Source organism: Cetorhinus maximus, chromosome 19 (genome assembly GCF_964194155.1).
Source record: "Cetorhinus maximus chromosome 19, sCetMax3.hap1.1, whole genome shotgun sequence".
NCBI lineage: Eukaryota > Metazoa > Chordata > Chondrichthyes > Lamniformes > Cetorhinidae > Cetorhinus > Cetorhinus maximus.
In genome coordinates, this window is record NC_135897.1 from 28,701,661 (window position 1) to 28,773,749 (window position 72,089).

At 43.9% G+C, this 72,089-nt stretch overlaps 1 protein-coding gene across 7 annotated transcripts; it reads right to left on the minus strand.

Annotated features, from left to right (window-relative positions):
- Positions 1 to 13,680: 13,680 nt before the first annotated feature.
- LOC144694161 (hepatic and glial cell adhesion molecule-like) lies at positions 13,681 to 59,670 on the minus strand. Of its 7 annotated transcripts, none has more exons than XR_013579663.1 (7): positions 59,368 to 59,670; positions 44,258 to 44,312; positions 42,687 to 42,790; positions 28,698 to 28,979; positions 27,941 to 28,037; positions 26,938 to 27,052; positions 13,681 to 14,008 (listed from the first exon to the last, which is right to left on the minus strand). XR_013579663.1 is itself a non-coding variant. In XM_078564505.1 (6 exons), exons 3-6 carry the CDS (start codon positions 42,733 to 42,735, stop codon positions 13,984 to 13,986), a joined length of 453 nt encoding a protein of 150 aa, XP_078420631.1. In that variant the 5' UTR covers positions 42,736 to 42,790; positions 44,258 to 44,312; positions 59,368 to 59,670; the 3' UTR covers positions 13,681 to 13,983. The 7 variants fall into 7 exon arrangements, 3 of the variants coding, with proteins under 3 accessions (XP_078420631.1, XP_078420632.1, XP_078420633.1); XR_013579664.1 differs by lacking the exon at positions 13,681 to 14,008 and adding an exon at positions 18,881 to 18,943; XR_013579665.1 differs by lacking the exon at positions 28,698 to 28,979.
- Between the last annotated feature and the right edge of the window lie 12,419 nt (positions 59,671 to 72,089).

Below are 72,089 nucleotides of genomic sequence, written 5' to 3' on the forward strand. Positions count from 1 at the left end.
GCATCTAACCCGTCCAGTTCTCAGAGTTGGCCACACCCATAGTTCCAGTGGTAACCCTGACCAAACCTTACGCATCTGTGGAGACTATAAATTGACGGTAAATAAGGCAGCAAAACTAGACAAGGACCCCATTCCAAGGATAGATGACTTATATGCCAAGCTGGCTGGAGGCAAGTCGTATATGAAATTGGATATGAGCCACGCCTACCAACAATGAGAACTGGGCAGCATGTCGAGAGAATACGTGACTATTAACAAATACAAGGCTTTCTATCAGTACGCACTCTACCCTTTGGCGTATGGTCTGCATGCGCTATCTTCCAGAGAACAATGGAGAATTTTTTGCAAGGCCTCCCACGAATGGTAGAATATTTGGATGATGTTATCATCACAGGGTCAACTGAGATTGAACACTTGGCCAAACTGGAGGAGGTGCTAAGAAGGTTCATGGAAGCCGGCATACGGTTAAAGAAGGAAAAAATGCCCATTTCAAATGCCAGAAGTCACTTTTCCAGGTCACAGTGTGGACGCCATGAGTTTGCATCCGGGAGAAGTGAAAGTTCAAGCAATAGAAGATGCACCTTCACCATCCAATGTAACAGAACTCAAGTCTGTCCTGGGTATGGTCAATGACAATGCCGCTTCTTACCCAACCTGTCAACTGTTTTGGAACCATTACATTCACTGATAAAAAAGAACTACCATTGGTTATAGGGTTCACAACAGGAAGAAGTCTTTGTGAAAGCAAAGAAATGACTACATTTGTCATCTTTATTGGTAAAATACGACCCATCGGAAAAGCTGGTATTAACATGTGATGCCTCTCTTTAGGTGTAGGAGCCATGTTATTACATAGAATGGAATATCAGAAAGGCCCATTAGCTATGTCTCGAGAACCCTTTCCCAAGCTGAGAAGGGCTATTCTCAGTTAGAAAAAGGATTCTCAGTAGCATTCGGTGTAAAAACGTTTCACCAGTACCTACATGGACAAGATTTCACCATTGTGTCAAACCATAAACCATTAACGGGATTATTCCGTGAGGATAAGGCTTTTCTGCCAATAGCATCAGCAAGAATACAATGCTGGGCTCTGACATTATCTGCGTATGAGTATACTTTAATGTACCACCCTGGCCAGATGCACCCAGTCATCTCCCAAAACCAGATAGTATTGTAAATACTCCCGTCCCACAATAATTAGTGCTATTATTGGATTTCTTAGATTCCTCTCCTGTGTGTGCGAACCAAATTAGAAATGAGATGAACAGTGGTCCATAATATCGAAAGTCAGAGACCTTGTTTTGCAAGGATTGCCAAACTCACCTGTAGCTGAAGAATTGAGATCATTCCATGTCAGAAACAGGGAGTTAAGCTGTCAAGATGGAATTGTGTTGTGGGGTTCAAGATCACAGGGTAGAGAGCCACTCTTGACAAAGATTCACAGTGCACATCAAGGCATATCAAAAATGAAAATGCTTGCGCGAATCTATATATGGTGACCAAGCATTGACAGTGACATTGAATGTATGGTCAAGCACTGTCTCCATTGTCAGCAACAGGTTTAGCCTGGGTTCAATTACATATCAATTATGTAAGCCCATTCTTAGGTGCCATGTTCTTGTTAATCATAGATGCACATTCAAAATGGATGGATGTGTATGAATCAAATCGCCAGCGTTGAATGCAACTATCAAGAATCTACATCACTGTTACAACATTCATGGCCTACCTGAATTTGACGTTTTTGAGAATGATACAGCTTTTACCAGCACCGAGTTTCAGAAATTTATGGATCGGGATGAAATCCATTATATTAAAACAGGCCCTTGGCATCCCTCATCGAATGGTCTAGCTGAGAGAGCAGTAAAAACTTTAAAGTCTGGTATGAAAACATTAGCAGAAGGCACTCTGGAATCTCGACTCTCCCGGTTTCTCTTCAGTTATCGTACAACGCCAGATTCGACTACAGGTTGAACATCGTCAGAGATATTAATGAAGCACCATCTGTGTACATGTTTACACTTGGTGTTTCCGAATTTAGAGAAGGTAGTACAGACCAGAGTAGTCAGAAATTTAACCATGACGTACACAGTAAAGTTCGCACATTCAGTGCAGATGACGCACTATACATGCAAAATTTCAGCATTGAAACCTGCTGGGCGCTGGGAGCCATTGTTTTCAGAGGCTGGTCCATTATCTTTCCAAGTACAAGTGGGACATAGAATCACCCGTAAGCATATAGATCATGTCTGTGCCAGAGAAACATTCCAACAATTAACTGATCAGCCTGTGATTAACATTGAACTGTTGACTTCTGAGGTGTGTGATCAACCTAGAACAGACATTCCAGATGATTCAGAAGAGTTGCCAAATCTTGAACTGCCTAGTTCCGATGATGTTTCTCACAGTGCTGCTCCAGATCCTGTCGATCCTGTTCAGGAACTACCAGTGGTAGGGCAACAGTGTTCTAGCCATAGAAGAAGAGCACCTCAGAGAGTTGATTTATGACCACCTGAAATTGTATAAATGTTTGTTGGATTGTTTAAATGTTTTTCTGTAAAGAGTATTTGTAAAAAACTAAAGGGGGCCAAAATGTGGTAACTGGATGTATAGTCACTCCCTCCTGCCAATCACGGGTCATGTGATGTACTGTGGGTGCTCAGACCAGTGAGCTCTTAGCGCGGGCAGTCTGGAGGTGGGGCTTTTCCGTTGACAGATCTGGTTGAGTGTGCAAGCACTGAAAATATCTCTGTGATAAAGTTTAACTGTTTCCTGATGAGACCAGTCTGCTCCCTAAGCTTCCCAGTCCAAACCCCATACCCTCCAATTCTCACCCCAACCCCACACCCCCTACTCCTACCCGCCCCTTCTAACCCCCCTACTCCACCCCACCCCCACCAGAGTTCAAGTGGCGGCGGGGGAGAGAGGCCCTGGAACATCATGGAGAGGCCCCAGAACATTGAGGAAATGCAGGTCCTGGAATTCAGCTGCATTGGCGGGGCCCAAAGCCTGGGGCTGTAGAGAGGTACAGGAGAGAGAGTTTGGAGGCTGGAGGGAGAGGTGGAGTTAGGAGGCTAGAGGGAGGGAGAGATTTGGAGGCTGGAATGAGAGGGGGAGTTAGGAGGCTGGTGGGAGGGAAAGAGTTTGGAGGCTGGAGGGAGAGGAGAGAGAGTTTGGAGGCTAGAGGGAGAGAGTTTGGAGGCTGGAGGGAAAGGGGGTTGTATGGAGGCTGGAGGGAGCGAGAGGGTTTGGAGGCTGGAGGGAGGGGTGGAGTTTGGAGGCTGGAGGGAGAGGGGGAGTTTGGAGGCTGGTGGGAGAGGAGGAGACTTGACACTGTAGAGAAAGAGGGTGCAGAGAGCCCTCTGAGGGTGGCAGGGAGTGGGATTGGTTAGCTGAGAGGAGATATAGAGTGGGGTTAATGGAGGCATGTTTCTCACAACACGGGAGAAAATAGCTTGTTTTTGGCACTGATTTCTTAAATCAATCCAATCCGTATCTCTGGGAACCAAGAAGGGCTGATACTGCAAAGTTTGCTTACGTCCAATTCCTGGGCGATAAGCAAGTCCGCAGGATTGTGTCAATTAAAGGGGACAGTCCTTCTGGACTTAACATTGAGCTCAACATCTTCAGACCATGAACTCTCTCCTCCATCCTCACCCCTTTTTTAACCCATTCTTTCAATATTCATTTTCATTTTAAAATTTTTACATTTTAACCACTTATTTTTATTTATTTTCATTTTATTCATTGTTTTATCCCCACCTTTTATCCAATTTTCAATCTGTTTCCCACCACCATCCCCTTCCCCCCACCCCCACAAGGGCCATCTGTCACTTGTTCATGTTGTTCTTTCCAGAGTGCTTACCCTTGTCCTGCTGTTATCTCATTCTGCTTTCTGACCTTAATGTCACCGTCAGCACCTCCTTTAGCCAGTATCACTATCATTAACAACCCTTTGTCCTTTTGTTCATGGCATCTTTGTCAATCTCTCCTTTGCCTCCACCTATCACTGGCCTTCTATCCAGCTTCACCTGCTCCACCCACCTTAAACAGTATAAATTTCATCATGTTTTTACTCCTCTTTTGCTCTGAAGAAGAGTCATACGAACTCAAAATGTTAACTCTGTTTTTCTCTTCGCAGATGCTGTGTGACCTGCTGAGGTTTTCCAGCATTTTCTGTTTTGGTCTGTGCAGGAACCTGGTTGAATTAGTGGTTGAGCATTAATGATAAATGCTTTGAAATAAATTGCAAATGATAAGTTGACTCCAAATATTTGTCCTGTACTCCTGATAGTAAGATTTTGATACAGTTCATCGCTTCAAACAGAAACTTTTTAGAAATGCTCAAATACAATTTACATTATCAGTTCTTTTAGCATTCAATGGAAAACTGATTTTTGAATACTACAATGCTATTACAATCCTCAACTTTAATAGGAGTTTGAGTGTTAAACACTTACCAAATGCTTGCATCCTGAAAGGGCTTTGATCACGGTTTTTCAGTTCTGCCCCATGGTCGTTAATGTGCATTTGGCTCCCACAGCCCCCACTTCCCACCCCAACCCCACACCCCCTGTTCCACCCCACACCCCACCTCCTCTAACACCCCTACTCACCCCTCCACTCCCCACCCCCCCAGAGATTTCATGTGAGGGCTGGTGGGAAGAGGCCCCAGAACATCATGGAGAGGCCCGGAACATTGGAGAAATGCAGGCCCTGGAATTCAGTGGCTTTGGCAGAACCCAAGGCCTGGAGACTGGAGGGAGAGAGATTGGAGGCTGGAGGGAGTGGAAAGTTTGGAGGCTGGATGGAGAGGGGATATTTGGAGGCTGGAGGGAGGGGGAGCATTTGGAGGCTGGAGGGAGAGGGCGAGCTAGGAGGCCTGAGGGATTGGAAAGTTTGGAGGCTGGAGGGAGGGGGGAGTTTGGAGGCTGGAGGGAGAGGGGGAGTTTGGAGGCTGGTGGAAGAGGGGGGAGAGTTTGGAGGCTGCAGGGAGAGAGGGGAGAGTTGACACCAGAGAGAGAGAAGGAGCAGACAGCCCTCGGGGGGTGGGGGAGTGAGTGGAATTGGTTCGCTGAAAGGAGATATAGAGTGCGGATAGTGGAGGCATGCTTTTCGCAACATGGGAGAAAACAGCTTGTTTTTGGCACTGATTTCTTTAATCAATCCAATTCATATCTATGGGAACCAAGAACAGCTGGTGCTGCAAAGTTTGCTTATGTACAATTAATGGGTGATAAGCAAGTCTGCAGGATTGTGCCAATTAAAGAGGACATTAAAATGTTTGATCCTAAAACCCAACAAAACTCAAAGGTGTACAAGAAAAGGGGGCTTCAGGCGAGCATCGGCTGCTCGATTGACGATGATTTGGGAAGGAGAACCGGTTGCAGGATGATGTCTTTTATAAGACACAGATCTTTTTGCTTAGAGGTAAATCTCAATGAAAAAGCTGAAACTTTGTGCTCATGGCCGTTGCAAATTAACTGTGCCTTTGAGACACATGGAGGTTTTCTTTGCCTGTAGAATCTTACGAAGACCTCAAGGAGCAGAAGGAATCAACAATCAAAGGTTTGCCACACCACTGTAGAGAATGACACCAGTGCCGATGATGTAGCCCTCGCAACTCTTCAAGTGAAGAGGGTGTTGGAAGATGCTACTGTGACCAGGGTACATGTGCAGCTCTCTACTCATTGTTCATCATCGTCTTTGCTAATATTGTTTTCTCACAGACCTGCATGAACAATCATGTGCCTAAAAACAAATAGTGCACAGAACTCTTATGCCTTCTCATGTCAAAAATGTCAACAACCTCGTTAACCTCTAATTCCTTTCTCCTGAGAGAAGGATAAGATTGCCTGAACGTATGCCAGCCAACACAAGAAGCTGAAAGCATGACGTCCCAACATCTAACGACCAAGAATAATAAAGGTAGTGCTTCCAGGACAGCAGTGCAGCTGAAGGATTGTGCAGAACCCCCCCAGAACGGGGGAAAGCTCTGACCATTCAGAAGCTGGAGGCAGAGAAGGCAGCCCTGCAGCAGAATCTGGAAGAGTTTTCTGGGATCAATCAAGGCCCCCAGGAAAGGTTGGAGTTCAAGCTATCGAGGCTCAACTGCAGGCTCTAGGACCAATTTTTCAGCCCCTGCACGCAGAGTAATATGCATTTAGATAACTGCAACCCTTATGTAACAGCAATCTTAGTGTTGAGGAGCCATTATAAACTTAACTAATATTCTTGCTTTCTATTGCAGCCTAAGGACTACAGCAATCATGTGTGGGGATACTGCAGTCTACGACCATGCTTTTCGAAGCAACAGACCTGTACAGATTGAAGCCGCACCTGCATTTATTCACACAGTTGTGGTGAGCACACATGCGGAGATCCTTTACACTCCAGTAGATGGAAAGGTATGATTTTTTGAATGTCCCAGATAGAAACTGCCGATTCACACACAAAGCATGCTTAAAAATGATAACTGTCTCAGGGTGTGATATATATATAATCTTCATTCATGTTGTCTGTATATGCACTGTCATTTAGTCTGAATTATAGATCTTGTATGCAGAACACTGATATGTTCCTTTTCCTCCCCCCTACAGGTTCAATTGCAGGGTGGTCTGGAGCTCAGTGAGTGGCAGTTATTTTTCCATTTTCTTTTTTTTGTTTAATTGTTTTTTGCTATTTGTTAAACTTGAACGGTTTCAATGAATCAATGCTTATGTTTTCCCTCTTCCCTCTCCATCTGCAGCATGTTTCACTCATCGTTTGAAGATGAAGGGGTTGAGCAATGATGAGATCTCAAAGGAGCAAAGCAAGCTGATCAGTTATATAACAGAGAAAAGAATGGGGAGCGAATTCGGCCTGAAATCAATCAGCATTATGATAATGTGCATGAGTTATTTGTGTTTTCACACTTCCTTTCCATTAATAAAGTTGTTGACCCTTTACTGAAACCTTCAATTGTATTTTTTTTTGCCTGTGATCAATGGGAAATTTTAATTTTGTATGCTTGGCATTTTTCACAATAAAATTTGCACGGTTTTTACACCTTTTTTTATTTTGAGTGTTTTGTCTGACCTGCAAATCTGCAGAATCCCACTTATTAATCTTGAGCATTTCCATCCAAAAAAATATACATTGGAAGGGGGAGTTAATGACATCAGTTGATGCTCACCAGCAATAAATGTGATAAATAAATACATAGAACAATAAATATAAACAAAAAATATAAATGTGCAATATAAAGCACAACGGATAAACTGGAAAATAACCAGTTTGGACCAGTAGCAGCTATGTCACCGGTATTACTGGCACCACAATCTGGTTTACTGGTACCATCACCAGTATTAACTGGCAATTTCTAATGGAGCACCAGTTCTGAACTCTTCTTATTTCCCCATTCAGAACTGCTTCTAGCTGGTACTTGTATTACTGGAACTTCCTTCTGGACATAGAATCATCACAATTGATATTTTATCTTCTATCTCAATAAAATCATGATATCATTTTCTGATAGCAAAATAATGATTAAGTGCCTTTAACTGGGTTACTCTACATGAATATTTCAATATGATTGGCTGGTAATCTGCTTGCGGACATCACTGTTGCTGCAGTAGGAGGCAAATTTTCATCAGTAAAAATGAAACCATACCTGAAAAATTGTCAGTCCATTGTGGGGAGTTTTCTTCCAACTCAACAACTTTTATATAGGATATATCCTATATATCCCTTAGAATGCATTCCTAAAGAGATTTGGTTCTTCCTCTAACCTTGTTGCCAAGTGGACAACTGAACCAACCTTGGCAACATTTGTGCTGTATTAAACTTCTGACATTATTTTGTAAAACTCTTATTTTGTAAGCTATTATTTTGTAAATATGAATGCAGCTTGTTTTAAAACTCCTTGTCTATATGAACAGTCAAGTCAAAAGTGGACAAACTTTTTGCCCCTTCACTGAAAGATTTCATTTCTGTGCTGATGATCGACAGTCAGATAATTCCTGCAGGATATTGTTATCGAAGCAGACTTTGCTGACCCTTTCTTCCCTTCTCCCTCCAACACCCCACACCCACCCCCACCGCCCCATTTCCTCCTCACAATAAAAAGAGAAACTCTAATGTGGAAACTCACCTCAACCTTTTCCTGAAATTCTGTCCTTCCAATAGTTGGTCTCTGACAGCTCCTTTATGGAAAGTTAGATCAGTCAGTGAATGGCAATGGCCAAGTGAGCAGTGTCTCAGTGACAGTCAGGCTGAAGACTCAGCAATTACTGTGTAACTCAGTGTTCCATTTAAAGCACACTCTGCCGTTCTTTAGGAGTGTCCAGCCAGGGTTCACCATGTTGTAGTTCCCTCTCAATGTAAGAAAGCATCGAGTGACTGGTATTTCTTCTCAAATTGGCCCTGTTTCTAAATAGTATCTTACCCATGGGTGTTTATATTTGCTAAACCTCTAACTTCATAACATTAAAAACATTTAACCCAGCTGTAGGAACCTCAGCCTCCATTGATTATTGACAGTTTTTGCACACATTAGGAGAGATTCTGAGGTTGTAAAATGAGGGTTCACCTGTTGTGAGCCTTTTTCCTTAATTACAGAAAAAAATGTTCTTCATTCCATTTTAATCCATTTCTCCTGAGACCCTAATGCTCCCACCGCAGAGTAGCATCAAATTGTTTATTTAATGATATCATTACGAGATATGTAATGCCCATCAGCATGTGCCAAAGTTCTTCAATGAACTAATTCTGAATTATGTTCACTGCTGTGAGAAAAACATAACAAATTTGCATATAGCAATGTTGCACAAACAGCAATATGATAATGACCGGATGGGTATGGTTGTTTTGTCCACTTACATCTTTCACTGTTACAAGTGTGTCTGCATAATTAGAGATAGGGAAGGCTCTTCATCCCATCTTAATCCAGTTCTCCAGAGATTCTAATGCTTCCTTCTGCAGTGTAACATCCAATTGTTTCTTAAATGTCCTTTAGAGAGAAAATCAACTTGTATTTATATAAACCATTTTCTTTAAACCGCTCTTCCCCTGTGTCCTCCAGCCTCACCTCCAACAATAAGCAGGAGGAGCTCATGGACGTTATTGTCACGAAGATCAAAACCATCCAATTCGCTGCCTCTGCTGAGTCTCTCCCTTCCATTAGCCCCTAAAATCCTCTACAGATCCTAGTGATGAACTTGCATCTTTCTCTAGTTTCTCTTCTATCTCCTCTTATGCCCTCTCTGAGCTTCTCTTGTCCATAAGACTACTTCTTGCTCCCTCGATCCAATTCTCATGAAACTACTGACCACCTACCTTCCCCTCTTGGTCCCTGTATTAACCAATATTGTTAATGGTTCTCTCTCTTTAGGTGTTGTCCCCTGCCGTCATTCCCCTCTCCTCAAAATACAACCCTTGACCCTCCCCGTCCTTGCAAACTACCACACATTTCCCATCTTTCTCTCCTTTCAAAAGTCTTTGTATATGTTGTTGCATTCTAATTGCATGCCCATCTTTACTGGCAATCTATGCTTGAATTCCTCCAATAAGGTTCACTACTCTGCTTCGAACTCAAAAATTACATCCTGTGACTGTGACTAAGGTATATTTTCCTCCTCATCTACCTTCTGTTTCTCAGCAACATCATCCGAAAGCCTAGCCTTAGTTTTCACATTGACCACATCCAGCTCTACCTCACCACCGCCTCTCGGCTTTTCAGTTTCCAAGACTACTTACCTGAATGAATACTTACTGGATGAGCAGAAATTTCCTCTGATGAAATACTGGGAAGACTGGAGCTGTTCTTTTCATTCCCCACTCCAAACTTCAGTCCCCAGCTACTGACTTCATCTCTCTGCTTCGCAAGAGTCTGAGACTAAACCAACCTTGGTGTCATGCTTGACTCTGAGATGGGCTTTTGACCCCATATTCACATGACCATTAAAACCTCCTACCTACACCTTTTAACAGAACCTGAAATCAGAGCCTGACTTCACCCTGTCTCAGCTCATCTGCTGCTGAAAACCTCATTCATGTCTTAATTCCCTCTAGACCTGATGATACCTACACATTCCTGGCTGGAATCCCACATTCGACCTTCCATTAATTGAGGACATCCAAAACTCTGCTTTTCAAAAATTAATTTATGGGAAGTGGGCTTCAGTGGCTAGGCCAGCATTTATTGCCCATCCCTATTTGCCCTTGAGAAAGTGGCCTTGCTGAACCGCTGCAGTCCCTGTCTACTGGCGGTGCCTTAACTGGCACCAAGTCCTGTTCACACGTCACCTCTGTGCTCACTGACCTACATTAGCTCCAGGTTGAGCAAAATCTTGATTTTAAAATTCTCATCTTTTTTTTTCAAATCCTACCATGGCCCCTCCCTATCTCTGCAATTTCCTTCAAGCCAAACCCTCCGAGGTATCTGCACCCCTCTAATTCGAGCATTTTGAGCATCCCCTATTTTACTTGCTCCATCAATGATGGCTGTGCCTTCAGCTGCCGAAGGCCAGAGCTGGGAATTCCCTCCCTACACCTCTCTTTCCCTCCACTTCGCTTTTTTCCTTTAAGACACTCTTTAAAGCCTAGATCTTTGACCAACCTTTTGGTCATTTCCCTAATGCCCCCTTGTGGCTTGGTGTCAAATTTCATTTGACAACACTTCTGTCAAGGGCCTCAGATATTTTACAACATGAAAGAAACTATATAAATAGAAGCTATTGTTGTTATATATAGGAAAGAGATTCAACAGTTTGATTTTTCTAATTCTGGCTCAGAGATTGATTGACATTGCATTCACAATCCTCATGTCATATTTTCAGAACATGTCCAAGTGTGCAATGGGATAGCAACTGGAAGTGATAGAATACAAGTCTAGAATAGATGGAGCAGGTTTAACACAGTCTGAATTTTGGTTAGTAATATACCTACTCACACCTACCCCCACGAGCCACATGGACACAGAGATGTCACAAGGTATGCACATTTCTTTTATTCTTTCATGGGATGAGGGTGTTGCTGGCTAGGCCAGCATTTATTTCCCAGCCCTAATTGCCTTTTAGAATGTAGAGGTGAGCTGCCTTCATGGACGGCTGCAGTCCATGTGGTGTTAGGGAGGCAGTTCCAGGATTTTGACCCAGCGACAGTGAAGGAATGGCGGTATATTTCCAAGCCAGGATGGTGAGTGGCTTGGAGAAGAATATCAGGCAGTGGTTTTCCTATGGGTCTGCTGCCCTGGTCTTTCTAGATGGCAGCAATCGTTGGTTTGGAACATGCTGTCTAAGGATACTTGGTGAGTTCCTGCAGTGCACCTTGTAGATGGTACACACTGCTGCCACTGTGCATCGGCGGTGGAGGGAGTGAATATTTGTGGATGGGATGCCAATCAAGCGGGCTGCTTTGTCCTGGATGGTGTCAAGCTTCTTGAGTGTTGTTGGAGCTGCAGTCATCCAAGCAAGTGGGGAGTATTCCATCACACTCCTGACTTGTGCCTTGTAGATGGTGGACAGACTTTGGGGAGTCAGAGGTGAGTTACTCACCACAGGATTCCTAGCCTCTGAGCTGCTCTTGTAGCCACAGTATTTATAAGGCTTGTCTAGTTCAGCTTATGGTCAGTGGTAACCCCCAGGATGTTGATAGTGGAGGGATTCAGCAATGGTAATGCCATTGTATGTCAAGGGGCAATGGTTAGATTCTCTCTTGTTAGAGATGGCCATTGCCTGGTACTGATGTGGTGCAAATGTTACTTTCCACTTGTCAGCCCAAGCCTGGATATTGTCCAGGTCCTGCCACATTTGGACATGGACTGCTTCTGTATCTGAGAAGTTGCAAATGGAGCTGACTATGATGCAATCATTGGCGAACATCCCCACTTCTGACAATATGATAGAAGGAAGGTCATTGATGAAGCAGCTGAAGATGGTTGGGCTTAGGACACTACCCTGAGGAACTCCTGCAGCGATGTCCTGGAGCTGAGATGACTGACCTCCAACAACCACAACCATCTTCCTTTGTGCTAGGCATGAATCCAACCAGCGGAGAGTTTTCCCCTTGATTCCCACTGACTCCAGTTTTGCTGAGGCTCCTTGATGCCACACCCAGTCAAATGCGACCTTGATGTCAAGGGCAGTCACTCTCACCATACCTCTGGAGTTCAGCTCTTTTGTCCATGTTTGAACCACTTGCATATGCAGAGGAAGAAAAGTATACAAAGTATACAAGTTTCATCTGCAGAGTTCAAGGAAAGCCACTTAGATGTGGGAATCAAGGCCCATGTGATTCATGTTGCCATGGATGAGATCTAGGAAAGGAAAAGTCCTTAGAAAGCCACGTAGTATTGAGTTGCAGGGTTTCTAAAAAATCACTGAACCTCACAGACACAAGTCAGTTTGCAGCCATCTGTGAGGCAGAGATCAGGAGATAGAGGCAGCCAGTCCTACACTTGAATCAGAGAAAAGCTGACTCTACTGTTCACCCCCAGAATGCAGGGACTCATGATCAGATTGAAGAGACCGAGTTCATAGCTATTTAAAGGTGGTTGGAAGATTCACCTAACTTGGGCTAGAGGGAAGATATCTCCAGTGTAACCCTTGCAGTGGAAGTCAATTTTTTTTAACTATCTCCCCTGCTGGTATTAGAAATTACCTGGCTAGGAAAGGTGAAAGGAAAGCAAGCCATCGGGAGCCAAGAATAATTTTAGACTGGCTCCTGGGGCATGAAGATGTGTTGCTTGCAAGGCCAGCATTTGTTGCCCATCCCTAATTTCCCTTGATCTAGACCATTTCAGAAGGCAGTTAAGAGTCAACTACATTGGTGTGGATCTGTACAGGGGTCACCTGTAAACCAGACCATGAGGTAAAGATAGCAGATTTCCTTCTCTAAAGGGGCATTAGTGAACCAGATGGGCTTTTATGACAATCAATAACATTTTCATGGTTACTAATACTGAGACCACCTTTTAAAATTCCAGATTTTATTAATTGAATTCAAATTCAATAGTATTTTTAATTTCATGCTGCCTTTTGGCATGCAACTGGGAATTCGAACATTTCATCTGCAAAATTCCTAATTTATAACAATTAAACTTCTCAACCTAAAGAGACTGGCCCAAAAATATAGCTTCATCTTAGCAGCGGATTAATATTTTTTACGCATCACATTATTATAAAACAATCTCCCATGTACCATGTGAAACTCCAGGGGATCTCTTTATTGGTGAAAAGTAACAAAAAAATACATTTATTTTGCTAGTGTTGGGACCACCATAATTTCTTTTAATGGATATTTCCTGTTGCAAATTGGGGCTTTGTGAAATAAATACAAAATATAAAAATGACTCAAGTGCTTGTTAAGCCCACCTTTGACTAGATTGAAGAACCACATATGAAATAGACTTGAGTATCTAACCCTGATCACATGGGGATGTTATTGCCCTGTCCCTGAAATACTCTGTCATACCAGTAGAGGACATGATTCAACTCGCACAAGAAGTAGGATTCTCGAACTGCTTATAGGATCAGCAGATGTTTAAACCCAAGAAGGTATCAGCAGCACTCAAACTTTTACAAATGTATTTGGATTTAAGTCATAATATGTGAGCAATGAAGAAAAATACTATCACAAAGCCGCTTTTTAAGTAGGTGCAATGACTCGACAGACCGGACAGGTTTCAACAAGAAACAGGTAACCTTTATTACAGGTGCTACATGCTTGATTGGGACTCTCATCAGGAAGCCCTGGATTGCCCATGCTTAGGGCTCATTGGTCAGAGCCTCCCATCACATGACTGCTGATAGACAGCAGGAGAGACTATACCTTCAGCAGCTACATTTCCTCTCCCTTTAGTTTTTTTTACAATTTTTATTTACAGAAAAACATTTGAATATCCAACAATTATACATATATATAACTTCAGGTGATTAAAAATCAAGTCTCTAAGGTGCTCTCCTTATATGGCTGGAGCGGTGTAGCTCTATCACTTGAGGTTCCTCAATAGGATCGACAGGATCTGGAACTGCAACATGAGACACATCATTAGAAAGTGGCAGCTCTGGGTTTGGAAACTCTGTAGAAACATCAGGAATGTCTATTCTAGGTCAACCTGTCACCTCAGGAATTGACGGTTTGATGTTAATCACAGGCAGAATAGTTGGTTGTTGGAATGTCTCTCTAGCATGAACATGATCTACGTGCTTACGAATGATTCTATCTTCCATTTGTACTTGGAAAGATAATGGACCAGCTTTTGAGACAATGGTTCCAGGAACCCAATAAGGTCCACTTCAGAAATTTTGCATGATTACCGTGTCACCTACACTGAATGTGTGAGCTTTGCTGTGTATATTGTGCTTCAATTTTTGATTACTCTGATTCCGCTCTACCTTCCCCTCCAAATTTGGAAGCACCAGGTTTACCCGTGTACATAAGGCGGCGTTTCATCAATAATTCACACGGTGTTGAGCCTGTAGTCAAATGTGACGTTGTATGATAACTGAGAAGAAAGCGGAAAAGTGGAAATTCTAGAGTACTTTCTGAGAAACCTTTTATACCAGACTTGAAAGTTTGTACATCTCTCTCGGCTAAACCATTCGATGAGGGATTGTAAGGGGCTGCTTTAATATGTCTGATTCCATTCAGGTTCATGAATTTCTGAAACTCTGCTGGTAAAGGCTTTACTGTTATCAGAAACGACAATTTCAGGTAGGCCACGTTTGCTAAAACAGTGACGCAGCTTCTCAATTGTTGTGCTTGATGTTGGCGATGTGACTTTGTACACATCCATCCATTTAGAATGTGCATCTACAATCAACAAAAACTTGGTCCCTGAGAATGGTCCTACATAATCGATAAATAGTGAAGCACAGGATGGACCAGGCCACTCCCAAGGATGCAGGAGAGCTGAAACAGGCAACGTCTGTTGTTGCTGACAATGGAGACAGTGCTTGATCATGCTTTAATTGTCACTGTCAATGCCTGGCCCCAGATATAGCTTTGTGCAAACATTTTCATCTTTGATATGCCTGGATGCGCACTGTGAAAATCTGTCACGAGTGGTTCTCTTCCTTGCGAAGGGACAACAACTCTTGATCCCCACAACAAAATTCCATCTTGACAACTTAACTCTGTGTTTCTGGAATGGAATAGTCTCAAATTTTGAGATACAGGTGAATTTGACCATCCTCGCAAAACAAAGCCTCTGTCTTTCGACAATATTGGATCTCTGTTCGTCCAATTTCTAATTTGCTTCGCACACACAGGTGAAGGATCCAAGAAATTCAATGATAGCACAACTTCTTGTGGAACAGGAGCATGTACAATGCTATCTGGCATCGGGAGACGACTGTGTGCGTCCGCATTTGCAATTATATAAACTAGGATGGTACATAAAAGCATATTCATATGCAGATAATATCAGAGCCCAACGTTGTATTTTTGCTGATGCTATTGGTGGAATGGCCTTATCTTCACTGAATAAACCCATTAATGGTTTATGGTCCAACACAATGGTGAAATGTCGTCCATGTAGGCACTGGTGGAATTTCTTCACTCCGAATACCACCGATAAACCTTCCTTTTCTGCTGGGAATAAGTATTTTTGGCTGTGGAGAGGGGTCTCGAGACATAGCCAATGGGCCTTTCTGATCCATTTTCTGTTCTATGTGATATCACGGCTCCTACACCATAAGGAGAGGCATCACATGTTAATGCCAATTCTTTCAATGGGTCGTAGTGTACCAATAAACACGACAAATGCGACAGTTTTTTTACTTTCACAAAGGCCTCTTCCTGTTTTGAATTCCACAGCCAATGGTGACCCTTTTTAATAACAAGTGTAATGGTGACAACACAGTTGATAAGTTAAGCAAGAGTGGCTATAGTAGTTGACCATACCCAGGACAGACTTGAGTTCAGTTACATTGGATGGTGAGGATGCATCTTTTATTGCCCAAACTTTCTCTTCTACCAGATGCAAATCCATGGCTTCCACCCTGTGACCCAGGTAAGTAACTTCTGGTGCTTGAAATGTGCATTTTTTCTTCTTTAACTGTATGCCGGCTTCCATGAACCCTCTTAGCGCCTCCTCCAGGTTGGCCAAGTGTTTGGTCTTGGTTGACCCTGTGATCAGAACATCATCTAGGTAAACTACCACTCGGGGAAGTCTTTGCAAAAGACTCTCCATTTTTCTCTGGAAGATAGTGCATGCATGCAATACCCCAAAGGGTAGGCGAGTGTACTGATAAAGACCCTTGTGTGTGTTTATAGTTACATATTCTCTCAATGTGCTATCTGGTACTAATTGTTGGTAGGCTTGGCTCATATCCAATTTTGCATAGGACTTGCCTCCTACCAGCTTTGCATATGAGTCATCTATCTTTGGAATGGAGTACTTGGCTAGTTTTGCTGCCTTATTTATGGTCAATTTAGTCAAATGCGTATGGTTTGGTCAGTCTTAACCACTGGAACTTTGGGTGCTGCCCATTCCGAGAATTGGACAGGCTGGATGATGTCCAGCTTTTCTAACTGGCACAGTTCTGCATCCATCTTCTCCTTCAACGCATAAGGTACTGGCCTGAAAGAAATGTGGGGTCACCTGAGGATCCACATATATCTTGGCCTGCACGCCTTTTAACTTCCCTAATTCATCCTGTCGTATTTCCTTAGCAGTTCACAAAATCCTCCCGTTTTCAGGTGAAATATCTCAGACCAGTCAAGCTTGATCTTCTGTAACCAGCCTCGGCTAAAAGATTGGGTCCTTCTCCTTTCACTATTATCACAGGCAGCTGGGCTGTCTATTGCCTATAAGACACTGGTACTGTGGCGATGCCCTTTACCTGAATAGATTCTCCAGTGTATGTCTTTAATTTAGTGGTTGTCTGCTCCATGTTTATTGGCTGCCTACCTTCATTAAGGTATTTGAAAGTGTTCTCTCCCACCACTGTAGTCGAAGCACCCGTATCCACCTCCATTATTAGTGGCTTCTCATTAACTTGGACTGTGACAGTGATAGATTTGGTTTTTACAGCAGTAACGTCATACAGGGAATAGATGTCGGTATCGGCAGCTTCAGTTTCTGCTGTATTCTTTAATTCAATCATGTTGGTTTGCTGCTTTAGGGGTTGTTTCGACTTTACCCTGCATTGCCTTACTACATGAGTTTTCTTGTGGCACTAATGGCATTCTGCCTCCTTGAATTTACAGGTGTCTGGTCCGTGGTCACCTCCAGATCGAGAACAACTTAATTGTGGAGTCGCTGCCGAAGTGTTTCTACTCGGCCTTTTCATGTTTCTAACAGCGGACATTGCATCTCACTTCGATGCTGTGGGTCTGGTTTTTGTGCCACACTTGGCAGTAGGTTTGTGCCTCACATGAAGAGTGGCGCCATGCTCTATGTGTTGCAAAGCCTGCGAGTCTCTCGCAGCACTTTCCATGGCGAGGGAGATTTCTAGAGTGCAATTAAAGTCAATGCTGACCTTGGTGAGTAAACACGTTGAATGGCATTGCCCTGAACTCCACAAACGAATCAGTCCCACAGCGTATCATTTAATGTGTCCCCGAAGCTGCAGTGTTCTGTCAACTCCTCAAGGTTGCGAGGAACTCTCCCGGGGCCCTAAATCTGGAATTAAATTTAAAGCGCTGCATTTTTACAGATGGCTTTGGCTGGAAGTGTGTTTTCACAATGTCCACTAATTCATTATAGAACTTAGAATTGGGTGCGCTCGGGGCTGTCAGGCTATGAATGAGATTGTATGTCTTACTGCCACATACACGCAAAAGGATGGCTTTCTGCTTTTCCTCCGCGGTAATTTTGTTCGCTACAAAATAAAATCCGAGGCGCTTTACGTAATGGCTCCAGTCTTCTATATTTGCATGGTAAGGATTGATTCTGCAGAAGAATGGCATGACTGGCGAGTAGTATTTTCTTTTTCTTAAGATTCAATGTACTCATGGTAACAAGGTGAGGTGCAATGTTGGAGCTATCCCATCCTGGTCGTCAAATGTAATGACTCAACAAAGCAGACAGGTTTCAACAAGAAACAGATAAACTTTAGCACAGGGAGCTTTTCAGGTGCCAAATGATCGATTCCCTTGTCAGGAAGCCCCACACCCTGGATTGCCTGTGCTTAGGGCTCATTAGTTGGAGCCTCCCAGAACATCTCCTGACCCCTGATAGACAGTAGGAGAGGCTCTACCTTTAGTTACCACAGTAGGTAATCAGATTATTTAATTTAACTACTCAGAGAGTGGTGATAGTCTGGATGATGCTACAATGTGGAGTGGTTAGGGTGCACTGTAACAATTCTGTGATTCTGTGAATAGCATAGATGCATTTCTGAAGAAATTAGGTAAGCAAGTAAAGGAGGAAGGACTAGAAACATAAATTGATTAGGTGAGATGAAGTAGTGTGCAATGTAGCTCGTGAGCACTATAAACACTTTCGTAGATCAATTTGAACAAAGGGCCTGCTTCTGTGCTGTAATTTCTCTGGAATTCTGCAGATTAGATAGCAGTGTTGAATCAATCACTTAACGCCTCAAGGCAATACTTTTCTTAACTATTGTTTGAACTAGATTTTCATCTGAAATTCTTGAACATTTATGTTACAATAATACCTAGAAAGCTGCCAAGTCCACAACAGGTCTACAAACTGCTCATCAAATACTTCTTGCAAAAAGAATTCAACTGTTTTTTAAAACAGCCACAATCTATAATTTTGTAATTTTTTTTATCATAAACATTCTGAAGCAGTAGTACATTGCAGGAAATGCTGAAGTAAATGTTTAATTTCACCCAACACTTGGGTATGGTTCTCAGTTTTGCACAGTTGGTGACCAGAAGGGGTTTCCAGTCATCAGCTGTCACAAGAATAAATGTAATTGAGCAAATGGTAGAAGTTGATCAACAAATTGTTCTTGAGGGTGTTTGCTGGATGTTCATTCACTTGTCATATCTAAAAATTGTATAACATTAACATAATCTATTAGATTTTGATGCAAAATTATTTCACACGTTGATAAACCAACACAAAAATATTATACAATTGTTGTGAAATCACATTACACAAAGTCACAGTAGCATTGACTTCATTTAGCCATAATCGACTGTAGAATTGAATCTAATTGGGTCTGTCATTTAGTACCCTTATATGTTTAGGCTTTTAAAATTTATGGGCTAGATTTTAGGCTGGGGAGGCAGAGTCCCCAATCAAATGACTGCAGCCTACTGGTCCCAGTAGCACCACTGGGAGCAGTGACCACTGCTGGGACCGCATCCAGTCCCCAAAGGCAGTCGTCAATGGAGCTGGGTGTGAGGGTGAGGAGCATGGGTCTCACAGGGGCCAGGTTGGCAGGTCCCAGTGAAGGGTTGGAGGGCCAGAGTGGACAGGGCAGGAGGGAGGGGAAATGTGGGGGTGGGAAGACTTGGCAGAAGGCCCTCAATGGGCAGAGGGGGCCCATAAAGGAGGTGCATAAAATAAAGGGTGAGGGGGTGTAAAATCCTGGCCTAAGTGGACAAATTGCTGAAAGTGCAATATGAATGAACAGGGCAAGCAAATGTGTATCTTGTTAACCAATCAGATTGAAGGATTGTGAAATTAACACTGGAAGGGCTGGGAAGGAAGTATAAATTAGAGTGGGAAAATTCATTGTCCAATCAGTACAGAAAGAGAATTGAAGAGGGGGAAAGAGAGAAATAATTAAAACAAAATTAAATATTAACCAGTAAAACCTGAAGAAATGAGACTCCATAGTTGTAATAGTTAATTTTCAGTGTCAGAGAGCTTGTTTGGAGTAATTAATATTTATCCAATTGTTATAAGATATTTTGACTGAAATGACCAAAACCAAACTTGCTCTTTAGTTGATATTAATTCAGCAAATTGAATAGCGAACCAAACAGTGAGATGCCATTTTCCTGAAGTTAATGATAGAGACAGATCTTGGACAGCAACTTTTAGATTTCCAAGTTTAACCACACAGGCCTTCCAATCTGCAGTTGCTGCAGGATTTGCAGGTAAATAATGGCCTGTACCATCTTCGAAAATACTAAAGACGTAACAGGACTCCTGCATAAATGAAGTGAGAACCCAACTCTAAAATGGATCAAGGTGGCAGTTAATTATGCTGGTCAGAAAGCAAAATGCAGATTTTTTTGTAAGGGTCGAAATCCATGCAAAAAAATTGCCATCGGGTCTTTTCAGCCGGAACTATTACATTTTAAACTTACGTTTATGTTGTTTTTTTGTAAAACTTGCTGTCAGAATCCAATATTGTGACCTAAATATATGTGTAATTAGGAACTTAATGCCTGACTTTTGCTGGAAGGAAAAACATCCTGACTGATAGCTTCTTCATGTTTTCTCTTAATCAGCTGATAAACACTCTCGCCACTCTGCTAATTGATAAACGTTCTTACAATAGTAACATCCAGTGTCTCTACAAATATTACCACACAATGATGTAACAGATCACTGGGCAGAGTCTTTGCATTTTTCTGTGTTTCATGATAGTTTGAATTGGAGCACTTACCGTTTTTAACTATGGCAAGTGTGATAGAAGTGCACAGTGGTTGAAACTGTCATCAATGGCACCACAGAAACCAAGACCATCAAAAAAGTTTCTTTTACCTAAAATACATCTATAGTATTTTATCAAACAGGAGGAAACCATCCAGCTCATTGTGCTGATGCCAGATCTCTGAGAACTATGCACTTAGTCCATTCCTTTGTCCTTTGCCCTTTCCCCATATCCTTTAAAATCTTTCTCCCGAATATTCATTCAGTTTTCTTTTAAAAATCACTCTAGATTCTGCTTCCACCACTATTTCTGTTGAGGCATTCCATATCCTTAAAACACACAACATCAAAACATCTCCCAACTTCTCCCTTACCACTTGTCATAAAGTCGATTACAGTCATGATTTACTTCCAGGCATGTTGAACTTTTTAAGGAAGACTTGTGTGGTTTTAAAGAAATACAAGCAAGGATACTGAGCAAAAGATGATGTAAAGTGACCACTTTCTGGAAAATTCCTATGAGGATTATTCTGACAGACCTGTCCTGAGAGAACATGGAATGTCGCACCTGAAAAGGTTTCATGGCCTACTTCAAGCAGACACACTTAAAAGGGAGATAGGAAAGATGCTAAAGAGTGAACTTTAATCTGTAGTTGCAGAGACAAAAAATTGATGACCATGTTTCAGCAGGCATTTAAAATCCATCTCCTGTTGATTCATATCTCAGAATGTGTAAAATGGTCGGAGGTCAAAGAAAACAGACTTTGGAGGCAAGACATAGTTTATTTCCCTTACAGGAATGCAAAGGGTAAAATGGGTTAAAAAGCTAGCTGCAGAGCAGTGCTCGTGTGCTGTGAGAGTGACAGCACAAGAATATCAACTTGTCACCTCTGCAGTTCCAAGAAAAGTCTCTCTCCCTAGCTGGAGGCAAGTCAACAAAGCCACAATCAAAAAGGAAATAGGGCAGCTTCTTCAGCCAACCTGCAGAACCAAGTGTCTCCAGTCAACCACTAAACTGCCAAAGTCAGCTCTACCTGAATCACCCAACTTAATGGCCACAAGATTTCGCCATCTACATCTCACGGACAAGCCAAAGACTGATTCATATATCTTTTTTTAGCTTTTATTTGGACTCAACTTCTCATTTCTGATCTGTGTGTATGTTTGTTGCATTTTTATTACTTTTTTCACATTTTTAGTAACTAATAAACCTATTGTTTCTTTGATCCAAGAAAGCCTGGTTAAATTAGCTCCTTCTAAAAATAAATACATTTGGACTGGAAAAAGGTATCTATGGGGGAAAGGACCCCTTTTAAATTAACCTTGTTGTGACCAACTGAGGGGGTTGAATAAAGAAGAGGAGCCAGCTCATTCCTCCTCATCCGGGAGCATATGGAAATTGGGGTCCTGTTCAGGAAGTTAACAAGTTGGGGGACCTCGCCCAGGGACCGGTCATAACATTGTGTTCATGAGTAATTTGAGCCCTTACTGATGAGTTATTCCTGATTTATCAAAACACACCAACACTTTTAACTTTACTGTCAAATCATCTTCTGGCCTGTTTTCTATTAAAGAAAACATCGCCAGATTCTCTTGTTTCTCTTCATAATTAAAAGCTTGACATCAACTTTGAAAATCTCTACTGCACTTTATCTATACACCAGACATTTTTTCTAAAGCCAGGCACACAATCTGGACACAATGGGTGTGTTATTATGTTCAAGGTGCTGTATAAATGCAGTTATTGTTGTTGTATTCCCATCTACAGAAGTTGGCAGATTTGGCAGCTGTATTAGCCATGTATATAGTAGAATGTATGTGGCAGAACATCATCACTACACATTTTCAGCTGAATTCCTGAAAAGGAAAACTATAAATGAAGTGCTCCTATGATAGTTTAGATCATTTTTCCAATTTGCATCCTTGGGATTGGCCCTGTTATATAGGCTGAGAGCGAATCGGTTGCTGCTTGCATTACGAGTGGGTTTTCTGCTGCGCATCTGTACACGTGTTGCTTCTCTTCAGTAACACAGTCTATCACAAGAAGCATCCCATCATAAGTCCCATTGAGAACTCCAGACAAGGACACCTTTTCCCAGTGAATCATGACATTTGTTCCTTTGGAGACAAAGCATCTCAATGTGATATTTGGTGAACTCACACAGTTACCAAGAACTGATATAACAAGCTGGGAGACTGGTTCTCAAACATACAGATAATTAATCTACACAACATTGTTATTGCACTTTAGAGTAACTCATATATGATGCTTGTGAGGCATTTCTGGAACTCCCTCCCTAACAGCACTGTGGGTGTATCGACACCAGATAGACTGCAGTGCTTCAAGAAGGCAGCTCACCACCACCTTCAGAGTTGATGTAGTTATGGGACTAGACACAAGGGTTGAGTTGACTTATCTTTGGAATGGAACAAAACAGCCTGAGTTAATGTAAGGATGGAGGGGGACATGAAGCTGGATTTAAAGCAGGAAAGGAGATGTTTGGCTGCTTGTTATCTAGCAACAGGAACAGCAAGCATGTTGACATTCCTGTGGCCAGAGCTTCCCAATTAGTCAAGCCAAACCATGGTAAATAATCACCTATTTATGGTGTTGGTTGTCAGAGACTTAACTGAGGTAGAGCTCCTGACAAAGCGCTACGTCACACACAACTCCAGCAAGATCATAAAACTGTGAGAGCATTGTCTATCATTAACAACTTGTTTTCTTCTTTGTTCATGGGAGCTGAGCCACCTCCTTCAATTGCTGCAGTGCATGTGATGTAGGTACACCAAAGGGCTGTTAGGGAAGGAGTTCCAAAATTTTGACCCAGTGGCAATGAAAGAATGGGGATATAAGCCAGGTCAGTGTGTGACTTGGAAAGAAACCTGCATGTGATGGTGACTCCCATTTGGTCAGGTGAGTTACTCACTGCAAATGTCCCAGTCTCTGGCTGGGCCAGTTCAGTTTCTGATCAATGGTAACCCCAGGATGTATTATAGTGGGAGATTCAGTGATGGCAATGGCTTTGAATGTCAAGGGGAGATGGTTAGATACTCTCTTGTGAAAAATGGTCATTTCCTGGTACTTGTGTGATGTGAATGTTACTTACCACTTATCAGCACAAACCTGAATGTTGTCCAGGTCTTTCTGCATATGAATATGGACTGCTACAGTATCTGAGGAATTGCGAGTGGAGCTAAACACTGCAAATTTTGTAAACATCCTCGCCTCTGACCTTATGATGGAAGAAAGGCCATTGATGCAGCAACGGAAGATGATTGGGCTTAGGATACTTCCTGGAGGAACTCCTGCAATGGATGTCCTGGAGCTGAGATGATTGACCTCCAATGATGACAACTATCTTCCTTTGAGCCAGGTATGACTCCAACTAGTGGAGAGTTTTCCCCAATTCCCACTGACTTCAATTTCGCTAGGGCCCCTTGATGCCACACTCAGTCAAATGCTGCCTTGATGTCACGCGCACCTCACTTCTGGGGCTCATCTCTTTTGTCCATATGTGGATCAAGGCGGTATTGGGTCTGCAGCTGAGTGATTCTGGTGGAACCCAAACTGAGCATGAGTGAGCGGGTTATTGGTAAGTGCCACTTGATAGCACTGTCAGTGACACATTCCATCAGTTTGCTGTTAAGTGAGAACAGACTGATGAGGCATTAATTGCCAGGAGGCATTAATTGCCAGGATTGGATTTGTCCTGCTTTTGTGGACAGGATATACCTGGGCAATTTTCCACATTGTCTGGTAGATGCTTTATGTTTGGCTCGAGAAGAGTAATCCAAATGGAAAATTCAAGTTAATTCCAGACAGCTGAAGAAACACACTGAGCATTTTCCCATCATACAGTATGTATTGATGTTACACCATGGAGATGAGGAATGAAGCACTGAAAACAGATTTGTGCTTTGGTGGGTTTTAATAACTATCCTGCTAAAGGAACCACATAAAGGAATTTTTCTGTTTAACAGTTCTGGCACTATTCAATGCAGATGTATTCAGCATTGTGCTCTAACTTTTGTAGGAGGAACTAAATCAATATTTGAGAGTAGGGACACTAAGTGGTCAGAAGAATCTTTTCATAGGACCAGAAATTGGCCAGTCAGGATAGAAATTAAATAAGAATCTTGGTGTAGATTACTTATGAAATTTTAAACCTGTCTATTATGAGTTTACTATAGCTAAGAGGGAGTTTCAACAGGTGAAATTGTTTTAGATGACAAAATTACCTTTGCACATTTCTCCAAGGTTTAAAACATGGCTAACACTATCCTGGGAAAAGACCACTTGCTGTGTGGTAAAAGATTTACCTGTTTTGTGAACACAACAGTTACCACAAAGTAACATCGGGTGCGTGCTGGTACATACAAAATAGAACCCAAAGAAGGGCATTGTGTCCAGATTGGAAACATTTAGTTTCTCTCTGAATTCACCAAAATTGGTTCAATTAGTCATTTTGGCAATAATTTAAGTTATTCCTCCTTTCTGGTCCTCCACTGTTTATGTGGAAATATCGGTGATCAAAAATAGAAACTCTCCTTTTTTGCAATGGGTCATTCAGTAGCTGGTGCTTGTGTTGCAAGTTTGATTAGTAAAATGGGAAGACTAAGGGAAAAGTTACAACCTATATTAATATCCAACTGTAAATCTCCCATTAAAATCAATTCCAATAGTCACAGATTCAAATCAAAACAATGTACAGAAAAAGATGTCAGAGAAAGAATGATATACAAGACCATAATTTAGTGGAAATGAAGACTGGTGTCAGTTCTTAATTCCATTTAAAATGAAAATAGGTTTAGGTTGTGAAACAATAGATCATGAACATAAAATTAAGTATCTAAGTATTAATCCATCTGTATGTGTAAAAAAAGTCATGTATCAACACACATCTTTCACACTATAACATAAAGTAACAAAAGTAGTTTTTTTTCAACTGGTAGTGACTTCATGCTTTCCAACACCTCCTTTCTCTCAGTTGTATGTTCTTCTAGTGTACCAGCTACCTCCTCTTTCATCTTGGCCTAGGTAGCATCTTCTTCCCTTGTAAAGACAGATGCAAAGTATTCATTCAACATGTTCGCTATTTCTCCAGCCTCCACAAGCAAGTCCCCATTTTTGTCCTAACCAGCCCTAATCTTTCTTTTCCCACCCCTTTATTATTTACATGCTTATAGAAGACCTTTTATGTTCACTGCCAGCTTCTTTTTATGCTCTCTCCTTGTTTTTCTTATTAGTTTGTTCACTTCCCCTCTGGTCCTGCCATATTCAGCCTGACTCCATTGTATTTTCTACCTGACTTCTGTTGTAGGCACACTTCTTCCTTTTCATCTTCACTTCTATCTCTCCTGTCATCCAGGGTGCTCTGGATTTATTTGTCCTACCTATCCCCTTCAAGGGAATATACCTTGACATTGCCTGCAATATTTTTTTCTTTGAAGGTGGCCCATTGTTGAGCCACCATCTTTTCTGCCAACATTTGATTCAAACTCACTCGACTCAGATGCATTCTCATCCCATTGAAGTTGGCTTTCCCCCAATTAATTATCCCTGCTCTGGATTGTTCCCTGTCCTTTTCCATGATTAACCTAAACCTTATGATACAATGTTCATTGTCCCCTAGAGGCTCTCTCACCGATATTTGATCCACTTGGGCTAACTCATTCCCCAGAACCAGGTCCAAAAGTGCATGTCCTCTCTTTGAACTGGAGACATACTGCTGTAGAAAATTATCTTGAACACATTCCAGGAACTCTTGCCTCTCTTGTCCCTTTGTACTATTCCTATCCCAGTCTATATTTGGATAATTGAAGTTCCCCATTATGATTACTCTGTGCCTCTCTGTAATTTATTTGCAAATTTGTTTCTCTACATCCCTTCCACTAGTTGGTGGTCTATATACTACACCAATTAATGTTATTGCACCTTTTTCATTCCTTACCTCTAGCCAGAGAAATTCTGTCCTTGACCCCTCTGAAACATCCGCTCTCTCAGTACTGTAATGCCATCTTTAATCAATATTGCCACTCCTCACCCCCCGCCCTTTCTTTCTTTCCTGTCTCTCCTAAACACCCTGTGCCCAGGAATATTTAATGCCCAGTCCTGCTCTTCTTTGAGCCAGGTCCCTGTTATAGCAATAATATCATAATTCCATTTGTCAACCGTGCCCGCAGTTCACCAATCTTATTAACCACACTCCGTGTATTCGCATATATGCACTTTAGCCCTGATTTAGGCTTTTTCACTTTCTCCCTTATTCTGACCCCATCTAATGACTTAACTATTGCCTACTCTAATTTTATCAAACTCTCCAAGTATTCTATCTACCTTGAAGCACCTCTCTGATATAAGTTTAGTAAAATCCTTGATAGTTATATCTTCTTTTCTACCTCTTAGGCAGCAATGAAGAACCCGTTACCCCATTACTTCCAGCCTAACGTTGCACAGGGTTGATTGATATAGAATCTGGGACCACTTTGGTCTGATTTAGTCAGTATCCACCAATCCATTCATTTTCCACTGGGCTAATGCATCTGTAACAACAATTAATTGATGCTGTATAATCAATGTAATTAAGAATATAAAACAAGAGGATATTTGAGCTTTCTGGATTTGTGCTTTGGTTTCTGGAGTTTGATCAAAGCATGAACTATTTAAGCATTTGACTATCCGTGGCCTTTATGAAATTGAAGTTTTAACACTAAAGAAAACCTAAATATTAACATTTAAGAACTATTTGCTGGAACTGATTTGATTTTAACTGGAGCAACCCTGATACTTGAAAAAGTCAAACGAACTCCTTGCAGACAATTTCTATACATTTACTTATTCTAATAAGTGATAATTTCTTAATAATTTCAGTGTTGTCAATGTATCAGATTAACCTGTTTTGTCTTGTACAAAGCCATCTTGTCATGTCTACTTTTCAAAAGTCTAAAGTCTTAGAAGGAATCCTCCATAAATACAGTGAATAACCCATTGCAAACAGATAAGGGCTACAGTTTATTAAGATGGTCAGAAAGCAAATCGCAGAGATTTGTTTGTAAGAGGCGTGATTCACATTTTTAAAAAGCTGCCATCAGGCCATTTCAGCCAGAACTGTAAAGTTTAAAATTTACATCCATGTAGTTCTTTTTAAACATATTGTCAGAATTCAATAGTGAGACCTAAAGGTCTGTATAATTGAATTCAATATCAGATCATTTACTGGAAAAAAAAAACACCCCTGACATGATAGCCTCGTAATGTTTTATTTTAATCAGTCGATAAATGCTCTCATCACCCCTTTTTATTGTGATAACGTTTATCAATTAAATATTCAGTTTCTTTACAAATAGTACCAGACAATGAAGTAACAGATCACCAGTCAGTGTTTTTGCATTTTTCTGGGTCTTCATGCTAATTTGAACTGTAGCACTTACCACTTTTTAGTATGGGGAGTTTTCCAGAGGCATGCAATGGTTAAAACCAGGACTGACATCAGCGCAGGGACCAGGACCATCAAACTGTTTCTTTTACCTAAAATATATTTATAGAATTATATGAAACATGAGGAGGTAATCCAGCTAATCATTGCTGATGCCAACTCTCAGAGATATCCACTTTTCTTTTAAAAGCCTTTCTAGATTCTGCTTTCATCAATGTTTCTGGTGAAGCCTCCATATGTTGAAAATGCACAGCATAAAAAAATCTTCTAACCTCTTGCTTTACTCTGTTCATGATACATTTATCCCCTTACTGATAAGTGAAAATAGTTATTCCTGATTTAACAAAACCCATCATAATTATGAACTCTACTGTCAAATCCTCTTCTAGCCTTTTTTGTTATAGGGAAAACAGCTCCACATTCTCTTGTCTCTCTTCATAATTGAAAGCTCTCATCCCTGGCATCAGCTTTGTTAATCTTTATTGAATTCTCTCTATGCTCTCAACATTCAAGCAATAAAGTCAAGCAATACGGACAGACAGTGGTGTGTTATAATGTTGAAGGTGCTATTTAAATGCAAGTTATTGTTGTCGTGCCTCCCAACTACAGAAGTTGGCAGATTTTGTAGCTGTATTAGCCACGGATATAGAGGAATGTATGTGTCACAACATCATAACCACACATTCTCAGCTCAATTCCTGTGAAGGAAAGCTATAAGTGGGGTTGCTGTCATCACTTTTCCAATTTCTCACCATTGGAATTGATCTTGTTATATAGGCTGACAGTCACTTGGTTGCTGGTTGCAATACTGACTGGGTTTTCTGCCATGCATCTGTATGCACGTTGCTCCTCTTCAGTTTCACAGTCTATCACAAGCTTTGTACCATCATGTGCCCCATTGAGAACTCCAGACAAAGACACCTTTTCCCAGTGAATCACAACATTTGTCCCTTTGGAGACAGAGCAGCTCAAAGTGATATTTGGTGAACTCACACAGTTGCCAAGGATCACTATCACAGGCTGGGAAACTGGTTCTGAAATACACAGATAATAATTAACCTACACAACATAGTCATTGCATTTATTCATTTTACATGTTGCCTTGTGAGACATTTCTGAGATGTGATAAGCTAGAAGGCAAATGCAAGACTTTCTGATTTGTGTTTTAAGCGGATTGATGTTAAAGCTTTTAAGTTCCAATATAATAGATGTCCTGATATTGTTAAGAAACAGAGATAGTTTAAGTAAGTTATATTGGTATTTGTGGGTGTTAGGAATGAGTTTTAGCTTTAATGCTTAAGTTTGGTTTGTATTTCTGTATCTGTGCATTAAGAAAAGGTCAAGTTGAGTTCTGGTTTCACTTTAAAAGGTGCCTGCATTTCTAATGAGAGATAATGACTGTAAGAGAAGTTAAACAAACACAAGAGTTGAAAAACTGGGCTGTTGCCTAGCAACAGAGGTCCAGAGTGGCAGATCCCTCCCACAGAAACACACAAGAAACTAGAAACAGCAGTTTTGAGTTTAGTTTTTGAAGATAGCTGCCAGGCAGAAGCAGCCTAGAAGGCTTAGATAGTGAATTCCAAGCTAAAGTTGGCTGAAAGTAGCAGCCAGGGAGAGCCTGGATCAAAGGGGACAGATGACCAATCCCAAGCTAAAGAAGAAATTCCCCAAGACTCCAGGGAGTGAAACAGGAGAAAGTCCCAAGCAGACCTTCTAGTCAAAGGTAGGAAAAGAACCTTGAAGAAGTCCTTTTGAGTTAAGTTAAGAGTGAGGGGCAGAGAAATGCTTTAACTTCATGCTTAAACTTCCAAGCTGCAGAAGCAGAGTCAAAGCGATATAAAAGCTTGTGAGAAGTCAGAAGGTCCAAAGAGGCAACTGAAGGACTGTAACTCTTTGCTATGAACATGTGAAATAGTGGTGTACTGTTGACAGCTGAGTCAGTGAGAGAGAATGCATGGAAGAAAGCTTGAATGCATGTAGTGACCCAGGGGTGAGGAACATCGGAAGGAGAGTTTGAAACCCTGGAGGTGAACCCTTGCGGAAGGTGCCTGTGAGAAAGTGTCAGTTTGGGAGAAGATTCCAAGGCAAGTTCTTGGAAAGTGGAGATTGGAAACCCTCGTGTGAAAGATGAAGCTCAGTGAGACTGATTGGCTCATGGCGTAACAAGCATCTGGGTGGAGTTGAGGAGAAATCCATAGAATCTGTCTGGGGTGGCATCTGTCACTTGGTTTTGGAGTGTGGTGTGTCTGACCACAAGTTGCCAATTGGTTTACATGGACTGTACTTACTGTGAACATTAGAGTATAAGATAGCTTTCGTAACTTGTGTTATCCGTACAAATCTGTATATATCTGTAAATGTATAGTTGTGGGTGAAGGAGTATTGTAATATAATTCATCTTTTCTTGTTAAATAAATGTTTTGTAATTTTGTTAAAAGTTTACTAGCTGACTCTGGTAACTCTGATCAGTAGCTACTCCCCACATATCTAAACAAATAAATAAAAGTTAGGATCTATCAAGTTGGGTTCCACCCTGGGATCAGGCTTATCCAGTGGTAATCTCAGCTGGGGATCATAAAAATATTAACTCATGCATTGTTTTTGTGCTTCACAAATGCATCCAACTGATGCATTATGCAGAAGACAATGGATTTCTTGAGAGCATACTACCAGGGTTGTCAAATGCACCAGGAATTTTCTTGTTCATTTCACAGCTGTAACTTTGACTGATGTTTGGTAGAAACTTCATTTACACATGCAAACAGAGGGTTCCATAAAAATTCCGATAGTTAGGGCAGCCAATTGGGAAAATACCAGAGGAAATTCCCGTGATTAAATTGCCCCAGTGAGTGAGAAAGACCCAAATGATAAAACACAGCATTGTAAATTATTAACTTGGATAATGTTCAAACAGCAGTTTTGGGAAAGAGATGGAAAATATTTATAGAACAAAACATTTTCAGCTAAATATTTTCACATCCAATGTTTTCTACATTCTACTTCCTCTTAGACAAGTTATAGTTTCAACATGCTCACTTGGTAACCCCAATAGCTATGTGACTGAGGGTCATGTGGCTTGCTTTTTCATGATTACAAGTATTGGCTCATTGGTAATTCATTATGCTCAGGAGGACATCAACTAACTGTAACCTTTAGCAAGCTGTTGGTGGAAAAACAATCACTATTTGTTTTCACATGCGATAGGCCTCATTCAGGTTTGGTATTGTATCAACATTTGCTAGTTTTGCATGTGTGAGCTGGAATCTGGCAGAATTTGCTTGTGGAGGAACCTGGCTGGATCAGTGAATCAAGGGGCATTGACAATGAACTAATTATTTTAAGTACATTGCAAATTGTAATTTGATACAAATGTTTATACTGAACTACTGTATTTTTACTTAATACAGAAACTGTTTAAAAATGATCAAAACCAATTTGCATCATGAGTTCTTTCAAGCTGCAATACAAAATGTTTTGTAATGTTCCAATGTTACTATATTCCTCAAAGTTAGCAGAAGTTCCAGTACTGTACTTACCAAACACTTGTATTCTGAAAGTACTTTCATCACGGTCTTTCAGTTCAGCCCCATAGTAGTCAATGTATATTTCATAATTCCCAGTGTCATTAACCTGTACATCATTCAGCATCACAAAATCGCTGTTGCATCCAACTCTGTGTTGATACAGTGGGTGGACAATGTGCAGCTTCTTCGGATTACTTGATTTCCATGTTAAAATCTTAAAGGCCAATGGAGACTTCAATCTAAGTGTCACACCATACTGATCTGTGCCTTGATGCTCAGTAGGGAACAGGACCTGTTCTCCTGCAGTGGCATTAGTGATGGTATCAGGTCTGGCGAACAATGCTTCTCCACACACTACAAATATATGAAATACTGGAAAACACAAGCATAAATTGTACGCATCAATTTTTTGATGCTAGCCTAAGAACAATAAAATGTATCACCTCGTGATGTGTGAGAGTGGAGGGAAAGGTAGGTATCCGGGGTCTTTTTCATGGTTGAGTTTACTTCAAGACAAAATATAGGGAGATGGGAGATTAGAAAAGGCTGGATCCCCTGTGGAAGACTCAGTAATCTGTCAAATAAACCAAAAGGTTCACTGACTAGTGTCTGAAATTCTGTGCTGGCAAGCTATATTATTTCAGCAATTTCAACTCCAACAATAATGCTATGGATGCTTGGGAGTGGGAAAGATTTCTGACCCTCTGTCTTTCCATTCAGCACCTATATTCTTCAGGTTTAGGTAAGAGGATATGCTCTTATGGACAGGGAGGTTACACTCATTACAGGGTCAATGTTACATCTACATGTGCAAATTACTCAATAATATCTTTCCTTGTGTCATGAAAGCAAGGGCCTGAATTTTCAGCACGTCAGGTGAGCGCGATCAGCAGGACCGGAAGCGGATGTGAAACTCACTCCTGGCTGTGTTCGGCTTCTGACAGTGGTTTCAAGCTGGCTGGCCAATTAACTGTTCGCCAGCGTGAAATGCACACTAAGAGAGGCCCAGCGCTGCTGGTGGGGAGCGGGAAGAGGGTGGGCGCCAGGGCCAGAAAGGATGTGGGTGGGGTTTAAAAAAAGCCCCCTGAAGGCTGGAAGTCTGAGCACAGAGCCTTGGGGGAGCTGCTGTGAACTCGCATTTTTCACATTTTGCTTGATTGAGAGTGCTGCTACTGTCTCTGGAATGCCATTGTTGTCCAGAGCCCACACCAGGCATGATGGAAATGACCAGGGCCAGTCTGCCCCCCCCACCAACCTCCGTTGTTCAGACGAGTGCCTTAGGGCACTCTGGAAGCAATAAGTGACCTTCCCAAAATCCTGCTGCCGCAGAATGGCAAGAAGAGGCTACCTCATGTGACGAAGAAGGCCTGGATGGCGGTGGCAGGCCTGGTCAGCGGCCATGATGTTGTTTGCAGAACCTGGATCCAGCGTAGGGAAAGGTTCAATGGCCTTCTGTACTCCACCAGGGTCAGTACTGATTCCAGTTGGAACCGTGGATACCTGCCTTTGTGGGCGGCAGCACTTGTTGGTGCTCACAGGTGTGAAATGCAGAGCCCAATGTGGCACATAATCATGTGCCCTGATAGACCATGGCTGGCATGTATGTCAGGGGTGATGTGTGATAATGTGATGGACAAGTGAACCAGCACTTTTGTTGGGCAGGGTGCGGGGAGGCATGGGTAGGCTGGAATGTGCCAGCATCTAGAGGGAGATGATGAAAGCATTTTGGTTCCTACAGGAGAAGAGGATTTACAATGCACAGGGGGATGACAGACGGATGGTCAGATACCCAACATTCTTATCTTAAGTCAGGCAGAGGAGCTAGCACTGGAAATGTCCTGTGAACATGGAGCCAGGTCCACTGGCCACAGAGAGGCAGGAGTGTCAGATGAGGGTGAGAGTCCAGTGGATGGGGGAGAGATTGGTGGAGAGTATGAGAGATGTGGGGTATCGTTTGTAAGGCTGACATGGGAAATCCAGTTATCCCTGTTGCTCATCCATTCAGATGCCTTTGCTCAACCAGATGTCCATTCTGAGTGGCAACCAGACTCTGTACACTCTGACTTCATTATGATGCTTGATACTGAAATTTGTGTTTCCTCCCTCAGAATGCACATGTTCACGACGCCAAAAGGACCCTGAAGACCCTCCCTTGATCTCCAAGGATGACGAGCTTCCAGACGCACCTGAGTCACTTCCTCCCTCTGTACCATTCACCAGCATGGATACAGGCACATTGGTGAGCTTAAGTGTATCAAAGCAGATGCTAATACACAGTGAGGAAGGCACGTCACACTCACCTGAGGAGCAGGCGGAGACAGAGCGTCCCCAGGGCGTCAGTTGTCAGAGGGTTGCTGGAGACCAGGACGATGCTGAACCTGAGGCAGATGATGAGCATCTGGAGTTGTCCATCAAGTGGCAGATGCTGGATATCTAGCGGGGTTTGTAGGAAAATCTGGCAGAGATCCAAAAGGGTCTGCATTCCATGGTCTCAGTGGAGGAGTCCATGCAGAGCGTGAGCACTGCGTTGGCCCAGAGCTCAGAACGCACTGCCTCCTCCATAGAGACAGTGGTGACTCTCATGGAGAGGCAGCTCCAGGAACTCAATCAGGGCTTTCTGGGTTTGTGTTCAGGCCTGCAAGCCCTCACACTGGCAGTGACATCAGCAGGTCACTGCCAATGTGCGAGATGGATGAGGCACCTAGTAACTCTGCTAACTGCCCATCCATCTATGGTGAGCAGGGGGGTTCAAACCAACCTCATGTTGATGGACAAGCTGCAACTCATATCTGGGGGCTCCTCTCAGGGCACTCATGATGATGACAGCAGTTCCTCTGACCCTCTGCCAGTGACCATGGCATCTGAGGAGACTGCGACGACTGAGGAGTTTCCAGCCATTGCACTGGACTTCCTGCCCAGACTGGGCCTTCACAGGTATCGGCAACCAGAGGACGGCGGCCAAGGTGATCAAGGTCAACGGGGCATCAGATCCAGCTGCCTGCCTCCAATCCAGCTGCCAGCAAGGGGGATGTACCAAGACGTAGCACTCGCAAGTGGAAATTTAAGTCACAGTGATCACATTAGGGGGTCTCACGGGTGATTAATATTTCCTTGGCACATGTGTATTGGTGCATATATACCTTTGCCTTGATCATTAAAATGTAACATTATTTCAATGGCCTTATAATGCTTTATGCAATTGATAGGGAAAAGGCCACAATCGTGTGTCATACATAGGAAGTGCTGCAAAATGTATTTCACAGGTTTGTACTTGACGTAAGGGTGACAGGAGTGCCTCATCAGTAATGATCAGTGAGGTGGCTTTTCCCTTGCCATCACCTTGCTCCTTGCTTTGGATTGCTAACTGAAGGTCCTCTGAATCGAGCCCTCCCTGGTCTTCCTGCTTCCTCACAGCGGGATCTTGTTCCTCACCCTGAGGCTCCTCAGCTTCCTCCTCAGACTCAGCTGTTGAATCATCCACTGTGGCCTGTGGGATAGGATCACTGCCTTCATCCTCCAATGGAACCCCCCTTGACAGAGCAAGATTGTGCAATGCGCAGCAGATAACAACAATAAGGGATACGCACTCAGGAGGATATTGGAGTGACCCACCCGAGCGGTCCAGGCAGCGAAACCACATCTTTAGTAGGCCTATGGCCCTCTCAATAACTGCCCTTGTGGAGGCATGACTCTGGTTATAGCTCTCCTTGGCTGCAGTCCTTGGGTGTCTCAGTGGCGTCTTCAATCACCTTTTCAGCAGGCAGCCTTTGTCCCCCAGGAGCCAGCCATCCAAACATGCTGGACCAATGGACAGCCTTGGCACCTGGCAGTGACCGAGAATGTAGGCATCATGACAGCTACCTGGATACCTGGCACAAACCTGCAGTATCTGACTCTTGCTGTTACACACAATTGACAGAGTGGAAGCTTTTTCTATTTACAACGGCACCCGGCTCACCCACTGACACCTTTATAGGCACATGCGTGCAGTCAATGGCTCCCTGGATGCAGGGAAATCCAGCTATGGCAGTGAATCCTCTGGCTCGCTCTGCCTGTCTAGCCTCGTCGGTCCAGAAGTGAAAGAAGGTATTGACCCTTGGGAACAGTGCGCCAGTGACCAGCTTGATGCAGCTGTGGGCATCCGATTGGGAGACGCCACATAGATCTCCCCTGACCCCTGGAAAGAACCAGAGGCATAAAAGTTCAGGGCAACTGTCATCTTAAGAACCACTGGCATGAGGTGGCCACCTGCACAGTTGGAGGCGATTTCGGGACCGATCATTTCGCATGTGGAGTTGACAGTGTCGCTAGAGAGGCGGCGCCTCCTTCAACACTGAACCTCAGACACGTTGGGGTAGCAGGAGCGCTGTGTGTAGAGTCTGCCTGCTGGGTAATGGCATCCTCTCCGGACCCTCCTGCCTTGCACTTCCTGCTGGCCCTGTACCCTTCTGGCTGTGCCTCTCGTACCATAGGTCTGACTCTGGGATGCTGCCTGCGGGCCACTGGCCTCCTCTCCCTTCTGGCCCTCTCCTCTTCTGAGGACGTCCCTCCAGCAGAGTACACAATATCCATTTTTGTACAGGTGGCTGCCCAGGTCTCTGCACTGAAGGGTCCTCTTGGCAGAAAGCCTCTGTAAATGCTGAAAAGTCAGATAATTCTCCAGAACACCAAAATTAAATGTCAGAAACCATCTGTAAACCAACTCCAACCAACACACTTTATGCTCAACACAAAAACAGAATTACCTGGAAAAACTCAGCAGGTCTGGCAGCATCGGCGGAGAAGAAATCAGTTAACGTTTCGAGCCTTCATGGCCCTTCGGCAGAACTGAAGCATAGTTAGAAGAAGGGAGAAATATAAATTGGTTTAAGGTGGGTGGGGGGGGGGAGGGGAGAGACACATTGAGGGTGTGGTGATTGTGGAGATGAGCAGATAATCAAAAGATGTCACAGACAAAAGGGTCAAAGAGGTGTCGAAGGTGGTGACATTTGTCTGAGAAAAGTGCTAATTAAGAATGGAAGACAGGATATTCAAAGTACAGCTCTAGTGGGGGTGGGGTGGAAAGACTAACAAGGTTTTAGTTTAGATTTAAAAATAATGGAAATAGGTGGGGAAAGAAGAATCTATATAAATTATTGAAAAAAAAGGGGGGGGGGGGAAAGAAACGGGGTGGGGATGGGGGGAGGGGGAGTTTAAGATCTAAAGTTGTTGAATTCAATATTCAGCCCAGAAGGCTGTAAAGTGCCTAGTCGGAAGATGAGGTGCTGTTCCTCCAGTTTGCGTTGGGCTTCACTGGAACAATGCAGCAAGCCAAGGACAGACATGTGGGCAAGAGAACAGGGTGGAGTGTTAAAATGGCAAGCGACAGGGAGGTTTGGGTCTTTCTTGCGGACAGACCGCAGGTGTTCCGCAAAACGGTCGCCCAGTTTGCGTTTGGTCTCTCCAATGTAGAGGAGACCGCATTGGGAGCAACAAATGCAGTAGACTAAGTTAGGGGAAATGCAAGTGAAATGCTGCTTCACTTGAAAGGAGTGTTTGGGCCCTTGGACGGTGAGGAGAGAGGAAGTGAAGGGGCAGGTGTTGCATCTTCTGCGTGGGCATGGGGAGGTGCCATAAGTGGGGGTTGAGGAGTAGGGGGTGATGGAGGAGTGGACCAGGGTGTCCCGGAGGGAACGATCCCTACGGAATGCCGTCAGGGGGGGTGAAGGGAAGATGTGTTTGGTGGTGGCATCATGCTGGAGTTGGCGGAAATGGCGGAGGATGATCCTTTGAATGCGGAGGCTGGTGGGGTGATAAGTGAGGACAAGGGGGACCCTATCATGTTTCTGGGAAGGAGGAGAAGGCGTGAGGGAGGATGCGCGGGATATGGGCCGGACACGGTTGAGGGCCCTGTCAACGACCGTGAATGGAAAACCTCGGTTAAGGAAGAAGGAGGACATGTCAGAGGAGCTGTTTTTGAAGGTAGCGTCATCAGAACAGATGCGACGGAGGCGAAGGAACTGAGAGAATGGGATGGAGTCTTTACAAGAAGCGGGGTGTGAGGAGCTGTAGTCGAGGTAGCTGTGGGAGTCGGTAGGCTTGTAATGGATATTGGTGGACAGTCTATCATCAGAAATTGAGACAGAGAGGTCAAGGAAGGGAAGAGAAGTGTCAGAGATGGACCATGTGAAGATGATGGAGGGGTGGAGATTGGAAGCAAAATTAATAAATTTTTCCAGGTCCCGACGAGAGCATGAAGCAGCACCGAAGTAATCATCGATGTACCGGAGAAAGAGTTGTGGGCGGGGGCCGGAGTAGGACTGGAACAAGGAATGTTCCACATACCCCATAAAGAGACAGGCATAGCTGGGGCCCATGCGGGTACCCATAGCCACACCTTTTATTTGGAGGAAGTGAGAGGAGTTAAAGGAGAAATTGTTCAGTGTGAGAACAAGTTCAGCCAGACGGAGGAGAGTAGTGGTGGATGGGGATTGTTGGGGCCTCTGTTCAAGGAAGAAGCTAAGGGCCCTCAGACCATCCTGGTGGGGGATGGAGGTGTAGAGGGATTGGACATCCATGGTGAAGAGGAAGCGGTTGGGGCCAGGGAACTGGAAATTGTTGATGTGACGTAAGGTGTCAGAGGAATCACGGATGTAGGTGGGAAGGGACTGGACAAGGGGAGAGAGAAGGGAGTCAAGATAACGAGAAATGAGTTCCGTGGGGCAGGAACAGGCTGACACGATCGGTCTGCCAGGACAGTTCTGTTTGTGGATTTTGGGTAGGAGGTAGAAGCGGGCCGTCCGAGGTTGGGCGACTATCAAGTTGGAAGCTGTGGGAGGAAGATCTCCAGAGGAGATGAGGTCAGTGACAGTCCTGGAAACAATGGCTTGATGTTCTGTGGTGGGGTCATGGTCCAGGGAGAGGTAGGAGGAAATGTCTGCGAGTTGACGCTCAGCGTCCACGAGGTAGAGGTCAATGCGCCAGACAACAACAGTACCACCCTTGTCAGTGGGTTTGATGACAGTGTTGGGGTTGGACCTGAGAGAACGGAGTGCAGTGAGTTCAGGGAGAGACAGATTAGAATGGGTGAGAGGAGCAGAGAAATTGAGATGGCTAATGTCACGCCGACAGTTCTCAATGGATCCTTTCACCCACCTCCAATATTCTCCCTCCACTTGGACCCCTCCCTCTGGATTCTTACCTTCTCTTGATCTTTTCATTGAGAACTGTCGGCGTGACATTAGTCTTCTCTATTTCTCTGCTCCTCTCACCCATTCTAATCTGTCTCTCTCTGAACTCACTGCACTCCGTTCTCTCAGGTCCAACCCCAACACTGTCATCAAACCCGCTGACAAGGGTGGTACTGTTGTTGTCTGGCGCATTGACCTCTACCTCGCGGACGCTGAGCGTCAACTCGCAGACATTTCCTCCTACCTCTCCCTGGACCATGACCCCACCACAGAACATCAAGCCATTGTTTCCAGGACTGTCACTGACCTCATCTCCTCTGGAGATCTTCCTCCCACAGCTTCCAACTTGATAGTCGCCCAACCTCGGACGGCCCGCTTCTACCTCCTACCCAAAATCCACAAACAGAACTGTCCTGGCAGACCGATCGTGTCAGCCTGTTCCTGCCCCACGGAACTCATTTCTCGTTATCTTGACTCCCTTCTCTCTCCCCTTGTCCAGTCCCTTCCCACCTACATCCGTGATTCCTCTGACACCTTACGTCACATCAACAATTTCCAGTTCCCTGGCCCCAACCGCTTCCTCTTCACCATGGATGTCCAATCCCTCTACACCTCCATCCCCCACCAGGATGGTCTGAGGGCCCTTAGCTTCTTCCTTGAACAGAGGCCCCAACAATCCCCATCCACCACTACTCTCCTCCGTCTGGCTGAACTTGTTCTCACACTGAACAATTTCTCCTTTAACTCCTCTCACTTCCTCCAAATAAAAGGTGTGGCTATGGGTACCCGCATGGGCCCCAGCTATGCCTGTCTCTTTATGGGGTATGTGGAACATTCCTTGTTCCAGTCCTACTCCGGCCCCCGCCCACAACTCTTTCTCCGGTACATCGATGATTACTTCGGTGCTGCTTCATGCTCTCGTCGGGACCTGGAAAAATTTATTAATTTTGCTTCCAATCTCCACCCCTCCATCATCTTCACATGGTCCATCTCTGACACTTCTCTTCCCTTCCTTGACCTCTCTGTCTCAATTTCTGATGATAGACTGTCCACCAATATCCATTACAAGCCTACCGACTCCCACAGCTACCTCGACTACAGCTCCTCACACCCCGCTTCTTGTAAAGACTCCATCCCATTCTCTCAGTTCCTTCGCCTCCGTCGCATCTGTTCTGATGACGCTACCTTCAAAAACAGCTCCTCTGACATGTCCTCCTTCTTCCTTAACCGAGGTTTTCCATTCACGGTCGTTGACAGGGCCCTCAACCGTGTCCGGCCCATATCCCGCGCATCCTCCCTCACGCCTTCTCCTCCTTCCCAGAAACATGATAGGGTCCCCCTTGTCCTCACTTATCACCCCACCAGCCTCCGCATTCAAAGGATCATCCTCCGCCATTTCCGCCAACTCCAGCATGATGCCACCACCAAACACATCTTCCCTTCACCCCCCCTGACGGCATTCCGTAGGGATCGTTCCCTCCGGGACACCCTGGTCCACTCCTCCATCACCCCCTACTCCTCAACCCCCACTTATGGCACCTCCCCATGCCCACGCAGAAGATGCAACACCTGCCCCTTCACTTCCTCTCTCCTCACCGTCCAAGGGCCCAAACACTCCTTTCAAGTGAAGCAGCATTTCACTTGCATTTCCCCTAACTTAGTCTACTGCATTTGTTGCTCCCAATGCGGTCTCCTCTACATTGGAGAGACCAAACGCAAACTGGGCGACCGTTTTGCGGAACACCTGCGGTCTGTCCGCAAGAAAGACCCAAACCTCCCTGTCGCTTGCCATTTTAACACTCCACCCTGTTCTCTTGCCCACATGTCTGTCCTTGGCTTGCTGCATTGTTCCAGTGAAGCCCAACGCAAACTGGAGGAACAGCACCTCATCTTCCGACTAGGCACTTTACAGCCTTCTGGGCTGAATATTGAATTCAACAACTTTAGATCTTAAACTCCCCCTCCCCCCATCCCCACCCCGTTTCTTTCCCCCCCCCCCCTTTTTTTTCAATAATTTATATAGATTCTTCTTTCCCCACCTATTTCCATTATTTTTAAATCTAAACTAAAACCTTGTTAGTCTTTCCACCCCACCCCCACTAGAGCTGTACTTTGAATATCCTGTCTTCCATTCTTAATTAGCACTTTTCTCAGACAAATGTCACCACCTTCGACACCTCTTTGACCCTTTTGTCTGTGACATCTTTTGATTATCTGCTCATCTCCACAATCACCACACCCTCAATGTGTCTCTCCCCTCCCCCCCCCCACCCACCTTAAACCAATTTATATTTCTCCCTTCTTCTAACTATGCTTCAGTTCTGCCGAAGGGCCATGAAGGCTCGAAACGTTAACTGATTTCTTCTCCGCCGATGCTGCCAGACCTGCTGAGTTTTTCCAGGTAATTCTGTTTTTGTTTTGGATTTCCAGCATCCGCAGTAGCTTTTAGCTTTTTGTTTTTACACTTTATGCTCACCTTGTCAAGATCCTGTGCACCTTTTATCCTGCCCTGGATATAGAATTCATGAAAATCATGAAGACTGTTGGCCGAGTGGTCTGTGTGCCGAGCGTAAAAGTGCACGGGCCACTCAAAATCACAAACAATTGCTCTTAAAAGGGGCTCAATTGGCCTTTAGCTGTAAATAGGCGTGGTTCTGACTTCCGCGCGCGCGCCGCATACTGAAATATCGTGAGGTGGCACAATGATGTCAGGACACCCTCCTGAGGTCATCGCACCCCATTTCATATTCAATCGTGTCAGCCATGCATCTGCCCAGCGAGCACAAAATTCTGGCCATGCTTTCTATTAAAAAATGGATTTTTAACCTACCAGCTAGAAACCCAAATTGAACTTTTAAAAACAGAGACTTTTAAAAAACAGATACTAAAGTGTGGCTTGAGTTCGCAGCCAAAGATGGGTACCCAAATTGCATCACTGTACCCTCCACATTCCAGCCCACTGAGGTTGGGATACCACGTCTGCGAAGACCCATCAAGGGCAATGGCCTCAGGAGAATATGAGTGAGCCACATATCGTGTCCCCATTAGCAGGCAACAAGGCAGTCACCTGAGGTATTGAACAGGGGATTCCTAGACATGAACTCATCAAGCTACAATGGGATTATCCTTTAAAACCAGCCACTTGAACAATGTGACCCTGGCTGAGAGAGGGGGCATCCCAGACATGAACTGGTTAAGTGACGGGGGGAATACATAATTAATCATGCTTGAATCACTGGGTGACTGTCATGTGACAGGCCCACTCTTTGTGTGTTTAAGCTTCTGTATTCTCTGCAGGAAGAGGACTAGCAGTTGAGACGCTAACAGTAGAAAACTTGAGTGGGGTCGCTCCTTCCACCCTCTCTCTCCAACCTACCTACAAGCTTTTGAACCCTGTTTGCCAACTTTAACCATCCAGGGATGACCCTACTGCAGGCAGAGACTTGTTGAAGGAAATCAACCCCACACTACTGCCTCCAGAAAAGCAACCAAATCAGCTGGCTATATATTTACCACCTCCTCAAGGACAGTTGGGGATGGGCAATAAATGTTGGCCTAGCCTTCAATGCCCACATCCCATGAATGAATATAAAAACAATTGCATCCACAAGGGAACCATCAGGAACCAAACTGACCTGAAATAAGCCAAGTCAGCAAACACCACGAGCCGTATACCCCTTTTATTTATCTGGACTCTGAATTCGATTAATCTATCCTTCCCCACTCTGTAATCTATTTGTGCGTGTCTGTGAACTGCGTGTGTGCATTAAATTTGGAACGTATTTTATTGTTTTACTTAAACTGGACAAACTATAATAAAGCTAACCTCTTTCTTTGTTAAACTCAAGAAAGTGTGCCTGATTGTGTCTTTTATGATCACCGCACATAAACAGTTAAAACTCTCACTGAATTGTCAAATATATCCTTTTTTCAAAACCCTGTTACAGTCAAATGAGGAGTGGGAAAAGGGGGAGCCATTTGACCCCTCCTCACCTGATCTTAACACTTATAAACACAAGGATAGGTTCCCATTAATAACATGTATTACCTGAAGCAAGTTTGAAGATGTGAACGTGTAATGAATCCGAGAATTTCATTGTGTATACTGCACCAAATGCCCCTTTTTCTATTCTTCATGAAGGCTGGCTGATCCTAAGAAAGGGAAAAAAAAATTCTGACAAGGCAATATGTTCAGCAGACTACTCCAGCGGACATCAGCTACCTAAGCATGAACAAAGAAAGACTTGCATTTATATGGCGCCTTTCATACTCCCCAATGAACTCTCTCTTCATGTAGTGTCCTCAGCTTCTGGGGGTTGCTAACCATGGCTCTCCATTTATCTTTTTGTCATGATATCAAAGCGGGGCAAGTAGAAGAGGCAGACCCAAGAACTACCTCAGCCGGCATAGAGGGACTGAGCCCTCGCAGTTGGTGTTAAGCACTTTGTTCTAACCACCTGAGCGAATTGGCCTTACCCAACCAGCTTTACAGCTGATAAAGCACTTGTGAAATTTATTCACTGTTATAATGTGGAAATGCTGCTGATTTTCACACAAGATTCCACAACAGCAATGTGATCATGACCAAATAATCTGCTTTTGGTAATGTTATAATGAGGGAAAAATATTGACCAGGAATATATTTGGAATTGGAATATGAATGGAAAAGTAGTGCATGAAGAGTTGCAAACTCACTAATGAAAATATGACGGATGTGTGCCAACTGATGCACAAAACCTTAGCCATATAGCAACCATTTACCAGTTGCAATGAAGCTCACCATTGATTTTCATCACTCCAGTCACACTATCCTTCTGTGTGAGTATAGAATAATGGCCATTTAGTACGTTTGAAATTCCTTCTTTTTGATTCATTAAGTTCAAGCCTAATACATGATGCATATTTTATATTTAGAATCCCAAGGCCTGCATGATGACAGTAGAGGCATTCCTGAGATTTGATCCTACTGTACTATGGACTACATAACTGAGGTCATGACTGGTGTTACCACCTGCTCAATGACAGATTGCAATGCAAATAATTGTTGTTGCACAAAATCACTATGGAGAAAATACCGACGAATATTTTTACAGCATGGAAGCCCAAAGAAAATAAATTCTGGAAATATACTGCTGCATAATAGCAGCCCAACAAAGGTAAGTTCTGGTTGAAGAAACAACAGGAAGCTGGTTTCAATTTATTAACCAAAAAAAACTATATCTGTATCGATATTGTTATGACCCCTGAAGAGATTGATAACTCTTAAAAAAAGATGAATTTCTCAGCAACTGACGTAAATTACCAAAGGACAAGATTTTATATTTTAAGACTTTCACTGTAACCAACTGAAATCAACATGTATCAAACATTGCTTAATAGGAATCTAATACACCGAACTAAAGAAACGGTACTTTTGCATTAAATAATTAACACAATCTAGATATATCTTACAATTCCTTTTGTTGCGCACTGCAATTCTGGCATATCTGTAGCAATTTAAGATTAAGACCCAAGTTATACCCACTTTTCCAGCAGGCTCATTCTCCCTGCCGTGTCAAATCAAATCTTCCGGTGTCCTTCAAAAATCATTCCATTCAGTCTGAGTATTCCAGAACCAACCTCTGCAGAAAGACCCACTCGAGCAACTCCTTGTTCCTTGTTCAGCTGTTCTGTCCTTATTTCAAACAAAAAACAAACTCTTATCAACATCTTGATTGGTTGCTAACATGAAACACTCTTTGCTTTTCACAGCAGTAGCTGTTTTTGTCTCTCTCTCTCCATGTCTCCCAAAAAAGCAGCTGCCCTTTTATCTGTGTCAAGGTGTGAATACTGTCATTTGATTTTCAATAGGTTTTTGTTTGGGTTTCTTTCCCTATGACAACCAGATCGCATGGGCCTCTCTAGGCAGAAGTTTAGTATGAGCATCAGCCTGCTATCCAGAACATTCTGTTTCACCTTAAGTTAAAGGAGACATTTGAAAACATAACCATCTTGTAAAGTCCAACATTTGTAATAATATCTGCTTCACATGGTGATAGTTGATGCTCAGGCACAGGGAACTCTTCCACTGCACATTTTACACAATTCTATCCTCCATCATACATAGCTATTGCTACCTTTGTGCAAGTCTCTAAGCAGAGGCTTATTTGTTCTAAATTCCTGTTCTTACCAATCCTGGATATTTGTGAGCAACATTACAGCAGATCAATTATTTGATAGTAGTACATCTTATTTACAGTGCAGGAACAAGCATTTGGTCCAGTTGATCCCTGCTGGTATTTATGCTACTCATGGCCCTCCCCCCACACTGCTTCATGTAACCCTATCAGCATAAACTTCTCTTCCTTTCTCCTTTATATTTTTATCTAGCTTCTCTTTAAAAGCATCTGTGCTATTCACTTCACACTCTCCTTTTGGTAGCAAATTCAAAGTTCAAGGTGTTTCTCTAAAATTCTCTATTGGATTTATTAGCAGCCATCTTATATTTATGGCCCCTAATTTTGGTCTCCCTTCCAAGCTGTGTACAGTTTTGGGCCCTGTACTTAAGGAAGGATATACCTGCCATAGAGGAGAGTGAAACAAATGTTCACTAGATTGATTCCAGGATACTGGGGTTGTCCTATGAGAAGAGATTGAGTAGAATGGGCTTATATTCACTGGAATTTGGAAGAATTAGAGGTGACCTCACTTGAAAGGTGTAAATATCTTAAATTCTACCTTGTCAAGCCCTCAGAGGCGGTTTCCCCTGTCTAGAGAGTCTAGGGCTAGGGGGTCATGATGTCAGAATAAAGGGATTGCCATTTAGTACTGGCAGGGGAAATTTCTCTATCAGAGGGTTATGAATCTTTGGAATTTTCTATCCCAAAGGGCGGTAGATCCTTAGTCATTGGCATATTCAAGACTGAGATCGAGAAAATTTTGGAGACCAAATCAAAGGGTATGGAGATAAAGCAGGAAAGTGGAGCTGAAATAGAAAATTGGCATAGATCTTATTGAATGGCAAAGCAGTCTTGAGAGACCACATGGTCTAGTCTACTCTTACTTCCCATGTTCTTATTTATTTAAAATCTTTATCTGCTGGGATACTTATGAGGTTGGAATGTTCAAACCACTGAGTAGTTTCGAATTTTCAAAGAGGTCAATGGAGCCAGTCGGCTACCAGAGTTGCTAAGACTAAAAGAGGAAACAAATTAATCTGTATGTAATGGTTAACTATAAAATAATAGCTAAATAATGCATCTATCTAAGCAAATTGTTAGTTATGTATAGTCAATTAATTTCCTCAATAAAGGCTGAATCAAGATCTTGTATTGTGACATTAAATCTATTTAAAACCATTTATAAACATATTCTGTGAAGGCACCGCATAGATTGAATAGCTGAAGAAAATATTTTTTAAGAGGTGTTCCATTTATCATAGAACTATAGAATGAATACAGCTCAGGAGGCCATTTGGCCCATCATCATATCCATGCAGGCTCTCTGCAAGAGCAATTCAGCTAGTCTCACTCCCCCCACCTTTCCACATAGCCCTGAAGCTCTTATTTTTTTTCAGATATTGATGTAATTCCCTTTGAAAGCCATGATTGAATCTGCCTCCACCAAAATCTCAGCCAGTGTACTCCAGATCCTAACCACCCATACATAAAAAGCTTCTCCTCATGTGATCATTGGTTCTTTTGCCAATCACTTTAAATCAAAGTTCTCAGGCCCCCAACCCTTTTGCCAATAAGAAAGTTTCTCTCCGTCTGCTCTGTCTAGATCCTCACCTCTATCAACTCACCTCTCAACTTTCATTTCCCTAAAGAGAATAATCCCAGCTTCTCCAATCTAACCATGTAATGGAAATCCTTCAACCTTGGAATCAACCAGGTAAATCTTTTCTGCATCCTCTCTAAAACCTTCACAATTTTTCTAAAGTGCAGTGCACAAAATTAGACACAATACTCCAGTTGAGGCTCAACCAGTGCTTAATAAAGGTTCGGCACAACTTCTTTGCATTTGTACTCTATGCTTCTATTTATAAAGCCCAGTATGCCATGTACCCTTTGAACCACATTCTCAACCTGCTCTGCCACCTTCAAAAATTTGTGCATCTGTATTCCTGTGTCTCTCTGTAATTGCACAACTTTTTGAATTGTCATCTTTATTTTGTATTAACTTTTCTTGTCCTTCCTACCAAAGTGGATTACTTCACACTTCATTGCAATAAATTTCATTTGCCATGTCTCTGTCCACTCACCAGCCCGTCTATGTTATAGCAGAGCACTTAGGAAATTTTAAGGCAATCAGGCAGAGTCAACATGGTTTTGTGAAAGTGAAATCACATTTAACCAATTGATTAGAATTCTTTGAAGGAGTCACATGTGCTGTGAATAAAGAAGAACCGGTAGATGTACTATACTTAGATTTCCAGAAGGCATTTGATAAGGTGCCACATCAAATGTTCTTGCGGAAAATAAAATGTCATGGTGTAGGGGGTAACATATTGACATGGATAGAAAAGATTGGCTAGCTAACACAAAACAGAGGGTAGCCATAAATGGGTCTTTTTCTGGTTGGAGGGATGTAACAAGTGGTGTGCCACAGGGACCAGTGCTGGGCCCTCAACTTTTTACAATTTATATAAATGACTTGGATGAAGGGACAGATGGTTGCTAAATTTGCCGACGACACAAAGATGGGTAGGAAAGTAAATTATGAAGAGGATGTAAGGAGGCTACAAAGTGACATAGATAGGTTAAGTGAATGGGCAAAGATCTGGCAAATGCAGTATAATGTAGGCAAATGTGACATTGTCTATTTGGCAGGAAGAATAAAAAAGAAGCATAGTATCTAAATGGTGAGAGATTACACCATTTGAGATGCAGAGGGATCTGGGTGTCCTAGTGCTAGTGTTCAGGTACAACTAGTAGTTAGGAAAGCTAATAGAATGTTATTGTTTATTGTGAGGGGAAATGAATACAAAAATAGAGAGGTTATGCTTCAGTTGTACAGGGCACTGGTGAGACCACATCTGGGGTATTGTGTAAAGTATTGATCTCCTTATTTCAGGAAAAGTGTAAGTGCATTAGAAGCAGTTCAGAGAAGGTTTACTAGGTTAATACCAGGAATAGTGAGTTGTCTTATGAGGAAAGTTTGGATAGGTTAGGCTTGATTCCACTGGAGTTTAGAAGAGTAAGAGGTGACTTGATCGAAACCTTTAAGATCCTGAGGGGTCTTGACAGAGTAGATGTGGAGAGGATGCTTGCTCTTGTGGGAGAATCTAGGACTAGGGGTCATTGTTTAAAAATATGGGGTTGCTTATTTAAGACAGTGATGAGGAGAAATATTTTCTCTCAGCGGGTCATGAGTCTTTGGAACTCTCTTCTTCAAAGAGCAGTAGAAGAAGGGCCTTTGAATATTTTTAAGGCAGAGCTAGATGGATCCTTGATTAACAAGGGGGTGAAAGGTTATCAGAGGTGGGCAGGAGGTTTCAATTAGATCAGCCATGATCTTATTGAATGGCGAGCAGGCTTGAAGCGCCAAGTAGCCTACTCCTGCTCCTAGTTTGTATTGTTGTATTTTCATATGTGTTCTTGAAGTCTATCACTATCCTCCTCACGATTCATCTACAAATTTTGAATTATGTCCTATACACCCAAAGTCTAGGTCAGTAATATAGATCAAGAAAAGCAGTGATCCTAGTACCCACACCTGGGGAACCCCACTGCATACCTTCCTCCAACTTGAAAACCAAGCATTTACCACTACGCTCTGTTTCATTTCACTCAGCCACCTTTGCATTCATTTCACTACTGTCCCCTTTTGTTCCTTGGGCCTCAACTCTGTTGACAAGGCTGTTGTGTGACATTTTATTAAATGCCTTTTGGAAGTCCATGTCCATTGCACAATTGCATCATCCTCACCAATCCTTTCTGTTACCTTATCAGAAAACTCAAATACAATTTGCCTTTAACAAATCCAATCTAGCTTTCTTTAACCAATCTACACATGTCCAAGTGACTGTTAATTTTGTCCCGTATTATGATACCTAAAAGCTTTCCCACCACCGAGGTTAAACTGACTGGCCTGTGATTATCCTTACACTTTTTTTGAACCAATGCGTAACATATTCAATTCTCCAGTCCTCTTGCACCATCCCTATATCTAAGGAGGATTGGAAGATGATGGCCAGTGTCTCCACAATTTTCACCCTTACTTTCCTCAGTATCCTCAGATACATCCCATCTAGTCCTGGTGAGTTATAAACTTTAAGTACAGCCAATATTTCTCATACCTCCTCTTTATCAATTTTTAGTCCATCCAGTATACCTCCTCTTTCACAATGACTTTGCCACAGCATCTTTCATGGTACAGACAGATGCAAATTCTTAATTTAGTACCTCAACCATGCCCTCTGCCTCTATATGCAGATCCCCTTTCAGATCACTAGTCAGCCCCACCCCTTTTCTTACTACCCTTTTGCTTTTTATATGCCTATAGAAGACTTTTTAATTCCCTTTCATTTTAGCTGCCAGTTTCTTCTCAAACTCTCTCTTTGCCTGTCTTCTTTTCTTTTTCACTTCCCCTCTGAATTTACTGTATTCCGCCTGGTTCTCACTTTTATTAACAATCTGACATCTGTTGAACGCCTCTATTTTATGCTTCATCCTATTCCCTATTTCCTTAATCATCAGTGGAGCTCAGCATTTTTTTTTACCTAACTTTCCCCCATTTGGGGATATACCCAGACTGTACTTAAACCGTCTCCTTTTTCAACGTAGCCCAAAGTTCCATTAATTTTGCCTGCCAATCTTTGATTCCAATTTACCTAGGTCACAGAATCACAGCATCTTTAAGTGCAGAAAGAGGCCATTCAGCCCATCAATTCTGCACTAGCTCTCTGAAATAGCGTTCTATCTAGTTCCATTCCCCTGCCCCATCCCCGTATCCTTGCATATTCTTTCTTAACTGCTGTGCCGCGGCACACTGGCGTGCCATGAAAGTCGTTCAAGTGTGCTGGAAAATCAGTTTCAAAATTATTAATACTGCATGATGTTAGGAAATCTAACTTACGTTAATCTTGAGCTTGGAAGTCCCAATGAACCTTGAGCCTGCGTATAGAGAGAAAACTAAAGAAGGGCATGAAAACCCAGGGACAAGCGAGGGGGATAGGGGGAGGTCCCAAACAAGGGAGAAAGGACAGGAAGATGTCCAAAAAGGAAGTTCCAAGTGAGGAAAGAAGACAGGGGTCAGGAACAGGAACCAATGAAGTTAAGAAAAGGGGGAACAGACTCCATTTAGAGAAAGGACTATGGGGAAAAGACCTCAAGTGAAGTGGGCTTGGGAGAAGCCCTACCAGTCAAACCTCAAAAGGCCTCAAAAGAAGTCCTGAAGATCCGAGAAGCCAACCGAAGGTTCATAGCTCCATGCTGCAGGGTGGTGGACACCTTTGGAGCAGTAGTGCTCTGCTTGGCATGGCCAAAGAGCTGAAATTGTGCTTGTAAATTGATGCTTGAGAGCATTTATTACGTAGCATGGTGTGTTTGACTATAGTTTGCCAGTTAATGCACATGTATCTCACACTCACCCTGAATGAACTGCTGGCATATAGTATATGATCTACACAGACATGGATAAGTTCTTGAAGATAAGTGAAGAATCCCACTCTGATTCAAATGTGGCTGAAACAATACAACCTCAAGGTTTGTACACAGATAGTTATCAGTTAATGGCCTTTGGATTTTCGTGGACTGATGATGCCTCTTGCCCTGTCCCAGAATGCCTATCTTGCAGGGAGACGCTCTCAAACACTGCAATGGTACCAAGTAAGTTGAAGTGCCATTTTAACACAAAGCACCATTCACTCTCCAGCAAGGATATACAGTACTTCAAGTGCCTGAATGGACAAACATAAAGCAAAATCAATGCATGATGGAGCATGTGCAGGTCTCAGGTAATGCGCAGAAGGCGAGTTACCTGGCGGCTGAGCTCATGGAGAGATCGAAGAAACCGCACACCATTGCCAAAACCCTAGTTCTGCTTGCATGCAGAAGTGTTGTGGGAGTAAGGTTGGGAACTGATGCCGCTAAAGAAATTGACCAAGTCCCGCTTTCTGATAATACAATCAATCGGCGTATTGACGAAATGTCAATTGCTATTGAACAGGTGCTTCAAGAGAAATTAGAAATGAGTGGAAAATGTGCCCTGCAGAATGATGACTCCACAGATATTAATGGACACTGTCAGCTCTTAGCCAATGTCAGGTATGTTAATAACCAGAGAAAATTTCTTCTTTTGCAAAGAATTACCCAGACATGTGACAGGAGAGAAAATCTTTTGTGTCAGGACTGCTTACCTGGAGGAAAACAATCTTAACTGGACCAAGTGCGATAGCCATCTGCACTGAGGGAGCAGCGTCCATGACGGGAAAAGTTAAAGGATTCGTCAGTAAAGTGAAAGATCAGAATCCTGACATCCAGCTCAGCCGCTGTATCCTGCTCTGTGAAGCCCTTGTTGCCAAAACAATGCCGTCTGAGTTAACTACAGTATTGGGCCAAACAGTGAAAATCATGAATTACGTAAAATCATGTCCTTTGAAAGCACATTTGTTTACTATTTTGTGTGAAGAGGCGGGTACCAGGATTTACTCATGCACACAGGAGGATGATGGCTGTCTTGGGGGAAGGTCCTCTCCCGTGTTTATGAACTCTGTAACGCACTGAAAGAGCTTTCGGCTCCGCATGAATTGCCACACTAGGATTTAATACGTGATGATTCTTGGTGTGCTAAGCTTGCATACCTTTCAGATATATTCAGCCATCTGAATGAGCTGAATTTTAAAGTACAAGGGAAAAACGAGAACATTCGGACTGCCACAGATAAACTTCAAGGCTTCAGATCAAAACTGGCCCTTTGGCAGGAAAAAGTGGCAAGTGGATTGAGATGTTCAGGCTGGCATCAGCGCATCCTGCTGGCAAAACCATACCCAACCTCATCTCCACACATCTTAACACACTACAAGAGAGGTTCAAATGCTACTTCTCCTCCATGAGTATGGGAGACTTTGATTGTGTACCTGATCCATTTAGTTCACTTTCTTTCGCATCGTCAAAGAAGGTGTCATTAGAAGAACAAGAGGAATTCGCAGAGCTCAGGATGGATCGTACACTGAAACTGAAGTTTCCAGAGATGCCTCCGGACACATTTTGGCTTCTTGCAGGACAAGAATATCCATCTATTTCAGATTGTGCTATAACAGTGCTCTTACTGTTTCCCACAACTTACCTGCGTGAGTTGGTGTTCTCAACACTGGCTTATGTAAAAAACGAAAGGATGAGCGCCTATCAGTGGAGTCAGACCTGTGAGTTGCCCTGTCAGCAGTTCCTCCCCAGGTCTAGAGACTCTGCTCACAGATGCAGCCCAGGTGTCACACTAATGTTGCCAATAAGATGCAGCTCACAGTATTTCCTTCATTTGCTCTGATTCATATACTTTTATTTCAATATCTTTTTTAATGAATGAGGAGAAACTGAACCTTTTTTATTATGTTACAAATGTGAACTTTTGCATTGAGAAATGCGGACTTAAAAAAAACTGAAAAGGATAGAAATCTTTAATGTGAAACATTTTTAAATCGTGTACATTTTCTATAAAATATATCTGACATGCAGCTGGTGATAGGGCTTTCATTTTAAACTGCTTAAAATAATGAACATTGCATCAGACGATGGCATGATGGTGTTTTTAGGAGATTTTAGAGATGAAAGGATTTTGTTAGAGGACAGTTCAGCTGGAGAAAATAGGAGGTGTGCCTCAATTCTTTTATACTATAAAAGGGCATAAAAAAGGTTGGGAACCATTGCTTTAAAGTTTATAGTTAATCTACGGTCTGCCCAGATCTTTAATGGTAGCCTTGTTTGGACATTTCTTTGATTTCCCACCGTGATCTATGGGATTGTCATTCTTGGATGTTGATCCTGGTTGCATTTTGGACCTTGTCCTCCATGAAATAGGACTGCATGGTGGTTGAGGAGGTTAAAGTGATGACATGCTGCTAAAGGCATATTACAAGTATTCTCATCCTCTGGCATTTTGTTTTCATCCCCTAAAACAAGGCAGTTTCTGAAAAACAGGAGCTTGCTCCTAAAAATCAAGGACATGTCACCTCTGCAAGGCATTGATAATATGGGTTAAGTAACTAATCACAATCTAACAATGGATAGCATTATTTTCTATGGATGCCCCTAAAACAGCTGTCATCTGAATTCGGGAAACTGGGTTGTAATCTTAAAACACAATTGTGTGGCTAGGAAGTTACCACCATTTTGCAACTCTCAGCATTCTGCCAACTCTAAGGATGTTGACCAGCACATGCCCTTACAGCTTCCTGCTGGCTCAGCCTTTTCTTACGAAATAAATAACTTGGACTTTAATTAGGAATAATCAGCCTTATTTGGGAAATAGAAGGAGACGAACCTACTTGTCAAGAGGGAACACCTCTGAATACAAGAAAGATTAGTTACGTAGCTTAGAAACAATATTAATATTGGAATCACTCAGTGAATCTTTAGATTCATTGGATTCACTTCAGTACTTCTCATGGTGAAGGTGATACTGTGGCGCAACAACAACTGTTCTCTCCTTAATTGAGGCCGAGGTATCTCCTTAAACTTTGTAGCTTCTTACTCAGGGATTAAGTTAAACGCTATTTTAAATGTTGGTGGATATCTTAAATATTTTTCTGCTACAAATATTTAGACTTAAAACATGAATTCTTTACAGGAAATAAGATGATAGTTTCTTTCCTGAGCACTATTAACGTTGTGATTTTTTAATTCTCTCATGGGACGTGAACATCACCGGCAAGGCCAGCATCCACCGCCCATTCCCAACCACCCCCGAACCGAGCGGCCTGCTAGGCCACCCCAGAGGGCAGCCAAGAATCAACCACACCTCACGGGTCTGGAGTCACATGCAGGCTATACCAGGCAAGGATGGAAGACTTCCCCACCCCCACCCCATTCATCAGTGAACCAAATGGCTTCCCGCAATAAGCAACGGCCTCATGGTCACCACCACTGAGACTAGCCTCAGGTTCCAGATTTATTAATTGAATTTAAATTCCACCAGCTGCCACTGTGGGACCCGAACCCCTGTCCCCAGAGCATCAGCCCAGGCCTCTGGGTCACCAGTCCAGCGATATCACCACCATGCCACCATGCCACCATCTCCCCCGAGTTAACTTACTCATTAAATGTGAATTGCATGTTCGATTCTTTAACAAACTCTTATGTAATTTAGAAAATATATTGTCTCATATAGTCTTCTGTATCCAAGCTCGAGGACTCATCTCTACATTCTTCAATGAGAGGTACGCTATTGAGGATAGATGCCCGGGAGACTTATAATATCCAGTTTGTTATAATCTAACTAAAACTTGTTAAAAAGACTGGAGGATAGCAATACTCTTTGATGGCTTTTCTTTCTTTGGGGGGAGTTAGGTCAGTTTTTCAAACCTATTTAAATGTCAGTGAGGTCGGTCAGTATTTTGTTTTTGTATTTTGCTAAGAGACTGCAACAGTCTGCTGAGGGAGCCAACCGACAGGATCCACCATCTCCTTTTTTTGTAGGGGCTGAAGGATGATGCGTGCGGACCACTGCCTCAGGTACTTATGGCTGAAGATGTTTCTGTGACAAGGTTTTCCATGAGGGATAGGTGGTACAGCACAGTCCAACTGTATGGAGCATTCTTCGGCAATATGGCCAGACCCATCCTTTGCAACATCGGGGATAGATAAAATCTCAGCACTTGGTGACACTTGGGGTAGAATTTTTTGCTCGGCGTACGGGCTCGCGCCTGACATGCTTGAGTGTAAAATAATGCGTGATGACGTTGGGCGAGCGTCCCGATGTCATCGCGCACTCGTGCGATATTTCAGTCGGCAGGCATACGATAAACTCAGAAGCACCCGCTGACTATTAAGAGGGGTATTAAGCCCATTAATGGTGCAATTAACTAGGATTTTCTGCTGCCTGTCCAATGTTACAGTTGGTGGGCAGACGAATCAGCCAGGTAGCCTTTGCATTTTTCAGGAAACCTCATCCAAGGGCGGGATGAGGTTTCCAATATTAATTTAAAAAAAAAACAATGTTTGCACAGAATTTTCATCATCCATGTGTTCCGGTGACTGATTTTGATGCATGTGCAATTTTTCCCTTTTTAAAAATCTTTATTTTTTGCATTTAAATTCTCTGCCTTCAGGGAGATTTCATTCCACGCTCCCCCATGCCTGTGCTGACTTCAGCCCTCCTCCTGCCCCCAACCCAGGCAGAACTGATCATATCAGCATATGCTTCACGCTGACTGGCCATTAATCAGCGTGAAATCATGGTCAGGAGCTGATCATGGTCACCGGTCCACTTCCCGCCAATCGCGCCCAGCCGCCCGCTGAGCTGAAAATTCAGGCCTTGGCGTTTGCGCGCCAAATGTCTACGCACAGCTTGATGCAGCCTCACACAGAGGTAGCCATCAGGATGAGGGCAATGTTAGGTACATTTTTCTCCCATTATCTAGAGGTTTGTACATGCTGACACAGTCCATTTTTGATCTCCAGACAAAGTAGAGGTTGGCTCAGGTGATCATTAAAGCGCAGGAGCTAGATGTGGGCCACGTAAAGCAGCACCAAGTGCACTTTACACCTCACAATGCAAAGGGAGCATTGCCCACTTACATATTTGTCTACCCACTTACATATTTTAACTCACCCTACGGGAATTTGTTATAAATGCTGGACTTTACAAGATGGTAATGTTTTAAAATGTCTCCTTTAACTTAAGATGAAACAGAATGTTTTGAAAATGGGAATGGCGAGGTCAAACTAAATACCTCTGCTCAGAGACAGGCCCATGTGATCTGGTTGCTATTGGGAAAGAAACAAAAATAGAAACCTTTTGAAATATCATGTGATAGTTTTCATACCTCGGACAGTTGCTTTCTGAGACAGAAGGAGACAAAGAAGACACTTCTGTGTGGAGAAACAAAATAGCCAATGCTGTGAAGAATGGAGAAGGACTGTTGTATGTTACAACTAACAGGATGCTTGTGGGAGTTGATTTTCTAATCGAAATGAAGGAGAGAGAACAGACTGGACTTTTGGAGATTTAAGGAAAGAGGAGTTGCTAAGGCAGGCCTTGCTGGTGAAAGTCAGATCTGGAAGGCTCAGGCTGTATGGAATAATTTTTCGCCAACCCTGGAAGTTTTGACCTTGTGTAGTAAGGAAAAATGAGTCTGCTGGAGAGCCAGGAGTAACTTTGGACTTGTTTTTGTAAGGCTACACATCTTCCAGAAGTATGGTACACAGCAAAAATGGTTGTGGGACGTATCTCGATTGTGTTAGTTAGTTAATGCGAAGGTATCTTTCCTTTCGTCTGGTCTGTCAGTTGCCCTTTACATAATGTTTGATCTAGGTTGATTTTAGTTTATGTTACAGTAAATGTCTTAAAGAATGAAATCTTGTTTTTTGGTTCCCTACATAGGTTGCTGAGAAATTCATCTCTTTTAAAAGTTACTGACCTCTACAGGGATCGTAACATTCTAAACTGCCTTCTCTGCTTTCATGTCCATTCCGCATTTGATATATCCTGCAAATTTGGTCACTTTGCTGCATCCAGATTGTATCCAGATTATTTATGCAAATTGGCAACAATAATGGTCCCAGCACTGAGGTACCCCACACAGGGAGTACCCTGTCCCCTCTCACTTTGACATAGCTCCTCCAATGAGTACTTATAATTTCCCAAGCTTCACTAGTTTCTTATTAATTTCACAGCTTTAGCCTCTATCTCCCTTTGAGATTAATTAATAATGTTTGGTGTGAAAAACTTCCAAAAAATCTTGTGGAAGTTGAGGTACATCATATCTTTTCATTTACCACAGTCCAATTAGATTGTTATGTTCAAAGAATTCAAGGAAGTTAGGCAGGCAGGATCTTCCAATTCTGAATCCATGCTGTCTGCTGTTAACTGTACAGATGACCTTCAAGTTTACTTTTTGATCAATTTCAAAATTTTACATGGAATGAAAGAGAAACTTGAGTGCATTGTTAGCTGTGCTTGTTTTTGTCACCATATTTGAATATGAACACCACATCAATCTGTTTTAAGTCTTCTGGTATTCCATCAATGTCCAGTCACTCCCCTCACTACCTCAGTAATCACCTGCCTAGTCTTTCAGCACTCAAATATAATTACCATCTTTCCCTAGAGATTATTTTTAAGCCTTATTTTGCCTTACTTGGACTTCCATCTTATTTATAGCAAAATTATCGATTTTACTTGGGAAATCTTTGGGGAGGAAAGGTTGCTCATACAAAAGCAAAACATTGTGAATGCTGGAAAACTGAAATCAGTTCTGATGAAAAGTAATTTTGGCCTGAACTGTTAACTCTGGGAAGAATTTTCCCCCTGTCGGGGGGGGAAGTGCTGGAGCAGGCGCGCGCGGGCGGGCGCGCCTTTGATTGGCGCCCCCAATCGGGGGCGTGTCGCCACTTTATGTGGGCGAGCCAATTAAGGCCTGCCCAGCGTGACGTCTGCCAGGAAGCGTTATGCGGTCCCTGTGCAGGCAGGGTGGGGGGGGGGATTCCCTCAGCCGAGAGTGCGCTCTTTCGCACATGTGCACGAAAGAGCGTACTCATCTCCTTGAGGCTAAGTGCTGCCTCAGGGAGATCAGCACCAAGTTTAAAAACGGTGAAGGGGAAAAAATAAAATTTCCCTGACATGTCCCCTCATGTGGCACTGTTACATGAGTTGGAACATGTCCATCACTTCAAAGCATACATTTATTAAATTTTTAAAAACCCTCATGGAACCTCATCCTGCCCATGGATGAGGTTTCATGCTTTATCTGAAGCCCACCAGGGCTCCCGGCCTGGGTCGGTCTATTAATTATCTCAATTACTTTGTCAATGGCCTCAATAGGCCGTTGACAGGTCGGTGGGCGCACAGCAGATTCGGCTGTGCCCTCACCGACCTGAAAATTGAAATGACGTGGGGTGGCATCGGGAGTTCTGCCCAATGTCATCCCATGTCATTTTACATGTTGGCAAGTGGGCCCTGCCCCCCGCTCACCGACCTAAAGATCCTGGCCTCCGTTTCTCTCTACAGATGCTGCCCCGCCTGCTGAGTATTTCCAATATTTTTGTTTTTATTTCAGGTTTCCAGCGTCCCCAGTATTTTACTTCAGTCTTTAAAAATTCTGGCTTGTGAGGTTTACGCTAATGCTCATTGGTGGAACTCCGACCTCCATTCATTAAATTGTGGCTCCAGAGCCCAGTAATGAAATGCAGCAAAGCCCAGATAGACATCAGGAGGTGACAGAGAGAGAGCATGATATATATTCATTTTCCCTTACACTGTTCGGGTGGGATTTTCTGGAATTTCCTGCCCGAAGTCAACGGACCTTTTGCTAGTCCTTCAAATTTTCCGATCCGCTTGTGAGGATTCCACATGAGTGGGACTGGAAGATGTTGGTTTTAGTAACTGTCGTAGTGAACTGGCAGGATCTATCTCTTAAATTCTGAGCTACTCAGACCAACCTCCTAAATACTCCAAAAGTGATGGATTTTATTGTTGGTTAACTGCCAGCCTTATACAGAATTGAATAAATCACACTATATTTAAGTCTGAAGGTCCTTGGTTTCTCCCTCTAACCTGTAGCCTCAGAGACAACTGAGAGCATCTTCACAACATTTGTGTTGAGTTAAGCTGCAGACATTATTTTGATTGGAGCTTGTATTTTAAACTTTTCAGTTCTGATGAAGGGTCATCGATCTGAAACATCAACTTTGTTTCTCTTCACAGATTCTGCCTGACCTGCTGGGCATTTCCAGCATTTTCTGTTTTTAATGCTTTTAAACTCATGTGTGAACCACCATCATCAAAATTGGAAAAAAATGTTAATTTTTGTCCCTTCACCTGAAAGATTACATTTCTGTGTTGATCTACAGTCACTTAATGCCGACAGGATATTGTCATCAAAGCAGATTTTTCTGCACCTCTCTCCCCCTCCCTCTCCATCCCTCATCCTTTCATATCCCTTCCATTTCTACATCCATCCAACTCCATCCTCCTTCCCTCACCCTATCCCTCACCCATCTTCCCTGCTCCCCCATTCATCCACCCTCCCTCTTACCTCTGCTCCTCCCTCCCTTCCACTTACCTGAAGCAAGCAGTTTGGGAATTATCAATAACTGGAAAGAGTCACTTTCCAGACAAAGAAATTGCTGTGTGGCTCAGTACTCCATTTCAGACATGCTCTGTCACTCTTTGAGTATCCAACCACTGAGCCTGAAGCCCACTCAGGATTCACCATACTGTGCTTTACTCCCAATATTAGAAAACACTGAGTGACTAGGAAACACTGAGTGACTGGTATTTCTTCTCAAATTGCCACTGTTTCTGAACAACAGCTCATAAGGATTCTATCTTCATAACAATAACAATAAAAGCATCTAACACAGCTCTAGGAATCTCACTCTCTAGAGATTATTGGCAGTTATTGCACACATTAGGAGAAATTTTCAATAAAAAAAAATCAGGGTTCACGGTTGCTAAGGTATCGCGTCAGTTACAAATAAAGCAGGTTAATCATCACGTGTTAATCAATTTCTCCAGTGATCCTGATGCTTCACTCCCTTGTGCAGCATCCAACTATTTCATAAAAAATGATTTTTTGAAAAAGAACTTACATTTATATAAAGTCCATCAGCATGTGTCAAAGTTCTTCAGTCAGTGAACTACTTCTAAGGTATAGCCACAGTTGTTGTAGGTGAAAACAGGATAACAAGCTTGAAAACAAGCTTGCACAAACAGCAAAGTGATAATTAGCAGAAACTATTTTTTGGGAGTGGTTCTTCTGTCAGCTTGCATATTTTAGCCCACTTTTCTGGAATTTCTAAATTGCCTCCTCTAGTTCCATATTCCCTTCCCATTTGGTATATTCTGGGAATCTGGTCAGTTCGTTTTTTCTATCTCCCAGTCATTTATGTAAATCAGCGACAGTAGTGGTCCCAGCATTGAGCCCACAGGTGCCCCAGACAGGACTCCCTGCATCCTCTCCAACCCATGCCCACAACCACTCTGACATAGCTCCTCGAATGAGCACTCATTTTTTCACACCCATCAGTCAGTTTCTCATCAATTCCACGGGTTCCACCCTACAATTCTATCTGAATTTAATTAATTGTCTTTGATGTGGAATTTAGTCATAAAACCTTTTGGAAGTTGAGACACGTCATATCATTGGCTTTACCACAATCCAATTAGATTGTTATGCGCAAGGAATTCAAGGCAGTTTGGCAGGCAGGATCTTTCCATTCAGAATCCATGCTATTCGCTGTCCACTGAGTTATTCTTGTACAGATGATCTTATGAGTTTTTTAAATCAATTTTGAAATTTTACATGGAATGAAAGGGAGGATATTGGGTATGTAATTAGCTGTGCTTGTTTTTGCCATTGTTTTTAAATATAAGCACTACATTAATCCACTTCATAACTTCTGGTATTTCATCATAATGATTCAGTACCTCAGCAATCATCTGTCGAGTCTTTCTTAGCATCCTGGTATAATTACCATCTTTCCCTAAAGATTTATTTTTAAAACTTATTCATTCTTCCTTGGCCTCATTTATAGTGAAATTTTTGATTTTACTTGGGAGATCTTTGGAGATGATATGTTGCTCATATTTTATCTCATGAACGTTTGGATTAAGTGGTCATTCAGAATAATAGGGCTGAACTTTCCCTCTGTCGGGGGGGTTGTGCGGGGGCGGGCAGGAGCGAGCGCAAACCTGATCGGCGCCCCCAATCGGGTGCGCGACGCCATTTTACGTGGGCGGGCCAATTACCCGGAAATGCTGAACGCTCCCTGTGCGGGTGGAGGGCGGGAAGGTTTCCCTGAGAGGTTCCCTGCGCTCTTGAGCACAGAGATCTCCCCGAGGCACGGAGGTGCCTCAGGGAGATTTGTTTCAGTGCTAAAGTTTCAAATAAAGGTTTGTAACACTTTTAAAACATGTCCCCTCATGTGACACTATCAGGGCTCTTTGTCTGCCCTCCAACCTTAAGGTTGGATGGGCAGCATCCTTACCAACTTTAATGACTTTCCTAATGGGCTTAACAAGTCTTTGACAGTTCAGTGGGTGTGCAGCTGACGCGGCTGCACGCCTGGTGAACTGACAATCTAAGTGATGCGCGGTGACGCCAGGGTGTCTGCCTGACATCACCGTGCATCATTTCACACGTTGGCGAGTCGACCCCGTCCCCACAAGCCGACGGGAAAATTCTTCCCATAGAATTTTATGCCCCCCCCCCCTCCCCCAAGTTACAAACTCATTTGTGTCTTTTATGAATTTCACTCCTTCTGACAGCCTTTTGCTGTTGTAATACAGAGGCACATTGGTAGCGGGTGGAGGTGGTGGCAGGGCTACCCTGCGGTTGAGGTGACTTTGGGGAGGAGGGCAAGGGCTGTCCTGTGGTTCAAGGTCGTGCACAAATACATGCAGGGTGGGGGTGGTGTGATGGTGCCGTAACCCAAAGAAGCTTGAAAAATTGTTGCAATTTTTAAAAATGCTTCATTGAATCACCCCTAACATTACTCTAGCAATGTGTTGCACCAAGAAATGTAACATGCCTATTGGAAAGGGAAGTCATTTACTAAGAGAGTGAAGGACCTGCACATTCATGGTGCTAACCAATCCTGCCATAAGTATGCCAATAACACTTTTAAAAAGCCATTTTTATTCATAAAGAAATTGTATGCTAATTGTATGTTAATCGCTTAAAAAAAGCTCTTTCATAACATCTAAATCCTAAGTAATTTATATTTTTAAACTATTCATTCCATTTGTTGACTTTTAGCAAAATGAAGAAAGGAAATAAATCTTTTTTTCCAATCCCTAAGGCAGTAATGAAGAACCAACCAGTTACCTCCTTACTTCCAGCCTCTGCACTGGTTTCATGTTGAATTTGGGACCATTTTGGTATGATTTAGTCAGTATCGCACCAAGCTATCCATTTTCTAACACCCACCAGGAAAACCCATTCTTCTCACTTTTTGAAAGTCCCCTTCCTGTGCATGACCTCACCTCTAAAGTCAGCCACTGGCTCTCTTTGTGGTAAGCTGGTCTAATATTCCCCATAGCTCCAGTCTTTGAAGAAGGGCAGGAACAAAATGGGTCTGGCAGAATTGTAACTCGAGTATAATGATAGCAACAATAGTAGCTCCCAGTCTGGGCTATCACTGTATACTAGCCAGAGATGAATTTATTTTGTGCTTTTAGGCGATTGATTGTATTTCAAAAGCAGCTCACCTTCCCAATGCTAAATTAACTTCTTTATGGGTAACTCTCTTTGAAAGGAACAAATAGTTCTCAGTAGTGTGAAATTTTGTATCCTGTCACAACTGACAATTTTGTCCATCTGGAACCATGTTTACATAAACTCTGATAATAGATCGATGTCTGACATACATTCCCCTTTGTTGTTTTGTGCCACTAGTAGCAATATACAGTATGTGAATGCAGCCATTATCCCAAACCAACACAGCCCACACTCAAATATGAACTGAGCTAAGGTTCCACACAAATGGCCAAATTTTTCTAGCCTCCTGGGGATGGGGTGGGTTCCTTAAGATGATCAGGGGAGGTGGGATGGAATACCTATCGTCTTCGGGCCACCAGGCCATTTTACCAGTGATGGGGAAGGTGGAGGGTGGCCCTCCCACCTAGAGGCCAATTGAGTCACTTAATTGTGTAGTTGTGTAGTGAACCATGGCAGACTCCCTGTTGGCTGGAAGTCCTCCTATTCAGGCATTCTTTGGGCCAAATAGGTGTCGCCTGTCCTCAACAACCTTCGACCCTTATCGGTGGCCCCTGGCCCTGCTTATCTGGTTAGGAGGGCGCCGTCTTTCCATGGCCACGTCTTCCTCCACACGCAGTCCAAGCAGTGGCCACCGCTCCTGGTGGTGCTGCTAAGGCTGCAGAACTGTCAATGCTCGAATTGGCTGGGAGCTATGGGAGGGGTTGGGGGGGAGGGGGGTGTGGGGGGGGGGGTGCGCGAGGGAGGCAATCTTTTAAAGGGACAGCAGCCCGAATGGCAACCAATTGGATGCCTGATCACTGTCAAATGAGTCAGTGGGTCCTGCAAAGGCCAAGTTGAGGTCACCTCATGTTTTTGAGCCTGTCATTGGGACCCCCGCCACTATGATAAAATTCCAGCCAATGTATAATTTGTCTTCTATTGTACTAAATGTGGAAATGCATATTTTATCACAATGCCTCATGCTGTATCATCGAAGGAATTGAGAATATAAAACGAGAAACTCTTTGAGCTTTTTGGGTCGGTGCCTTGAGGTAAGGTTTTTATAGAGCCACAAGGATAGGAAATGTGGTGTGTGGGGTAACTTAATTAGGTGGGGCACAAAATTTCAATTTCCCAGCGATGGGTTGAGAGGAAGCGATAAAGTCAGCAGAATGTTTGCGAGCATGACACTGGCCTGTGGCAGGTTCATACGTGTAATACATTTTCATGCCATGAATATTTATTAATGTGAAATAGTTTTCAATAAAATCCTATTTTCAAGATGAAGTCAGTGGCGCATGAGAATTTTGTGACACCTGGTTCACAATTGTTTAAAGGTGCCTGCACCTGTCAGCTCTGCAGTTGTGTGTAAGATCAGCGGTTTTCTTTGTTTAACTCTATGGCACTAGGGAGGGGAGTTTGGCAGTTTGCATGGAGGCTTGGGACTGGCAGGGGTGAGTCAGTGGTGAGGAGGGTTTTGGAGTGGGGTTGGGAGCACAGAGGAGTGAAGTGGAAAGGGCCTGGTGTCCTCGGTGCGGTGGTGGGGGGATGGTGGTGGGGACAGTCTGTCAAGGAAAGCAAATGAGGGGCCTAAAGGGCGGCAATAGTACTGTCCAAGTGTGTGTCCATCTCAGTGTTGGCTGGCAGAGTTCTTACAGAGCTTTGAGTTCACCTACAACATTTCAATTATACCAACTGAGATTGCTCTCAGACAATGTCCTTTAAAATGCATAGAAGGCAGGACCACCTGAGCCTTCATGTTCAAACATGTCCCACAGAATGGTAAGTACAACACTGGACATTAATATGAACATTTAATAAAAAGTGAATGCAAAAACACAACATTGTTTCTTCCTCAATAAAGGAAATGACCCTAACTTCTCTGTAACCATCAATGCGTGCCAACCATAAGGGGTACATTTAGTTCTCTGACTAAGCTAGTCTCAACAAATAACGATGATGCACACATGAATAATCCACAAAGAAAAACATCCGTGCCACCTTTGTGCTCTTAAGTCTTATGTTAATGGAAATTTAGTTAGACAAGAAAGCTGCGATCATGATACAGAACCTCCCTGTTTGACCAGGAAACTTTAATAGGCTGCCATTAAATACAGCATTGTCAACTGATGGCGGGTTTCACCAATGGAAAGCTTTCCCCACTACTAAATCGAATATGTTTTGCATGCATGCTGCTGGCTCTTAGAATTTTAATTAAAATTGTGTAGGGAAGGGCAAAAGGAGAGAAAACAAAAGAGATGCACAGATCTGGTTATGACATTGGGAATGGCACATTTGACAAAATCCCAGCTGTGGCTTTTGAAATTTGTCCAAATGTAATGACTGTGTAAACATCTGCTATAAGGAAGGGCCCCTAAAGATTAACGTTCATGAAGTATTTTTTGCTAGAACTGCTTTGATTTTAACTAGAGAAAGCCTGAATGTTGAAAAGGTTGAATTAAAGCCTTGCAGACAAATTCTATACACCTAGTTATTCTACCAAGCCAAATTTGACGAATAATTTCCCTGTTGGAAATGAATTGAATTACTTGTTTTGTCTGATATAAAGCTAATTTGCCATGTGACATTTTCCATCTTTCAAAAGTCAAAAAGACAGCAGGAATCCTCCATAAATACACTGAGCAATTCACTGTAAACAGACTAGTCAGAAAGCAAAATGCAAAGGTTTGTTTGTTACAGCCTCGATTCATGTAAAAAATGCCAGTGGGTGATTCCAGCCAGAGCTATTAAGTTTAAAACTTATGTCTATGTAGTTAAAAACATAGAAACATCAGAATTTTATATCCCACGAGCGGACGTGTGCCTGACCTGAACGGGCATAAGATCGCGCGAAATGATATTGGGCGAGCAGCCCGACCTCATTGTGCACTTGAGCGTTATTTCACTCAGAGGGTATGTGCAAAAGTCGGATGTGCTCCCGCCAACAATTAACTAAGCAATTAACTCATTAACGGCCGAATTGACAGATCGATTTTTCATGGCCCGTTCAACCTTATGGTTGGCGGTCAGGCCAATTGGCCAGGCGGGCTTTACAGTTTTGATGAAACCTCATGCAAGGGCGGGATGAAATCCCCGTTACAATTTAAAATAGAAAGAAATATCTGGGGGCTGTTTTTTTTTAATGAGGTATGCTTTCAGGTGCTTGATTGTGCTGCACGGACGTTTTTTGCAGCATTTTTGTGCTTTATTTTATTATTTGGAGGTTTGCAGCTCCCTGAAGCAGCTGTCTGCCTTCAGGGAGCTCAGTGGAAGCGCTCACCAGCACCTGCAATGCCGACAGCACCTGTGGTGCCGTCAGCAACCGCCTTCTTCATGCTCCCACCGGCAGTGCTGAGTCTGTCTCAGCGCGTGTTTCAGGCTGGCTGGCAGTTAACTGGCCAGCCAGTGTAAGATCACGTTCACAGCGCAATCTCGTCCAGGAGTGGGTTTTGTGTCCGTTTCCAGCTGCGCCAACTTCAGACGCACCCTGAGGTAAAATTCAGGCCATAGAAATAGAAACATAGAAAATAGAAGCAGGAATAGGTCATTCAGCTCTTCGAGCCTGCTCTGCTCTCCAATATGATAATGGCTGATCCTCTATCTCAACACAATACTCCCATTCTCTCCACGTACCTCTTGACGCCTTTAGAGTCTAGAAATCTATCTACTTCCTTCTTAAATATATTCAGTGACTTGGCCTCCACAGCCTTCTGTGGCAGAGAATTCCACAAGTTCACCACCCTCTGAGTGAAGAAGTTTCTCCTCAACTCAGTCCTAAATGGCCTAACCTGTATCCTGAGACTGTGATCCCTTGTTCTAGATCCCCCAGAGGAAACATCACCCCTGCATCTGGTCTGTGCATCCCTGTCAGAATTTTATACGTTTCAATGAGATCCCCTCTCATTCTTTTAAACTCCAGTGAAAGCAGGCCTAGTCGGCCCAATCCCTCCTCATACGACAATTCTGCCATCCCAGGAACCAGTTTCTTTTTAAATTTTTGTCTGAATTCAAATTGACGCTCGGTGTTGTCGGACGAGTGTCCCGACGTCACCGCGCGCCATCGCGATATTTAGGTGGACGGGCGAGCGATGATCTCCGATGCGCGCCCGCCATTAATTAACTAGCCACTTAAGGCCCTTGAGGCAGCAATTGTCCGGGATTTTTCGGGGCCCATGCAATCTTCAGGTCGTCTCATGGGTGCAATGGGCAGGCAAGTAGGCCATATTTGTATAAACTTCATCCGCGGGCGGGATAAGAGGTGTGAGTGGGGTCGCAAATGTTATTTGTCAGACATTTAATGCTTACAGTTGCTGATACTTGCCCGTGTGAACAGGAATACTTCAAAACTCTTCACAGCTGCTTGGTCAGGAGTAACAGGCTTCAGGTCAGGACTCTGAGTAAACATCACTTCCGGCGCCTTGCTGGTTTCAGGAAGCCTTCCCTTAGCCTGGGAATGGGAGTTGTGCTATCCAATGGAGGCACTGCCTCTGAGGAGAAAGGAGGGCCAGAAGGGGGAGGAGGCCAGGAGTCCACATTCAGCATCCAGGGGAGCCACCTTTGGGAGGAGAGGCGCAGGCACAAGGGGCGCAGGGCCAGCAGGAAGTCCAAGGCAGAAGGGGCTGCAGAAGACGCCACTATCCTGCTGCCAGGGTTTACAGGCAGCGAAGCAGCTACCTCAATATGTCTGAGGTGCAGTGCTGAAGGAGGCTCCATCTCTTAAGGGAGACAGTGACCTCTATTTGTCAGGTGAAAGGCCCTGAGATCTGCACCAACTGTGTGGGTGGGCACCCCATGCCAGTGGCGCTGAAGGTCATGGACGCCCTCAACCGCTATGCCTCCACCTCTTTCCAGGGGTCGGTAGGCTTCCCAATCAGCTGCCCACACTAACTCAGGTTACAGACGCTCTATTTAGATGTGCATTGACTTTCCTCCACTACCGCTGGGATGAGGCCAGCTAGACAGAGCGAGCCAGAGCTTTGCAGCGATTGCTGGCTTCCCCCGCGTCCAGGGTGCTATAGACTGTACACATGTGGCCATCAAGGTGCCAGCAGGTGAGCCCGGTGCCTTCGTCAACAGGAAGGGCTTCCACTCCATAAATGTGCAGATAGTGTGTGATCACAAGATGCAGATTCTGCAAGTCTGTGCAAGGTACCCAGGCAGCTCCCACGACGCCTACATCCTCAGACACTCTCAGGTGCCAGGGCTCTTCAGTGCTCTGGCTCGGCTGGATGGATGGCTGCTGGGTGACAAGGCCCATCCCCTCAGAAGGTGGCTCATGACGCCTCTCCGCCATCCAAGAACAGAAGCTGAGCAGCGGTACAATAGGAGCCACGCCTCCACAAGGGCTGTGGTGGAGAGAACCATCGTTCTTCTCAAGATGCGCTTCCGATGCCTGGACCGTTCAGTGGGCGCACTCCAGTACCCTCCAGATCGTGTGTCATTGATAGTTGTTGCATGCTGCGCTCTCCACAATCTGGTGCTGGAAAGGGGTGACGCAGTGGACGAAGAAGATGTAGACGCAGATGCTCCGGATGCACACGATGAGTCCAGCAGGGAGTCTGAGGATGAGCATGCACAGGGAAATGCTGAGGGTGTAGACGCTGACCCGGGCATTCTCCAGGGAGGCAGGGACACCCGGGAGGCTTTAATCCAACGAACCTTCAGCTAGCACACCACAGATGGACCTCCAACACACGCCAGGGCTGCAGGCTCCACACTCGATACTGGAGTGCTAAATCTGCCTGGGTAGGAACATTAACTAAGGGCCTTGACAATAAAGCTCAATGTCAAGCAACTCACTCATAACATCATGGGTTCCTGTCCACCTACAGAAGTAAGGAATCAACCTGAGCCACGCTCACATATCAAAATTTAATGATTTAACAAAAGGAAGCACAAAAAAATAATTACAAAGCTGTTGCACATCGCACCGCGTGGTCATGAGCTAATAGTGGGGCAACATAAAACCACCAGTGAGAAACCCATGGTGTGCCTAAGGTGCCTTAAGCTTACATTTGTGGGTGCTATGTCTAGGTGCTTCCCCCTCACTGGCACTGGCATCTGAGACAGCCTGCTCACTGCGCTGTCCTGTTGGCCTTGATGACCTTGGCGGGCATCCTCTGGCCAGTGGAGCCTTTGATGCCCCACCTGGGAGGGAGCTGCCAGTTCCACACCTGGCATCTCCCCAGTCGCCACAGTCTCATCGGATCCCACGGTCACTGGCAGAGGGGCGAAGAAGCTGTTGCCTTCATCCGGAGTGCCCTAAGACGAGCCCACAGGGACGACAGGCAGCTCCTGCGCTGACATGAGGTCGCTTCGGACCTCCCTGCTCACTGTTGATGGATAGGTGCTGAGCTGGGATACTTGGCGCCCAAACCATCTCCCACACTAGCACTGACCAGCTGAGGTCAATGCCACTGTGAGGGCTTGCAGGTCCGAGCACAACCCCAGGAGGAGCCTCTCCATGAGGGTCGCCACTCTCTCCATGGAGGAAGCATGGTGCTCAGCCATGAGGCTCATTGCATCAGTGATGCTCCAGGTGGGTCCTCCAGCATGGGCACCATGCCACGCATAGCTTCATGCATCTCCGCCAGATCCTCCCACATACCCTGCTGCACTTCCAGCGTCTGTTGCCTCAGGGACGACTCCAGAGGCACATCATCAGCCACAGATGGAGCATGTGCCTGGTCCCCAGCAGTCCTCCGACTGTCGACGCCCTGGGCGATCTCTGTCTCCACCCGCACCTCAAGCGAGTGTGAAGTGCCCTCACCGCTGTGCCCTGGGACACTAGCCGATGATCTAATTCCCACCGAGGTGCTAGTATCTGCGCTGGTGCTTGCCTGGAAGAGGTGGTGTGATGCTGGTGAGTCCGATTGTTCAGGGCCCTCAGGTGTGAGAGGTGTCCCCTCTGCCTCCTCCTCCTGGCCCTGATCCGGTGATGCTGAAAGGAAGAACAAGGACGTTTGATTAGTTAAAGTGGAGACAATGTCAATGTGCATGCCTGTCCCCCGGATCATTATGCGTTCATCCTCCCATAATCAATGGTCAACCCATGTTGCAAACTTCAATCACTGAGCATTCAGCAGTGCCATGGCTTCTGGGACACACATGGTGACCTGAGTGCTCGGCAAACATACCTCCTCGTGGCACCCCAGCCTCACTGCCACCGGTGGACCTGGGCACATGGTGCCTCTCCAGATCCATCACCTCCTGCTCATATCTGGTCACGATGACTAACTAGGCCTGGCCTCTGCCAGTCCGTATCCGCTCTGCAGAATTGTGGTGCAGCCTTCTCCTGAAAAGGAGAGAAGAGCATTGATTAGTTCAGCCTGTACCTGGATTCCCATCGCATCCCTGCCAGCCCAGCCAGAGTGGGATGTTGCAGGACCCCAGCTCTTTGTTACCCAGCAACTGCCGCACACTCACACAAAAAAGCCAGGGCTGACCCCCCCCCTTGCCCAAATGCTGCCTCCATTACATTTGGCACCACATGGTCTAACCTTGCAAAGCAAGGAGACACAAGCACGTGGAATGCCAAGGGCAGCAGATGGATTGGTGCCCCCCAATCTGGAAGCTGCCCTCCCAGCATGTCAGCACCCTGACTTTGACATGTTTCGCAGTTCCAGCACTGCGCCTAGGTGTAGATCCTTGAGGTTGCCCCCAAAACTCTACTCTGGGTGTCAGTGTCACACATGCTGCTGGTGCAGAACCCATCTCAGCACTACCCTCTCAGGGTGAACTAGGCATGGGCAATATCTGCTGGCCCACCCAGTGAGGGAAACATGCTGTGAAGGATTCAATGCTGTAGCTGCGCTCAGAGTTTGGGGCGGGCGGGCCTGGGGGGAAAGCCAACCTGCTGTGTTAAGTGACCTCTGCTACTTCCTGAGTGTAAAAGGTCGTTGAATCGCTTGTGGCACTGGACCCACGTGCGTTGCACCACGTCATGGGAGCTGACTATCTCGGCCACCTCCTCCCAGGCACGTTTGGTCAGGTGGGGGGCGGCTCTGCCTCCCGTCCCTCGGAACGAGGACCTCCTGCCACGCTGCCACCTCCTCCAGGAGGGCAGCCAGGCACTCATTGGAAAACCAAGGGGCACACTGCCCCGCTGCCCTGCCCTCCTGTCTGGCCTGCTCTCCAGCAGCGCTTTGGGGAGCCCTTCTACTGGCCATGATGAACAGTCTTTGCAAGGCTGCCAGCGCTGTATGTGAACAGGCCGCCGGGTCGCCATTGGATCTGGCAGTCATTACACTCCCGCCACCGCCCGCCCACTCCCGCTATCCTCGGGAGCCGCGCTTCACGCTGGGTGGCCTTAATTGGCCCACCTGCATAAAATGGCGGCGCAGAGCTGATCGTGGGGAATTCTCCCCCTAAAGTTCTTTGCAATTATAGATTCAGTACTGTACCATTGCTGGAAGGATAAAAAAAAACAGCCACAACATGATAACTTCATGTTTTCTTTTACCAGATGATAAATTAACTCATCACTCCTTTAATTAATAAACATTACAATAAAAACATTAAGTTTCTCTATAAATGTCACTACATGGTGAAGCAAGAGATCACTGGATAGTGTCTTTGCATTTTCTGTGGCTTATGCTAATTTGTTCTGTAGCATTTACCACTTTTACAGCAGAGAGTTTTCCAGAGGTACCCAATGGTTAAAACTAAAATGATCGTCACCACAGGAACCTAATAATCTCTTTCACCTAAAATGGATTTATAGAGTTTTATGAAACACAAAGGACTCTATTCAGTTCATCATACTGATGCCAGTTCTGAGAGAATTACCCCCTTAGTCCATTCACCTGCCCTTTCCATATACTCTCTGAACTGATTTTTCCAACACCTATCCACTTCTCTTTTACACCCATTCTGGATTCTGCTTCCACCACAGTTTTAGGTGAGGTATTCCATATCCTTAAACACCAGCAGCACGGGCATCTTCTAACCTCTACCTTTACTCTGCTCATGAGCAATTTATGCCCTTACTGATGAGTAGAAATAGTTCGTCCTGATTTAACAAAACCCATCAGAATTTTGAACTTTGCTGTCAAATCTTCTTCTAATCTTCTTTCTTCTAAAAAAAAGCAGCTCCAGGTTCTCATAATTTAAAGATCTCATCCCTGGTATCATCTTCGTCAATCTCTACTGCCCCCTCTCTGTGCCCCAAACATCTTTCCTAAGATCAGGCATACAATTTCGCACACACTTCTGCTCTCACCCTTCCCTTCCCTAAAAGAGCCATGATAAGGTTCCTCTATGTGATCTCATCTATATTGGGGGGACCAAATGCAGATTGGGTGACCACTTTGCGGAACACAACCATTCTGTCCATAAGCATGATCCTGAGCTTCTGATGTCTTATCATTTTAATTCTCCACCTTGCTCTCATGCTGGCATCTCTGTCCTTGGCCTGCTGCACAGTTCCAGTGAGGCTCCGGGGCTCAGAAACAAGGTGACAGAGTGTCGGTCAGAATGCATACCCAATATCCTGTCAGGGAGCTGCTGGGTTTGGGCCTCCTTAACAGTCACCATCTCAATGGAGGAAACATTCTAAAGATTCCATGAGCAATGTGCCTCTCGCTCAGTGACACCATCTTGGCCGTACTCACCTTTTGCTGTTATCTCCCTCACATGAACACCAGGGCCATATATGTGTAAAGGCCAATGTAGAGTCATCAAATAAAGCCGACCAAAGGGTTGCACATGAACATGCACACAAACTCCCCTAACAGCATACAGTCACTCCAATTCAAAACTATCACATCACACACAGATTATACACAAATGCAGCCAGAGCATCAAGTGAAAAGAAAATCATTTAATAACAAAATGATTCAACAATTTTCGTAACTCTCAAATATGAAAATCACCCATTTGAACCCATATGTGACACTGCGGTGCTTTTTAACGTATTTACACATGCTGCGACGTGGTGCTCCTCCCTCACTAGCAGCTGTGCTGGAGACAGGCTACTGACCCTTATGTCCCTTGCCTGGGATGACTTTGGCAGCCATCCTCTGGCTGCCTGAGACCTTGAGGGCTCCAGTGTACTGGGAGTCTCCTGCACAGTGGCAGGGAACCCATCTGTCGCAGTGGCACTTGGAGGCATTT

Coding starts and splice junctions, on each gene's coding strand:
- LOC144694161 (XM_078564506.1), bottom strand. CDS start 42,735: ATGAAATTCTCGGATTCATTACACGTTCACATCTTCAAACTTGCTTCA. Junction 28,980..42,686: donor CATCTTCAAACTTGCTTCAG/GTAATACATGTT, acceptor TGTGTATTTCAG/AACCAGTTTCCCAGCCTGTG. Junction 14,009..27,940: donor ACTCCCCATACTAAAAAGTG/GTAAGTGCTACA, acceptor CTCATGTTGCAG/TTCCAGATCCTGTCGATCCT.